This window comes from Lactuca sativa, chromosome 4, assembly GCF_002870075.4.
Source record: "Lactuca sativa cultivar Salinas chromosome 4, Lsat_Salinas_v11, whole genome shotgun sequence".
Classification (NCBI taxonomy): Eukaryota; Viridiplantae; Streptophyta; class Magnoliopsida; order Asterales; family Asteraceae; genus Lactuca; species Lactuca sativa.
The window spans coordinates 182,903,804-182,975,892 of NC_056626.2; the positions used below are offsets into that span (position 1 = coordinate 182,903,804).

Sequence of the window (72,089 nt, forward strand, 5' to 3'; positions counted from 1 at the left end):
CTCGGCGAGTCGAGTCGCGAGTCCCCGTTTTTCCCCTTTTGAGTGATGACGAGTGGAAGCCTGTGAGTAGTAGAGTGGACTCAGTGAGTCGGAGAGCAGACTCAGTAATGGAGGTACTCGGCGAGTTGTTCATACAACTCGGCGAGTCCAAGGCAATCTTCTTAAGCTCAAGAACAACTCGTCGAGTTGTTCATATGACTCGGCGAGTCGGATGAAGATTGTCTGAGTTCTTGGATCGAGAGAGTACTCGTCGAGTCGATGCCATACTCGACGAGTAGCCACGAGTGGGGTTGTGAAATGAGATTAGAGACTCGGCGAGTTGGCGGCCCAACTCGGCTAGTCAGGTCAACTGTGGGTTGACTTTGACCGGGAGAGTTGACTTTGACCAAGGGTAAAAGAGTCATTTTACCCCAGTGCAGTGTTTAGTATTTGATTGAGTGTGTTTATGGCCTTGTAGCCGGGGAGATACCGGAGCAGCAGCAGTTAGCTTCCAGAGCCATTCACACAGCAGCCAGTTCACGAGGTGAGTTTCCTTCCAGTAGTAACGGGTCTAAGGCCACAATGCCGGCCCGTTTAGCTAGCAGTCAGCTTCGGACCTCGGTCCGATGTAGTAGTTAGTATGTTTGATGCCTTCGTGGTTCAAGACAGGGTTATGTGTTTATGCTAGATGATATGTTTATGCTATGTTCAGTCAGCTTCGGACTTCGATCCGATGTAGGGGACAAGGTCCCAGTCAGCTTCGGACTTCGGTCCGATGTCAGCTTCGGACTCCGGTCCGATGTAGGGGACGTAGGTCCCAGTCAGCTTCGGACTTCGGTCCGATGTCTCAGTCGGCTTCGGACTTCGGTCCGACGTCCTAGTCAGCTTCGGACTCGGTTCGATGTAGGGGACGAAGGTCCCATTCAGCTTCGGACTTCGGTCCGATGTTTCAGCCAGCTTCGGACTTCGGTCCGATGTAGGGGCAAGGCCCCGGTTAGCCGGACTTCGGTCCGATGCAGTGGGCAAGGCCCAGTATGTGCTTTATATGTTATTGTGTGGTATGTGGTAGTTTGGGGGAACTCACTAAGCTTCGTGCTTACAGTTTCAGTTTTGGTTTTAGGTACTTCCACAAGCAAAGGGAAGTGCTCGGGATGATGGCATCGTACACACAACAGCCACAGTTTTTATCGTGGGAGTTGATCAGTTATCTTATATATGATTTGATACAGTCATGACACCGTTTTCTCATTTGTATTTTAGTATGGTTTTGAGATTTGCAACGCATGGTTTTATTATGATATACTCCGTTTTATGATTTTGGTTATATTAAAAATGAAATTTTCGGGTCGTATTTTTGGGTCGTTTCACGCAAACCCTCGTAGCTCACGATTCATTTTTCTCTTATGTGTCTCTTGTTAATCTCATGTATCCTACGTTGCAATTAAGCGGAAAAGATGATAGATGGAAGATAAAAGTTAAGAGAGAGAGAGAGAGAGAGAGAGAGAGAGAGAGAGAGAGAATGGAGTGGAGCTGAGTGGAGCTCGTTAAGTTCCTTTTTAAATGATATTGATGTAATTCTTATTTGCGTGCTATAAATTGTATGCTGTTTAATGGTAAGACTCAATAGTTTAATCATAAATGTTTTTGTGGGACCGGTTTTCGTTAAATGTAGGATAATACCCGTAATGATTTTGTTAAATGCATAAGATTTTAAAGTTTAAAAAACATTGCAAAATTTTGGGTGTTATTAACAAAATGGTATACCTCATTCATCCTTAAAACTTCACATCCATATATACTTTACCTTCATCCTTTCATACATTCAAGTAAAACTACCTGTCTTAACCTTTTATTGAAATTATAAAAGTATTACACCCCCTTAATATTATTAGTTATGAGAAATAGGTTTTATATTTGGAGTTTTGTAGATGAAGTTATTACATGTTTTCCACAGGAGATCCAATGTATAAAAAAATGTTCGGTAGTCTAAAAAAAATATTTTTGGACCAACTTCAGCGAAAAATATGGAATGATTCAGAAGTCCAAAAATCATTTACTTAATATGTTTGGAAAGCTCTAGATGTATAGTTTCTAATAAAAAAATGACAAGTCTTTTAGAGTTTTGTAAAGTGAGTTATGATGTTTTTTCCATAAAATATAAGATGTACAAAAAATTGTTTGGTAGTCTAAAAATATAATTTTAGACCAACTTCAATGAAAAATTTGGAACGATTCAAAAGTCCAAAAAATCATGTATTTTGTATTCTTGAAAGCTTTCAATTTGTAATTTTCAATGAAAAAACATGAAGCCTTAGTAAAATTTATAGAGCAAATTATTACGTTTTTACATATGATGTCCAATGTAAAAAAAATGTTCAGTGGTTTAAAAAATATTTTTGGGCCAACATCAACGAAAAGTCAGGAATAATCCACTAATATAAAAATCGTGTATTTTAAATGTATGGAAAACTCTAGATGTGTATTTTGAAATTTAAAAACACAGATTAGTCTTGTAGAGTTTGTATATGGAGTTATGATTTTCTTTTTCCATAAGATATATAGGGTATAAAAAATATTCAGTGGTATGAAAAAGTTATTTTTCGACCAACTTCAATGTGACGTGTGGAAGGATCTAGAAGTTAAAAAATCGTAAATGTTATTTGTTGGGAAAGATATTAATGTGTAGTTTCCATTGAAAAAAACGACCAGCATTTTGAAATTTTGTAGAGGGAGTTATGATGTTTTTGCAACAGGAAGTCCAATGTTTAAAAATGTTTGATAGTCTGAAAAAAAATTGGACCAACTCCAACATGAAAGTCTTGGATGATTGAGAAGTCAAAAAATCATGTTTATTATATGCTTGGAAAGTCCCGAATGTCTATAAAGAATGATAAGTCTGTTGGAGTTCGTGGAGGTAGTTATGACGTTTTTTTTCGTAGGATGTCCAGTGTTCAAAATCATATTCGCTGGTCTGAAAAAATATTTTTTTCTACCAACTTTAATGGAAAGTCTGAAACGATCCAAATGTCCAAAACTCGTGTATTTTATATGTATGGAAAGCTATGGATGTGTATTTTCTAATTAAAAGAAGGAAAATGTTTTGGAGCTTTTTAGAGGGAGTTACCATGTTATCCACAGGATATATCAGTTGTATAAAAAATGTACGGTGGTTTGAAAAATATTTTTAGACCAACTTCAACTACATGTCTAGAATAATCTAGAATCAAAAAACCATTTATGTTATATTTTTTGAAAGATTTGGATGTATAGTTACCAATAAAAACGGTAAGTCTTTTAGAGTTTTGTGGAAAGATTCATAACATTTCTGTCACACGCTGTTCAGTATACAAAAAAAAAATGTTCGGTGATATGAAAAAATATCTTTTGGACCAACTTCAACGAATAGTCTGGAATAACCAATATGTCAAAAAATCATGTATCTTATATGTTTGAAAAGCTCTAGATAAAAAACAACAAAACTTTTGGAGTTTTATAAAGGAAGTTAAGATGTTTTTGTCATTGTCTGTCTAGTATATATAAATATGTCTGTTGGTCTGAAAATATGTTTTGTGATATTAAATATTTCATTGGGGTGAAAATATGTTATGTGGCCTGAAAATATGTTTATATTTGTAAGATCAATAGTCTCATGCCCGTGCAGTGGCGGATCCAGAAAGTAAAATCAAAGGTTGCACAAATTCTTTAGGGGTTGCACTATTAGAATTTTTTTTTGTTACCGAGTGAAGTTTCTGTCACAAAGTCGTCACTAAACCAGTGAATTTACACTAAATTTATAGCTATCAGACTTTGTGATGGATTTGTTACGGATTAGAGACGGATTTCCAATAGTTTTGTGACTAATTTTCGGAAAAAAAAAACATGAAATTTGCATCTGACGGGAAAATTGGAGGGGTATCCCGGGCTACCCCGGGCTACATAGTAGCTCCGCTCCTGTGCCTGTGTTTATGCAGGTTTATCGCCTAGAATCTAGATTGCTTCAATATCATTTAGAAAATTAATAAACCTAAAGATAACTTAACAATCACTGCCAATGGAACGTATTTTCTTTATTTTAATTACATTGGTGATTGGTATATGTATGCATATAGTTGAACTATTTCAAAGATCAATATATCCTGCGGACTTCACATGGACCTATCCCCTAATTTGACTATATATCACCGAATCATATATCAGATTGTGGGCATAGATATCAAGTTTGAAGACGCTATACATGGTTTATGGCTCATTGTTTATCTTGTTTTTTTTTTTCCTTGGAAACTTTTAACATATTATTGTCATATTTTGCACCATATGGCATTATGGTCAAGCAATTGGTTAAATATAGTATTTTATATTAAGCAATGAAAAGAAAATCTTTGTTCCGTTTCACAGTCATATTAGTGGTCATAAAAAAACAGTAAAAAAAATCAATTATTAGAGGTAAGCATCTCAGTAATTCCATTTCTAATGTTTAATAATGTTATCATTGTGGTAGAATGGCTCACATGATACAATTAAGCTGATAAGAACAATCATAAGAAAGTAATAGCGTTAACGACAATGCTTGAAATACTACCAATGAAGAATTCTTAATTCTTTATATATGCTTATGGGATTGTTAATCTGGTATGGATCGAGTTGGATTGTTGATAGTGGTACCCCATGTCAATATGTCATGTTACATCAATTGAGTATTTTTATTCAACTTACACTCTAGGTGAGGTTGGATATGTTAAAGGGTACGCTATGTTAAAATATTAAGGACACTGTAGGCTACTAGCACATGTCACATCCAATTTAATGCTCTTAATTAGAAAGATATTAAGATAAAATTATATAACTCTTTGTCAAAATGTATATGTCATCAAGTTTTCATGATTTTTTTACAACCATAGTATTTCATAAAATGGTGAATCAAAGTTTAACATTGCATTCATCACGAAGAATACCCCCTCATGAATAAAAAAAACCGATTTGATCAATAAATCCAAATTATAAATTCACCCATTTCTCAAAAATTTGTATCTATAACAACTTTAAACTTCAAGCCCCGTATATTACATCCTACAACTTTGAAGTTTGAACATATCCGCATTGGATTGGAATCACATGACATGCATTTATTGATCAAATAGGCCCACCACCCACTATATTCTGTTTTGCTTAACTCATTGAAAAAAACAACCCAAAGGGGCCCAAAACCTACCAAACCAAAGTAAACACATAACGTGGTCCTTTTACAAACCAATAATGCCAAATTAAACACAACATGTGGGTCCTTTTACTAACCAATCATGCATTTGCTCCATTACCCAATTACGAAAAAACACAATCTTATGAGCATCTCATAAATATGAATAAACAAGAACAAAGAAAAACAAACAAATTGCTTTTCTACTTATTTGTACAATTAAAAAAGCCTTGGAACTTAATTCAACACAATCAACCGATAACGATGAAAATCTAATAGTCGTTGGAGACGGGAATGTGTTCATCGGAGGAGATGAACACATTTGGGTAAATGGCTCCAGCCAAACCACCACCAATGAGGGGTCCGACCCAGTACACCCAGTGTCCAGAAAAGTCAAAGCTGGCTACAGCAGGTCCAAAAGATCTAGCTGGGTTCATTGATCCACCAGAGAATGGACCTGCTGCCAAAATGTTGGCGCCAACAATGAACCCGATTGCCATTGGGGCAATTGTGCCAACTGACCCCTTCTTTGGGTCACATGCGGTGGCGTACACTGTGTACACCAACGCAAATGTGATAACAATTTCGAAAACTACTCCTTGAATTGCTCCTAAGCTTCCAACATTGTGTGTAGGAACAGCCTGAAAAAAAAAATATAAAACATAAATATTATTTGAAAAAACCACTTAACCTAACATAATAAGTATTTGTAACTTTATAAATCTTTTTATATAAAAGTCTTCTAATATTACTTTAATGGTTATAAAATTATAGTAATAAATTAATCGTTTATAAAAGAAACAAAAAAAATTAAAAATAATACTCCTCATATTATCCAAGTTGTTTCACCTGCTCATTTTGCTTACGTATAGTACAAATCGTAAAGAAAAGTCTACAATGCTTACCAGGCCTCCGGTGACGAAGCTGAGAAGGAAGCATGCGACGGTGGAGCCAAGAAGTTGAGCGATCCAGTAAAACACGCCGGTAAGGACGGTGATCTGGCCGCCGACGGCCAAACCGAAGGTGACAGCTGGGTTGACGTGGCCGCCGGAGATGTTGGCAGCGATTGATACGGCAACAAACAGAGCAAATCCATGGCAAACAGCGATGGCTACAAGACCAGCTGGATCTAGGGCAGCATCTGCTGTTAATTTGCCTGTATTAAATTAACAAAAAAAGGAATTGGGTTATGGAGATATATCATGATAGATCGGTTAGTAATGGTTATGGGGAGTTCTGAACTTACCATAAGCGATGGCAGAACCTACTCCGGCGAAGACGAAGAGCAAGGTGGAGATGAACTCTGCAATGTAGGCTTTGATAGAGCTGCCACTGAAGGAGTCACCCAAACTACCAATGGCGATTCCAGGCATTTTGTGTAGAGTATTGTATTAATGGATAAGGAATAGCTGAATTTGGAAAGGAGATGGAAATAGAAAGAGAGGGTGATGTTGAATATGGCGCTCTATGTACAACACTAAGAGGGTTTATATACTAAAATTTCCCAAATAATGATCACGTAAATACAAGAGTATTATTTTATTTAGTTAATTTCAAGAACAACATATTTTATTGAAAAAACATTTATAGCAAAATATTTTAATTTTTATCAACAATAGTAATTTACGTCACAATACATTGAACTCTATAGAGTTTAATGGAATGTCATATCATCATTCACTATTCCATACAATTCTTTTTATTTTTATCCCACAATACATTAAACTCTAGAAGTTCAATCAAACATATTAAAAAAGTATTTATTTAAAGATTTAAAGACTTTCTTTTTTCCCATTGATGAGTTCAATGATCCATTGAATGCCAATGTGACATTTCACAATGATGGAGTTGTATCCATTAAGTGATAACTAGGCATGACACCTCATTCAACTCTTCAATTAAACTCCTCATTGTGGATGCTCTTAATTCTTTTTTTAATTATATTTTTTCGGAAGGGCAAACACACACTTATACATTATTGTTAAACTACTTTGTCACCAACGACACTTGAACCTTCAAACATTTGATCGAAGGACAACTTTGTACCAACAAAAGATACGGCTAAGATACAATCTCTTTGGTTATAATTATGTGTTAGTATAGAATTACATATTATGTTAGACCATCCATCCACCCTTATGCGTATTTGTATTATAAAAGCTCTTTGTATATTGATATAAATATCATATAATATGGACATATCCTTATGAAAAAATCATTCGTTAACATGATATTAAATAGCACACACTAAAACCTTAATCTGGTTGTTGTAATACCTTACTCCTCCCGATGTTTTCCTCTTATCTACTCTTTTCCCTCCTCTTCTTTCTAAATTGCCAACACAAACGACAAAGACTTACCCACTTTTGAAAAACCCTTTAAAATAACCGACATTAAAGCCCATGTCCATCTTTTACTATACCTTGAACAACTCAACTACGACGTTTGGAGAGTGCTTTTGAGGCTCTTTGCACCGGATTTGACATTCTTGATCATATGGACAAATCGTGTGATACACCACAATCCATATACCACCTACCATGAACACAAATGGAAGAACACTGATTCCATTGTGATGCTTTGAATAGATGGCACACTCTCGCAACTTATTATTCAAATGAAAAACAATGGCTGTCATATTTGGATCAATTTGCAAATATTATTCTATGATAACAAAGACACAAAGATCAACCAAGTTGACTAGGAACTTCGAAGCATTAGCATCAATGGTTCATGCCTCACTGCATATTGTACTTGCATCAAATCTATCACATGCTTTCTCGACAATGTTGATGACATAGTGCCCGAGAAAATTATTTTTACCTACATGATCAACAATCTCTCTTCTAAATATGAGTACATCACAAGCCTTATCCGATATCACATCCCTCTCCTGACTTTTCTAGAGGCATGTCTTTGCTTCTTCTTAACGATCAAAGAATGTGCCAAACATGAACCAACACCTCACAAACCCGCTTCCTCTCCTACTGTGCTTACCGTGGAATCTTCCACCCATGGAAATCATCACGACAACAACCATTAGGGAAGTCGGGGTGGTTTTTGAAATGGTCTGTGCCAAAAATAACTTCACAATCCTTTATGGGGTCCTAGTTTCACGTATCAACAACAACAATAACCTTACTAGTCTGATTAGTAGCAGGCCTATTTATGAAGTGTTATGAAATCAATCGAATATGTAATCTGATTCAATATGAACACGGTGATGTAAATATAATCTTGATTCAACTCATATTATTTGGAGAGCGTAGAGTACATTTGTGAGAATAAAAGTGAAAGCACAAAGTTGCAAAAGTTACAAATGACTTAAGCCCTACACTATATATATATATATATATATATATATATATATATATATATATATATATATATATATATATATATATATATATATATATATATATCAGGAATTCGACATTGAAAGAGATACAATATAAATTCCTGATAAAATACATATAGAATCGAAGTCATGTAGACCTTCAATCCAGACACTCTAAACAACACTTTGACTACTACTTAAGACTTTGATATATCAGAACATCTTCGACTCTACAATACCCCCTCCTCTTTTTGATCAATATTTAATCTTCAAATTGTAGGTAGCGTTTTTATCACTATCAATAATACTCTTCTTATTTCCATATTCCAAACGATAATCTTCTTTATCGCCACTCTGTCTTCATTAGAATTCTTATTACATTTATTAATGCGGAGAAGAATGCTAGAAAGATTTTGATTAGAATACATTTATTTATCATCAATATGGAAGAAGTATTTCTTTTTGCCTCCTTTCATGTTCTTTCCCTGAAACATTACACCCTTTGATTTCATAAGGATTTCACCATCTTCATAGTCATCAGCGTTCAGATTACCTTTAAAAATTGACATAGGAACTTTTAGCTTTTTATTAAAGGTAGTAGGAAACTCGAAGTCTGTTAATGACAAATGAGCATAGTAACATACGAAGCTTTTGATATGACTATATCTAATGATGTAAGATGCTTTATCTTGAACTCGATCATTATTCATATCTCCCATAATCTTCGTAACAGTAATAAGATCATTCAAGTTCATCAGTGGAAAGTCAACAATAGTGAACTTATAAAGAGTATAATTAGCCCTGACCACCTTGTATCGATAATTTTGAACAACTCCTTCGAAAATGACATCTGGAGTTATTGATACAAGTTTAATGATTTTTACTAAGGACCAAACTTCTTCTTCTTTGTATTCGAGAACTACATGAAATCTTATCTTCATACTTTTGTACTCCTCTGAATCTTGATAATTTTCAGCAAGCTTAAACTGAGCAAATGGGAACATTGTATGATTGAATGGGAAGTCCAACTGATTAAAATCTGAATCTTCGATGGCATAACTTTTCTTTGACTGTTTTTCAAATGTATCAACTTCGCCATAAACTACTCTCTCGATGGTTTCATAACACCAAACTTTACTTGGATCCCCCCATTTTCAAGACCAAGTGGATCATTTGCTCTCAGTCTCATTATATTGTTAAGTTCTTCGTTTTCTGTATTTCAAGTTCTTGTAATTTCTTCTTTTCTTCTTCAGTAGGCTCAACATGAACAGCTTTTTCCTTTTCCCTTCGATTATGAGTTTGCAACAGATTTGACAATCGAAGAACATGAACCTCCTTAGTTTATATTCATCCCCTTCTTCGATGGAAGTTTTGAAACAACAACTTTAACATTTTGAGATGACGTTGTTGTCGAAGCTGTCGGAACATGTTTCACAAGAATTAGAGTTAGGATTTGTGTGGTGTAAACCTTTCCAACTACATTTCCTTTTTCTTCCTCTCCATCCTTCGATGAACCACCCTTATCTTCCTTTTGTGACATGAGCATTAATAGGCGTGGATCATTTGTAGGCAATCGAAGAACAAGATCGAGAATTGGAGCATGTCGATTTTTAAAAAAAGTCTCTACTGAAAAGACAACTTTAGAATGTTTTTCCTCAGAAACTGAAGTTGTTGGTTGAACATCAAACTTCGATAATCTATCATGAAAGCTTGTTAGTGAATTATTAATGCTTCTGAAGACATTCTCATCAGATTCTTTCTTCAACTTCAACCCTTAAGCATAATCCTTATTGAAAGCATGAATGTCTTCGATCAATGTTCGTGTAACACCAAGAAGAATATCAACATTCTGCTGAATTCCAAGACAAAATTTATCCAACTTCTTGACCTCCTTTGTAACCTAATCAACCAAGTCTCAAATATTTAAAACAATAGAATCCTTCGAAATGGTCACCATCTTCTTAAATATCTCATGTATCTACCGAGAAACATTTTGAAATGGTGTAATATCAAACTTGTAAGAAGTCATGTTGTGCGTAAGACGAGTCTCTAACTGTGTAACTGCATTGGTGAAAGAGTCTTTGTCTTTGTTTCTTGAGATTTCAACATCTTATTTACTCACAAAAGAAGCTGTAAAAGCAGAAGAGTCATTTAGAAACTGAATAATTATGCTCAACTTGGAGTTAAGAACTGTGTATTGCATCCCGGACATGATTGTGTGATCTTCAACATCTTCTTCTTCAGGATCAAATTCTAATTCATAAAACTTAATCCTTTCATCTTCCTCAGTATTTGTCATATACTAATCAATAGATTGAGAAGAGAATAGAGCATCAATTGGTTGTGTCAAGATACCTTTAAAAGTAGGAGAATTAAGAGGAAATGTTGTAGGCGAAATTATCGAATTTGGTTGTGGTGATGAAGGTGTTGGTAGAACATTTGAAGAATCTGGAGCAGAAGTTGAAGGATTCTCACTCATTTTAACATTTAAGTCCTTATTAGATAAGTTCTCAATGATTCTCGAAGACCTATCCTTCTCCATATTGGACTTGGTAGAAGGACCTTCGGGTGGAATAACAGTTGTTGACTCAGGAACTGTAGTCGAAGTTGTTTCATGATTTATGATGTTTGTATCCATATTAGATGTGTGTATAGTGATGTGATATCCCTAATTTTACAACAATTTTAAAACTTTTTATTTATGCTTATTTAAAACATAGTTTATTTATAAATGCGGAATTTGTCCCATAAAAGTATTTATGAAGAAATGTTTTTCATTGATTATTAAAAACTTTGGGATGTCATAACTAATACAAGAAATATAAGCATAAACAACCCTTATACTATCTTAGACTATTAGTCTACATCTCCTTGAATCTCTTATCATGCATGTACCTTTGTACCGCTACCTGTGATAAAAAGAAGCTTAGTGGGTGGGGTTGGGAAACCTGATAAATACATAGGCATTTTAATCCCACAATGTTATAATGTGTGTGTGTGCGTATGTATATATATATATATATATATATATATATATATATATATATATATATATTAAAACTTGTAAGATCATTCCTTATTATTTATGCAAGTATATCTCATATAAGCCATCTACCCTTATCCCGAAGATCGTCACATATTGATCCTATATAACCTTACCACATTTAACCAGATGGATTAATGTGAATAATAATTTGATTATGTTGCTGGATTCCATGGTAGTAAACGAGGATCAACAGAGACAACAAGGGAAATAATGGAATACTCGATTTAATATATCTAATCCATGCTCTCGGATTGGTGATGAATGACTATGCCTAATCCGTGCTCTTGGACCAATGTGGCATGATTATACCTAATTCTTACCCTCGGATCTGTAATGAATGACTATACTTCATCCATACTCTCGGATCCTTAATGAATGACTATACTTAATCCATACTTCCGGATCAGTAATGAATGACTATACTTAACCCAAACTCACGCATCAGTAATGAATGACTATACTTAATCCATACTCTCAGATCAATAATGAATGACTATGTGTAACCTATAGCCTCAGATCAAGAATGTCAGATTTCTACTCTGCGTCCATGTCTCACACGTACTCTTAAAAAGACGCTACCGAATATCCAACTTATTAAACCTAACCTCATTTACACATCTTATCCTATCTCTTGGTAAGACTACAACACTCAACACCTAATACCAACTCCGCTTTAGGCAACTCTATTCTACATTAGTTTGTTTGTTAGACACGAAGTATTTTAGGTATTAATACACTTTTTCTAATAACATTCTTATGATTATTATAACAAAATAATAGATATACATATTAACACATATAGAACCATATTTGGTTCACATGTCATATATTATCAAATACGGTTCTAACATATATTCCGGGAAATAAGCATATAGCTCACGTATAAACTCCTTGACATATATTTTAATACTTTAATTGATGCATGTGTTAAAATCATATTCATGTAAGGGACTATGCACTCACTTGATAAAAGTGGATGCCTTGGAATTTGGACATAACTTCTCCTTAGTACTTTATTTTTTCCTCTAACGTAACCTAGATTCACATTACTAAGTCTTAGTATTATATTTCTGGCGAATAATAACATCTAGATTCCTCAGTAATCGTAATATCTACATCAAGACCTATCAAGTAAGGAACAACGAGGTAGGATCATATCGGAGGTAGGGTCCATTTAGTATACAAAGTATACTGTTTGGAAATCTCACTTTAAAAACCTCATTAAATCCAGCCTAGACATCATCCAAATAAGCAGATCAATCAGTATAATGACATGGAATTACTGATAAATCTTATTTATATGTTCATAATAATGACTATGACTATAATTATAATTTACACTGAAAGCAATATAAGTGTAGCTTAACATAAAGAGATTTTCCTAAAAAAAGTCTGGAAATCGTGCTGGTAGAGCTTCTACTTAATAGCTTCTACTTTTCGAGCACTCAAGGACCTCATAGCTTCGCCAGAATACTAAAAACTAAGGGAAAATTAGGCAAAATGCATATAAAATTGAAAGATAATCGTTGCGAAGGTCTGGGAAATGAAAGGAGCAAAAGAGGGTATTTATTGGGCCAAAATCGCCAAATCACGCCGCACTTAACTACCATGCACACCGCACACGTGGTAGGTGGTGGTTCATCCCCCAACAGATGACTGACACGTGGTGCTTGGTGAATGGCTCAACGTGACAAAGCGGGTAGGTGGGGAAGATTTTTGAAAATTCATGTATTGATCATATGAACTCCGTTTTCGACGTTCTCTATATCCACACATAGGTATTTCTATGTACTACAACTTTCGTTTATTCCCCGTCGTCTAATTCTCAGTCGATTTTAAATTTAACAGTCTACGAAGATTACATTGCTAACAACCATGTAAAATTCATAACTTTTACATACGAACTCCGTTTTTGACTGTCTTCATATTGTTTGGTTCCTATTAACGATATCTTCAACTCTCGTTCAGATTGATTCATCTAAATATTGACCGATCTAAAATTTGAGTTTTATGCTAACACAGCTTCGCTGAAACTTCGAAAAATCATAACTTCCTCTCACGAAGTCAAATTTGGGCGTTCTTTATATGCGCACTCTCGGTTTTATGAATACTACGACTTTCATTTAGATCAATTAGACTAATAAATAATCTATTAAAATTTAATTTTTACGATACATAGAGTTGTGTTGGTTTAATCATGAAACTTTGAAGAAGCATAACTTCTTCATACGAAGTTGGATTTCAGTGTTCTTTATATGTACGGAATCCTTGTCACATATATTATAACTTTAGTTAAGATTATTTATCCTAAATAATCTTCTATTAAAAATTCATTTTTAACGCTTAATATATCTTTAATTAAATAACACGAATCTACGGGTTTTAAAATTATCTCCCATTTAGAATGATTACGTCCCAAAATCATCAAAAAAATAGGGGTTGTATAGTGCGTCCGCACAGTAACTTTCCATATTATGCGATGATATATATCCCTGATCGGGCCCTTTTCTGTATTTAGGTGAATACGGTTCAGCCTTTCAGGTTCGGCCTCGACCAAAGAGGTTTGGCCTCAGCCAAATCAGGTTCGGCCTCGGCCAAAGAGGTTCTGCCTTGGCCAATCAGGTTCGACCTTGGACAGTGAGGTTGCTACTTCCCAAGACAAGAAGTACAACTTTGTGCTCCTTCCCATTGAACAATTCTCAGTCGTATGCTTCATCCCAAGAAAAGAAGAACCTTAACTTATGCCTTCCTCCCTAAGGTAAAGAGATTCTCGATTATATATATATATATATATATATATATATATATATGTGTGTGTGTGTGTGTGTGTGTGTGTATGTGTGTGTGTGTGTATCACAAACATACACCTTGAGGTAAATTAACAGTCTCTCTCTATCTCTCTCTCATACAAATCGAACTCGAATTATGATCATCGACTAACTTAACCATTAGAGGGTTCTCCTGGGACCTGTTCCCGAAGAACTCCTGCATGGGTATGTTGTATTTCAAGTATGAAGTTTCGGATTTCTCTTGCATCGTTGGATTCGAGACCTTCATCGAGACCTGAGATATCTAAGGTTCAACAAGTGGTGTTATCCGTGGGACCCTGAGCATAACAGTCATAGCCTCATATGATCCATCACATTTCTTTCCTTAATCTCGATAGAGATAATATATGTATCATAAAGGTCTGACATTGCAAAAAAACTACAAAAGGTCATATCGTTCCTTTGAAAACTGATACACATTATGTTCTTGCTTTCTATTTTCTTATAATATTGTAATAGTACATATACAAAATGCATGAAATCTTCTTTACATAAGCACTAAGTTTTAATATATTAAACATGTACAAGTTTCATTACAAACTGTACTGTAAGGTCACACCTTATGATCTGATGAGTCAAACACAAAACATGTTGTCCACCAGCGTCATCATCAATGCCAGCGATAGCAACGAATTCATCTACAACAATGTGATCCTCATTATATTAGTGATCATTTGTATATTATGTAGTTATACTTTTTAATGATATAATAGATATCTAATCCGTAATCTTAGTGGTTAAGATTAGACCTTACATAGATTAGACGAATCCCTAAAATAGTGGAATCTCCGTTTCTATAATCGTATATAGTATGTTATTAGGGTTAAACCCTAATATAGCTTTGTGTCATGCTTTGTGCGACTGTTCTCTTTGTGAGAACCTTTTCTTAATGAAAACATCTTTGTGATCATCCTTGTTTTTCTGTTCTTGTTTACTCGTTGTTTGTTCTTCATATTCATACTTGAGTGTATCTGATCAATTCAAACCTCAATTGGTATCATAGTAGGTTTAGGATACATTCAAGTTGTCATGTCCTCCCTCTATAATCCAAAGTCATATGCTGATAACAAGATCCCTCTTTCAATGAACATAACTATGTAATGTGGAAATCAAAGGCTATGGTTGTTCTTGAAACCATGGACTTTGATATGCTTAACATATTCGATAATAGTCCACACGTTCCCACATATCAACCTATGGTTAACAACGCTCCTACTAGTCACATGAAACAAAAAGCCAAAGAATAGCTATGACGATGATGAAAAAAGACTTCTCAATCTTGATGTTAAAGTAATGGCAGTCATATGAAACTCTCTTCCTTATCATGTGTATCATTTGGTTCAGAACTGTGAATCTGCTCAATAGATGATGGAAATGCTAATTGTGGCTTATGAAGGCACTGTCGAAGTTCAAATAACAACCATCAACAATCTCAATCAGAGATACAAGCATTTCTTTGCTCAACAAGGTGAGTCTTTAACCCAAACCTTTAACAGGTTTAACTATTTGGTAAATGATATGAGCAGGTTTGGGATTGTCAAGCACTCCTCTTAGTTGGTCTTGAAGTTCTTGGATTCTCTTGGGAAAAGCTGGGAACATCACATTGATGTTCTCAAGAATAGTGAGAAAATAAATATCATGGATCTCAACTCTTTGTTTGGAAATCTGCGAAATTACGAAAAAACTAAAGCACTTCGTAAATACCTCATGAGGGACTCCAAAAAAGAGAAATATGTGGCCCTGGTCTCCATAAAAGAAGCAGTCAGTCTCATCAATGACTTTGATGATTCCGATCAAGGTGAAATAAATAATGATGAAACCCTTGAGGAACTTGTTGCTAGTATTGCACTCATTGTTTAAAGGAAATAACTCAGTGAGAAAGTATAACATAGAGAAAAGAAGTTCAGGTAACTGCTTCAACTGTGGAAGCCCTGACCAGTTTTCCAGGGGCTGTAAAGAAAAGAGAGAATCTCAATGCCTTGAAAACTATGAAATCATGTACAAGAAGTTGCTAGCCCACATGAAGAAAGAGAACATCTATCTCTACCAAAAGCTTTTATCGCAAAGCAGGAGGAATCTGAAGAAGAGGAATCCTATTTATACGAAGGACTAAAGGTTAAAGGTCTTATGGCTCTTGTCACTGAAGCTACTGATGGCAGTTTCAGCAGATGTGACATTGGCCCTTATCAAGCTGTCAGGGAGTCAGAGATAAAAATAAAGGAATTACTCTTCTACTCGTCAGGGCTAGGAGCACGTCTGGTACTTAGATAGTAGATTCTCTATATATATTATTGGTCTCAAGTTCCTTTTGAATGATTTTCTGGAGAAATATAGTCCTCTTTTCACTTTTGGAGATAGCAGTGAATGAGCAGTTAAAAGCCTGGGTACAATAAGGTGTGAATCAGTCGAGCTAAAAGATGTGTTCTATTTTAAGGGATTTCAAAAAAATCTCATTTCAATCAGTCAATTGTTTGATGTTGGCTACAAAGTTCTGTTTACCTGCAATGAAGGAAAATTCATGGACTCAAGGAATGCAATTGTGCTCACTTCATTCAAGAACAATAACATTTACATATTTTGATTCTATTTATGTTTGACGATACTGCTCTATGCTTTCTTTACATTGCTTTTTTCTATCTTGAGATACTAAACATAAGCTTCTACTTTTTATTTTATTGCTTTAATTATAGAACTCTTTTTTCTCTAGAAATTCTTTCTAGCTTTCAAATTACCAAAGGAGTATACATTGTATATTGTACACTAATATTGACTATGTGTTGTCTTCTCTCTAACTGTCTAAGTCTCAAGATCTTCTACCTTCGTCTTGACATTGACCATCATTCATTTTCCTTTATGAAAGGATCAGCGTGTCAATCCTTCGGTACATGATCTTCTGAGTAGAACTAGTTGGAGTCGGCTCTACATCTTTTCTTTAGCACCAACTGCTCTATACCTTAAGCTGATGATCATGTTGAATGACATGAATCATCTTGCCGATGAGTCAATATAAGAGAGAACTATGTATAAACTTGTTTTTCTAGACATTGATCTCATCTTTCTCTTGCACCCTATTTCTGTTGCGATGGGATGAAGTGAAGTTGGGTAACATGGAACGTATAATTTTCATAGATTCTCTCACTACCACATCGATTCCCATCAGACATACAAAGACCTCTTCAACAAGACAACACTCCTTATCTCTTTTATCATGGATCTTAAAGAATGGAACCTTTGAGTTTTGTCTTGATGACTCTCTTAACGTGAAGATTACAAAGATTGGACTCTATTAACTCTTTGATTACAAAGATTGGTTTTTGCTCCTCCTTTGTTTTGGTGAACATGAATCTTGGAATCCATCTGCAATACTTCAATGATTAAGGATATCTCCTCTTTTTGTATGTTGTGAATTGTGTTTTGTTTTGATGCATTTGATCATGTTTGTGTATGCTTTTATAAATAGTGTTGAGGGGAATATATCTCGGAGAAAGGAAACTTATGGAATTTCAATTCAAAAGATTTTCTAGATTGATTCTTTATCTCTCTTCTGAAAAAGATGCACATATTTCATTCTTAGAAAACTTCCTTGTTTGACTAACTCTTTTGTTTTATTCCCTTATTGTTGTATTCGTTATGTTCCTTATTACTTTATTATATTGTACCATATTAAATGAATTGATGGTGAATTATAAATTCTAGACAACAACTTAACTTCATGATACACAAGATAAACCACTTCTCGTTGATAAGTTTACATTGTTTATGATTCGCGTTGATTTCACCTCAGCGTGATTGAAACATCTCGTTCTCTCCTTTAACTTCTTCTCCATAAAACTTAACGATTTAGTGTGATATACCACACACTTATGAAAGTTTGAAACTCTATTTTGATTGTTAGTCTATGTACCATAGGCTATTATTGGAACAAAGTTCTGGTAGGATCGATAGATTCTAAGTAGAAAAACAATTAAAGACGTAATGATGAACACATGGATGGTTTAACTGATGTCGAATGATTAAACTTTAACACCTCAGAAGATCTCGATTAAGAACTTCGACTGTAGAGGTGTTTAGGGTTACAAAGCAATAATAACTATAATCACGTTAGTATCTAAGGCATACATGCATGCACTATTTATAGCTAAACCCTATAATAATCACGGATAGATAGGCCCAATCCGGATATACAATACTAAGCCGATGACGCAACATAACGTACCCAACAATCTCCCCCTTTACGTCAATGGAACCGAAAGCTCAGTTTGGTTGAGCTATAGAAGACTTCTTGACAGTCTTGAACACCTTTGGTATGATAGCCAAAAGAGTATGACGAAACGTGATATACCACCGAAGCATGTCCGTGTTCTTCTTGTTTGCCTCAGAGTTCTGCTTGCACCGATGAATGAGACTAATTATGTACTCTAAGTAGTTTGTTGAGAACAGATGTTTGTCAACAAGAGCGAAAAGAAATTTATTGGCTTCGCCTCTTGTGAACATCACCGTGAGATGTGTAGAATCAATTTGGCTCATCTTCATTTTATTCACATCTCCAGGTTTTGCTGTTGGCTTCACATTAGGTTTCTTATTCATAACTTTAGCTATCTCCTAATCCATTGCAGCTACTTCATGGATATAGGAGGCCAACATTCTCTTCAAATGATCCAGGATCGGCTCATATTCTTTCGGATTGGTGAGCATTATGTTAAACAACAAGATCCAATCACGAGGATTCAAATTTGGAAGATCTGCCAGGGATATAACCGAAACCGAGTTTGCTGAACCTCGGGTTATTTTGAAACTAACATTGATAAACTTCCCGGAAGATGAAGGTTTCAGCACCTTAACAGTAATAATCTTCTGTGCACTCGATGTCAAGTACTATGGCTGACCGAACTTCAGATAAAAATCGATAAGTTCGCGATCAACTTTAGGATGAGGGAAGGGAACTGGAACAGTCGAATCAAAGCAATGAAATTTAAATGTCTTTCGTGTTATAGGCATATCGAACTGTGAGTCCCTTGAATTTTCACAATCAAAAGAAGCGACAGGTTCCAGCCAGTACATGCTCGGAAACTCTATTGCCTCTTTGATGAGCGTTTCTCTTGTCCAGAGAGGAAACAAGGCCTTTTTACAGTTTATAGCATCTTGCTCTGCCTTGTTCTTTCGCTCCCTTTCTTCAGCTTCCTTCGCAACCTGAAGGGTTTCATCCAATTCTTTATCCCTTTTCTTTCGCTTTAGGGCCTCAACAATTGTTTCTTCTTTTTCATCACTATCATCATCTAATCCCTTTTTCTTATCTTGATTACTAGAACCCGAAGCTTTACTACCCTTCGGTTCGGTTTTGACTGTGACTTTTGGTTGAGTAGCATGAGCACCTTCTCCCCTTGTTTTGGAGTTACGAATCTCTACGAAACACCCTTCATTTCATGTAAGAGAGCAATGGCAGGAAGAATCTTGGAAGTCAAATGATTTCTGATGGTCAGAGTAAGTACTGGATCATGAGCACTAAGAAGATTGGTAAGCATATTCTTTACATCACCAGCACAACTCCTTTTCAGCTTGAGCTAATTGCACTTTTTGAACTTCAATAGTAGAGGCTTGGCATGCAAGATCTTCCTTTAATGCACTCTCCTTTGCTAAATCAGTTTGGAGTGTTTGAAGATGAGAAGTCACTGAGCTAAGTAGAGAAATGTTCTCAGCTTAAATGGAAGAACGAACAGACTCAAATTTAGCTTGCTCCTCTTTTAGTGACTTGGATAAGGAAGCAACTAAAGTATTCACTTTGGCTACATTTGAATCAACATGACCTTTGAGGGATTCGAGCAAAATCTGAGAACTGTGAATAAGTTTTCCAACTTCAGCAGTGGCCTTCTTGCAAGAAGAAGTGGAATCCTCAACAGCCTTCATCGATTTGTCAATGGCCCCAGTATATTGCTTGTAACATCCAGATTCCCAGGTATATTATTTTACTCAATTATTTTTGGAGTTTGTGGAAGAACTCGGCGAGTTGGAGCTTAGACTCGCCGAGTAGGGTCGCAGATTCTCATCCAGGTCACGACTGGACTCGGCGAGTCCATGCTGTTTATTGAAACCCTAATGTCCAGGGTTTGAGACCTATTTAAAGGGCCTTATGGCCGTCATTTGCGGCCATCCACCCCAGAGAGAAACCCTAAAGAGATCTAGAGCGTTTGTGAGGAAGGAGAGGTCAATCTTGATATTGGATGGGTAGTTTTACAAGAAGGAAGTGTTTAAGGTAAGAGGAGGCTGAAGGAGGTGCGATTTTTAATGGTTTTGAGCTCATAGAGATTGCATTGAGGTATTATTCTCGGACCTTCTTCAGTTTTGGTGTTGATTCTTAGTGTTAGGGTTTTCCTAACCCTTTTAGAGATTGAGTAATTGGTGTATTTGGTCCCTCCTCGAGTTTGTGTTATGGATCTGGAAATAAAGAGGTCCAGAAACCTTAACCCTTGGAGCTTTATGAGTCATCTTGGAAGTCATGAGCTTGGAATGACATTTTTGGGGCTAAATCACCATTTTGGACCATTTCTATGTTATATGTGTGTCAAGGTCCGAACTTTACGTGATAATCACGCTTGGGAGGCCAGATCTATGATGGTATGGGGCAGATCTGACCTCAGAATTTGTTTTGAGTTTGTACATGTCATGAACTCGCTGAGTCCCAAGAATAGACTCGGCGAGTAGTATGAAGGTTGCCCGTTAATCACCCAGTGAGTGGACTTGCCGAGTTGGGGGTATGACTCGGTGAGTAAGGGAGAGTCAGGGGTCTGAGTTCAAGTTGGAACTCGTCGAGTTGTTCTTGAGAGTTGGCGAGTTGAGTCAGGGTGGCTTCGCGATTCATGCCAGGTGGACTCATCGAATCAAGGGAAGTACTCGGCGTGCCAAGAGAGAATCTAAAAGAGTTAGTGGACACATGTATACTCGCCGAGTCGCCCAAGTGCACTCGACGAGTCGGGTCAAAGTTGACCGTTGACTTTTGTTGACTTTTAGGGTTTGGTCAGCAATGTGGCCTTTAGGCCAAGAGAGGGGTAAAATGGTCTTTTACCCTTAAGAGGGTGCCAAGAGAGGGTTGAGTCTAGTCTCGAGAGTTATATTCATGAGAGTATTTGCCTTATGTGCTAGGCGGTGGCGAGTTCGAGATTCAAGTACGAGGATATCTGCTTTCTGCTTGCGAGGTGAGTCTTCTCACTATACTTTACCTAGAGTGGTAATAGAGTTATGTGACAGAGTTATTATATGCTATATATGTGATGTGTGGCACCGCATTATTTCTATGTGATTTATGTTGTGTGTATATCAGAGATAGGACCAGAAGGTCCACAGAGCTAGGACCAAAGGGTCCGCAGAGTTAGGGCCCAAGGGCCCACAGAGTTATAGCCTCGAGTGGCTAATATGTGCTATATGTGGTGTTTTTAGTATTATGTGCCAGTATATTTGTATGCTATTTATATGTTGAGATTTATTGTGATATATGATATGCATGATTCAGAGTTAGGACCATTGGTTCCATAGAGTTAGGGCCAGAGGGCCCACAGAGAGCTGGGACCGGAGGGTCCCACTGAGACATACTGACCGGAGGGTCAACAGAGATTATAGCCTTGAGTGGCTAGTATGTGTTAGAGTGATATTTTGGGGAACTCACTAAGCTTCGTGCTTACAGTGTTTTGTGTGATGTGTTTCAGGTTATCACAGGATCACGGGACGACACCGGCTCGATTGTACACACCAGAGGAAGCGTTTATTTGAGGATCCTGGTTTATTAATTGATTGAACAAAAAAAGTCATGTATTGTAAATTAAAAAAGATGGAGATTTTTGTGAAAAGTGTTAAGAGATAAACGATTTTAAATGAAAATTTTGTTTTCAAAATTTCGGTGTTACATTGCTCAAAAGCAGTGTCCATAAAATCTTTGAGCACAACATCATGGTATGACTTTTTAGAGGCAAGCAATTGATCAAGCTTGTCAACAATACTCTGCAATTGTTGTCGTGAGACATGAGACTCTTCATCGTCATCTGTTGGAAGCCGATATGGACTGTAATAAGTCGAGTCAAACTCAACATTATCACCACCAAGAGTATCACCAGAATCGGTGGAAGGTGAGGGTGAAAATGGTTTGGAAATAACAGGAGGTTCAGCTTCAGTATCCGCCCCCATATCAGATATGTTGAAGTTTACTGGAGGTTCGGTTATTATGGTGGTAGGAATGGTTGTGGTAGTGGCTTGTGAAAAGATAGGAGGGGTTAAAGGAGTTGTAGAAATTGGTATGGAACTAACTGGTGGTGGTGGTGGTACAAAAGTTGTGGTTTGAGATGTGGGAGGTGGTGGAATAGGAGCAACCAAAGTTGGAACAATGGTTTTTGGTGGAGATGGAGGAGGTGTTGGAACCTTGTCATTAAGAGGTTTGGTGGGAGTTGGTGAATGAGGAGGTGTAGTACCTCTCGGTGATTCATGATGTTGAATTTCCTCTTCCTCATCCTCCTCATCATTGTCTGAGTTGGGAGGAGAAGGACTCTTTGATTTCTTCTCCATCTTCTTAATCTTCTTTGGAGCCAAAGAATCACCCTTTTCTGCCTTTTGCTTTCTAGACTTGGCAGGCTTAGACGAGGGACCTTCGGTTGTCACTTTCTAGGTATTCGCCCTTTTGCCTCGGTTGGCTGGCTTCTCCACAACATCCAAAGCAGCTTGCTGTTCTGGAGTCAGTACTCTCGGTCCTTTAGGAGGAAGCTTGCGGTATTCAGCCATCACCTTACTTTCGGCTGACACACACCTATACATCGTCTCAGGTATGGAACCATTGTGAGAGAACTTTGTGACATCAGAGAAGATGATTTTCTTCATGTGAAAAGTAGCCATAGATGAGACCAGGGCATTATTCATTACTGGAATCTGCAAAGAATCAATATCCCTTCACGTGATAACGGGTTCAGTTGAATGATCATGTTCTGATTGGGTTTGATCACGAGCAATGAGGACGATGTAGTTTGATCTTGAACAGATGATGAATCTGCCATTGTTGAGATAAGGAAGAAGATGAAAACTTGCAGATCGCCTGGTGTATTGAGAGAATTTGAAGAAGGCGAGAAGGTACAATATGTGTGAGAAACCCTTTATATACCATTTCCAAGAGAGAGAAAGAATCTTCGTGATGATGATACGATCACAGAAGCACCGCCTGAAAAAGCGCGATGTGACAGCTTGGTTTCCCCAGATAGATGTCATCAAGCGTGGGTTTAGGAACCGTTCAAATTCACGTGCCCAAAATCTTATCCACATATCGTTTTTTCAAATTCACCTTCGCTCCAGATGTGATAACAACCATTTTCGCGCCTAATAAAAAACTTCAAACAGACCATCGGAAACAACAAACAAAATTTTGGAAAATCACAACGTATTTTCATACAAGAGTGTGCCAAAAGAAAGATATAAAGCAAAATGTGTATAGGATGTGAGTGATGTCTGGTAGAAGACATAAAGCAGATGCTTCCGGGCAAGAATATCTTCCTTCAATGTCAAGAGAGACTTGAAGTGCTTGCGTGGTTTCCCGAAAAAATACGATTGAGTGCTTGTAAAGAAACTCCGAAAGGCTTCTTTTAAATAATAGGATAAGGGTGGCTTATCTTCAACCGAACGTCGATTCTTAACATAAGACCGAATGTTGGATGAAGTACTTGTGAGACCGATGTGGTCTGTTGAACAAGTAGGTTGGATATACTTTGTTGTGACTAAAGATGTTATATAAATCTTAAAAACAAAAACAAACTGGATCTTTTTGGGAACAAATGCCTTAGGTGTTAGACAATTTCATAAAAGATCACTCAAAAATAAAATGAGATTTCGTTAGGTAACAAGTAAGATCTGGAATATAAAGATTCACCGTCAAATCATTGTTGGTGTTGGATTGTGGGTTTCACTCAGCACGTGGTGTACGTATCTAAGATCATAAACACAGATTTTATGCAACCATAAACCTCAGTGGTAAAAGCTGAGAGTCTCAAGGGTTACAATGTTGAACCGAAAGTTGATGGAGAATGTAAAGGAGGTGGTTAAGGAACCGAAAGTACCTCTGCTATATAATCGTGACAAAGCAGAAAACTCTTAACTCATTTGAGAAGAGTAAGGTAGCTCATGACTTGAGTGGATTTATTAGCCTGATTGGGAAGAAATGATAGGTATAAATCGATTCATTAAGGCCTTGATCTTAGTCTTAGAGGCTTCGGTCGACATGCAACAACATGCTTCTAGGGACACTTAACTAGTTCATATGAAAAGAATCATACCTGCCTTAGCTCCAAATTATGTTGCACTGAAATACTTGGGACCTAATTAAAAAGAACATGCAAACAAACAAACCACACAAACAAAACAAACAAAATAAAACTAAAAAACTTTTAGAAAAATATTTTTGGAGTTTTGAAATTTTCTGAAAAATAATAAAAACAAAAAAATAAAATAAAAAAATTAGCACAAAACACTCTTAAAAAAATGAAAGAGAAAATTGTGAAAGAAATAGACTTAAAAAAAATAAACAAAATTTACAGCTGAAACCAAACCTAAAAAGAATGAAGCGAAATAAGCCGAGCGTTCGGTTCATTCCGGTTCCCGAAAATTATGGAGCCGAAATAGACCGAGCGTTCGGTTCATTTCGGTTCCCGAAAAATCCGGAATCGAAATAGACCGAGCGTTCGCTCTATTTCGCTTGTCTAATTTTTAGATAGAGGTTTGATGATTCGGCACCAACTCTGCTTCCATCATTCCCAAACCTTGTAAAATTTTATTGAAGCTTGATTCTGGTAAGGCTTTAGTGAATATGTCAGCCAGTTGATCAGAGGACCGAACGAAATGTACTTCCATGTTCCCATCTTCTACATGGTCCTTGATGAAATGGTATCTCAGTGCAATATGCTTTGTCTTTGAGTGTTGCACTGGATTGTGGCATGTTCTTATCGCACTTTCTGAGTCACAATAGAGATGTATTTTCTTCATACTTAGCCTGTAGTCTCTTAGTTGGCTTTGTATCCATATCACTTGAGAGGTACACGATGCTGCAACTATGTACTCAGCTTCGGCTGTTGAAAGAGACACACATGTTTGCTTCTTGGACTGTCAGCTAACAAGTTTACCTTCAAGGAATTGGCATCCACCAGTTGTGCTCTTTCGGTCCAGACCACATCCTCCAAGATCGGCGTCAGAAAAGGATTGAACAAAAAATCCAGTTCTAGCAGGGTACCAAAGACCGAGAGAAGAGGTTCACTTCAGATAACAGAAAATATTTTTCACTGCCACCATGTGAGGCTCTCTTGGATTTGCTTGAAACCTGACACAATCACTAACAGAAAACATAATGTCTGATCTACTAGCCATTATATACATAAGAGACCCTATCATTTGACGATAGAGTGTTACGTCAACAGTCGGTTTTTCCAAAGACGGTGTTAACTTTGTGCCAAATGCCATGGGAACCTTCACTTTCGAATCTCCCGTCATACCAAACTTTGCCAACAATTTCTTCGTGTAGGCCTCTTGGTTGATAAAAGTACCTTCTGGTCCCTGTCTTATATTCAAACCAAGGAAAAAATTAAACGGACCCATTGCGCTCATTTCAAATTTAGTCTCCATCAACTTCCTGAATTCAGCCGTTAAGCTAGGATTCGTAGAGCCAAAGACGATGTCATCAACATAAATCTGAACTATCATTAGATGTTCGCCTTCTTTCTTTCGGAAGAAGGTTGGGTCAACCGAACCTTGCTTGAATTTTGACATTTTAAGAAAGCGAGTTAAAGTTTCATACCAGGCCCTCGGTGCTTGCTTCAGACCATATACAGCTTTATCTAACGCATAGCAATGATCAGGGTATTTCTCGTTCACGAACCCAGGTGGTTGCTCAACATACACCGTTTCTTGTAGTTCTCCATTCAAGAAAGCACATTTCACATCCATTTGGAAAACTTCAAAGTTTTTATGAGCGTCATATGCCAGAAAGATTCTAACTGATTCCAACCTTGCTACATGAGCAAAGGGCTCCTCATAATCTATCCATTCTTCTTGGCAATATCCCTTCACCACCAACCGAGCCTTATTGCGTATAACGTTCCCCTCTTTGTCCAACTTATTCTTGAAGAACCATTTTAAGTCGACCACTGAAGCATCCTTTGGAGTGGGAATCAACCTCCAAACTCGATTACGTTCAAACTCATAGAGTTCATCTTGCATAGCTTGTACCCAATCAACGTGATCAAGTGCAACATTAACTGTCTTCGGTTCGACTTTGGATACAAATGAATTAAACATACATAATTCAACATTAGAGAATAATGCAGTTTGTTTCGCTTTCAATTGAGAACGTGTTAGAACCCGCTTAGATGATTCACCAATTATTTGTGCTTTTGGATGATCCTTAGTCCATTTCATTAAAGGAGGGTAATTAGGGTCATAGGCTGGATCCAACTCTGCATTTACTTCTTCTTCAAGTTCTGGTTGATCATCTTCGTCATTTGGTTTCTCATTCTCCCCCTCAAATGGCGAGGCATATCCCTTGTCAGGTTTAGAGTTCTCCTCCTCTGTTGGAGTTGGATTCTCCCCCTCGAAAGACATATCAGTTGTTTTTGGTGCAGATGAACCCTCCCCCTTGAACGTTGAGATGTTGTTTAGAGGGTCAGTTAAGGGTTGACCTTCATTCGGTTTAGGAGGTTCATTTTCCATTTCTTTTGCAGCTTCATCAATGATCTTTTTCAGATTGTCAATTTTGTTGTCTGCTGCTTTCGCCTCTGAGTGTGCAGCCTTTTCGAGTTCATCAAATAGCCTTATGTATTCTTCAAACAAGTTGGAAATGGGAACCGAGACTTGTCCTGATTCAGGAAATATTCTCCCCAAGTCACTTTCGCTTCTTTGAACTTTCTTCATATAGTTGTCATCAAAGGTTACGTAGTATGTTTCTTCAATACGTTTGGAGTGTTTGTTCAAAACTCCGTATGCCTTTAAAGTGAGTGAATAGCCAAGAGAAATTCCCTCATCGGCTTTGACGTCAAACTTGTTTCAGTTCTCTTTGGAATTGAAAATGAAGCACCTTGAACTGAACACATGGAAAAATTTAACATTGGGCTTTCGATTGTTCAGAATTTCATATGGAGTGATGGAGAATCGTTTGTTGAGTAAGGATCGGTTCTGAGTATAGAAAACGGTTGCAACTGCATCAACCCAGAAGTATAGCGGAAGAGAAGCGAAGCTTAGCATGGTTCGGGCTGCCTCACATAAAGAACGATTTCGTCTTTCAACAATCCCATTATGTTGTGGTGTATAGGGGGCCGAGAAGTTGTGATATATCCCCTTTTCAGCCAGAAAGTCCTCAAAATATTTATTCTAGAATTCAAGCCCATTGTCGCTTCAGATATTCCTCACAAGCTTTCGCAGTTGCACTTCCACTTGCTTGATGAACGTCTTCAACTTGGGAGTTGCGTCTGATTTCTGTTTAAGAAAGGAAACCCAGGTGAAGCGTGAAAAATAATCTACTATGACAAGAATGAACATAATAGCACCGAAGCTTTCGATAGCCGAAGGTCCACATAAGTCAATATGTAGAAGTTCAAGAGCTTCAACAATCTTTGTATTGATACATGTAGGATGGCTCTTTCTGCTTTGTTTGCCCATCTCACACGCTGCCCGATAAGGAAAGGGGGTAATTTCTAACAAAGTTTTAGTTTTTTCCTAGGCGTAGCATAGATGTTCCTTATCAAACTTGAGAAGTGGAAGGCCTCGAACATGATCACCAAGCACCAACTTATTGATGTCTTTGAAGTTCAGGTGCGATAGACGTCGATGCCAACCAACTTTCATCAGTGTTCGCCTTTGTCAGCAGGCATATTGCTGGTTTTCCTCGACTTGGGTTGAGATTTAAAAGATACATCTCTCCCTTGCATTCAGACTTCAACAGAACCCTTTTAGATTGCTTCTTAATTATTTCTTATCCCTCATTATCAAATGAAACCTTCAAACCAGTTCCCACAACTAATTGTGATACACTGATGAGGTTATGCTGCAATCCTTCCACATAAGCTACTTTTCGAATCGAGAAGTCTCTGTTGGTTATCATTCCATATCCTTTGATTGTGCCATAAGATTTATTTCCGTACTTCACATATCCATCATCCTTAAGGGACCGAAACTCCCTTAGCTCTTCCCTCCTTCCTGTCATGTGACGCGAGCAACCACTGTCTATGTACCATTCATCATCGAACTGATCGTCACTTATAACCTGCAAATTCATGTAGATTTAGGAACCCAAATTTTCTTGGGCCCTTTTGAGTCTTTTACAGAAAAAGGAATAACAGTAGAAATATCAACCAAATAAGTTCTTTTTATTAGAGTTGTTTGGTCTTTTCTTTTGATGGTATACACCTTGATTTTGTTTTTATCTTGTTTAAATTTTGGTATATTAGATGGTGTGTTGTTAGATAGTTTTGGGATATTCTTTTTAATCCTAGGTTTAGCTGACTTTTTCTAATTATTGATATTAGAATGTGAATCAAGCTTTCCATTTCCTTTGATGTCCTTCACTGAATTCGATTTTCTTTGGGAGTAGGAAGGACCGAAACTTGACTTTCGGTTGTTAGCCTTGGCGCTGTGACCGAAACTTGACGTTCAGTTCTTAGCGCTGGTGTTGGAACCGAAACTAGACGTTCGGTTCTAAGCTTTGGAGTAGTAGGAGCTTGGACTAAAATTTTCTTTTAGCTTTTCCTTTTCTTTGGCAATTGACTCTTTCTTGGAAGGAGCGTAGTTGGGGTTTTGAGATTGCCAATAACATTTTCACTCAGTCAGATTTTTCATGTATCTTTGATTTCTTTGGCGTTTTTGTTCAACTAACTCCTTCTGAGATTTGTGAATATTGAAGCTTGATTTTGGCTTCACCTTTTGAGTTTCGGCATTTTTGGAAGGAACATTCGATGTTTTCTTTGGTTCTTCAGGTATCTCTTTTGTTCCACTTGTGCTTGCTTTGTCAAAACTTGAGGGTTTGTTGATGGGTTCTGCAACGTATCTACCTTTACCCTCCATGAGGTTTGTTCCGATAAGCCGATGGTTTCGTCTGCGTTATCAATAGGGGCTGACCAGAAATAATCGTCGCACCTTCAGCATTGTCTTTGTCGACCAAGATTTTCAATTCTGCTGTTTGTTTTGCAGTGACCCCTATAACAACATATACCTGATTTGGCACAATTTGAACCTTTTGATAAACCATTGCTTTCTCTTTGAGTTTCTGTGGCTTGTCCTTTGATAGGCGAGTGTATTCAACCGAGTTTTCAAATATGATGGGTTTCTCATTCTCGGTTTCGCTTTTCATAAACTCAGAACAATCAACCATGTCTTCCACCGAGATTTCGCTCATCTCACTTTCCTCATCAAATTCATACATACTTTCTATATTCATTTTATGTTCTGAAATTAATTTGGCGTTAGATGTATCAAATGATTGAATAGTCTCGGTCTTAATTTTTAACCTATTATTTTCATCTAAAAGGTTTTTGAGCATACACTTATGTTCCTTAGAGCCAATGAAGGTTTCTATCTTGTCCAGTCCGATTTTATAAGCGATGGATGTCTCTTCTGAGGACGTTATGGATTCACATTCAGCGATGACCTCATCCTCCTTAAATTCAAGGAAGGGTAAGATCATCTTATGAATCTTTTTCCCTATTTCACAACTTAAGTGCAACTGAGCAATATTTGTATATAAGCGTTTAGCAATTAAACAGGAAACATTCCTTTGTTTCAAAAACTTTAAATTGTCTCGTTGCAAATAAATAATTTCCTCCCTAGCCCTATTTAACTCTGTCTCCTTCAACTCAATCCACATCTTTCTCTCCTCACTCTTTGAAGACACCCTGCTGAGTTGGTGAGTTAGGTTAGAGTTCGCTAAGCGAGTTTGCATGAGACTACCACTTAAGTTAGAAAATTTAAATTTTAATTCATTTAATTCTTCTTCATATTTTGTTATTGGAACTTTAAGTGATTCAAGGATGGATTGTACCTTTTTTATCAGCCGATCACAATCGCTGATTTTCTCACTCATAGGCTTGGCTGCAAAGCACTTGTCCTCGGTCAGGTTCGGCTCCTTACGCTCACTTTCGGTTGGTCTTCCAGCTGTAACCATCAAACATTTTTCAGCCAAACCTGTATCCTTCGCCACATAAGCTCTTCCATGTTTGGGCTCACTTCTTCATCCTCAGAATCGGTTGACCAGACTTCAACTCCACCGAACTCATCTTCAGCCGTATTTTCCTGCACAATCAAGGCATTCATTGAACTGTTAGTTGCCTTGTTTTTCTTGATCTCTTCCAACTTTCGCATGTAATACGCCTCATCATCTTCACCATCTCTCTTCTCAGCCATCTTCCTCAACATGCAATCTTTGGCAAAGTGGTTCTTATCATGACAGTAATTGCAGTCGAATCCAGAGTCTCCTGCAAGCTTGCTCTCCTTCTTGTCGTCATCCTTTTGAGAAGTATTCTTCGCTTCATCTTTCACCTTCTCAGAACTATAACTTCCCTGCCAGTTTCGGTTCTTATTTACATGGAACTTCTTTCGTGCAAACCTTTTTGGATTGGTGACCATCATTGCATACTCTTCGCTTGTAAGGTCACATTCAGACATATCTGACTCCTCCTCTTCTTCTGCAACACTTTTTCCTTTTGAGACAAGGGCTAACGATCCCACACCCGAAACTACCTTCGCCTCCTTGGTTACCACACTCTCATGGGATTTAAGTATGCCCACAAGTTTCGCTAGTGAATAAGATTTGAATTGTTCGCGAGCTTTCACTGTTGAAACCACTGCCATCCATTCTGGTCTCAAACCATTCATGAAGGTTACCTTTTGCTCGATCAATTTTCTTTCTATACCATGCTTGATCATCTTGCTAAGGAGATGATTGAAGCAATCGAAGGTTTGTATCAGTTTCTCTTCAGGTTTCTGTTCGAAAACTCCAAATTCTGAGAGCATCAAGGTTTGAATAGAGTGTTCTAGATCTTCATTGGTTGAGTATAGTTCTTTCAACCTATCCCAGATTTCTTTAGCCGTCGTGCATGAACCAACAAACCGAAAAGTGTCAGATTGCAGAGTAAATTTGATCATTCTCATGGTTTTCACATTACATAACAACTTGTCCTTTTCATCCTGTGGCATCTTATCTACGTCCGCCACAAGCTTATTATATTCTTTTTGAGTCCTCACAGTCGTGTTCGTTCTAGAGTGAACAAACGGCCCTAGTGTGATTGCTTCCCAGATGAGATAACCATTATCTTCAGATCCAACCACGTAATTTTCAAAGTGATGCTCCCATACTTTATAGTCTTGAGTGTAAAGAATGGGAACCCTTGTAGTGGATCCAATGCTGTTAGAGATGTTGATGGGATTAGTTTGAGAATCCTCGTGAGATATGGTGAGCCTTTCCTTAGAACCGTTAGAATCTGACTTGTAAACTTGAGATTAGGGTTTTATCAAACACAAGAGTTACCGTCGACAGGAAGAAGACGGCTTCTTTATATTCAATAAAAGAGGAAAGCCTAAAGATATCTTAATATAGAAGGAATGTGTATTGATCACACAGTTTCCCGCTCTGATACCAATTATTGGAACAAAGTTCTGGTAGGATCGATAGATTTTAAGTAGAAAAACAATTAAAGACGTAATGATGAACACATGAATGGTTTAACTGATGTCGAATGATTAAACTTTAACACCTCAGAAGAGCTCGATTAAGAACTTCGACTGCAGAGGTGTTTTGGGTTACAAAGCAATAATAACTATAATCACGTTAGTATCTAAGGCATTCATGCATGCACTATTTATAGCTAAACCCTATAATAATCACAGATGGACAGGCCCAATCCGGATATACAATACTAAGCCCATGACACAAAATAACATACCCAACAGCTATCATACGCACCAATCCATTCTCACCTTATATTTCTTATTAAAAGCTTATGATTCAGTGGAACATAACATACGCTGATGAGAGCTTGAAAATCTATGCCGATGGTTAGGCTATGTACCGTAGCTTATCACACACACTGATCCATTCTTTCCATACATTCTTCTTTAGAATTTTATGATTCACCATATAAAACCAAACGTTGATGAGAATTCAAAAACTTTGTGTCAATAGGTATATCATGTACCATGATGTATTACCTGCACCTACCCATTCTCTCCCAACAAATCTTCTATTAAGGAAGTTGATGATTCACTGTATTTTCCATATACTGATAAAACTTCGACATTCTTTGCCGATGGGTACATTTAAGCACCAAAATGTATTACATACATCATACCATTCTTATTTCTTTTCTTCTAACAAAAGAAGCTCATGATTCAGCATATTAAACCATACGCCAATGAGACTTCATAATACTATGTCATTGAATGATAGTACAAACACATGCTATTAGGAGACATCACAATCTTACTCATTTGACAGCTATAACCTTGATCCACCGATAATTCAACTCTGATACGCTAATTGCTTCTGCTAATAATTCAATACCGTTGATGCTATGTATCACTTATACATAATTCCCTGATCTCAACGATAACTTTTGGATGACGATCAAGATTTGTCACATCATCTTAAAATACAAGATTTTTACGGTGCCTTTTTCTCCAATTATGATTACACAAAAGGTAGAAAATCCAGGGATAAAATAAGAGAATTCTCTCTCATTGGGTTACTTTTACAACTCATCCAAGCAGTCGAAGTTCTCTCACAAAGGCTCTCTCGATCATCATCTTCTCTGTCTTATGTTCTTCAAGATTTCATCATGTTAAAGGTTTTATACGTCTTTGCTCCTAATGCTAATGTATTCAAAGGTCCCCATGCTCCTGATACTCCCATCGTTGTCCAAGCAAACAACATTGGCTTCTTATATATCATCCCAAATCAATACAAGAACTCTGCGATTGAAGATTTTGACAACTACGTCAAAAGCTGTCCTCTTCACCATGTATTCTGTGATTTTTCGGAGCCATTCTACCCTATGCAAGTATGTGAGTTTTACTATTCTTGCACTGTCAATACTAATGCTCACACCATCTTCGCAACTATTAGCGATGGTCATTCTATGGTTGTTATCAATGTAACCTCTTTTCAACTTGCTCTATGTCTTCCTCAATCAAACAACTACTCTGAAACTCCTTCTGAAGAAAAATGCAGGTCTATTGACCCAAATTAGGGTATAATTTTTCTCTTCAGGGTACTACTCGTGATCGAACTAAATATACCCTTCGTCAATGCTATTGTTCCGGGTGGAAGTATTTGAAAGAGGTGATTGGCAAGTATCTTGGACATAATACTGGTAGTTTAGACCAGTTGAACCTATTTGAGCAATAGATTGTGTATGCTAAGGCCTAAAAAAAGAATACTGGACTTTGCTCAACTTTTCTTTGATCAACTAGTGGAATGTCTCACTGGGAACAAAAAGCCAACCTACATTCCATATCCTCGTTGGCTTGCATTAATCCAGGCTCATACTGGAGAGGGTTACAATGTCAACCATGAAGTTTCCATACAACTTCTAGTTCTCTCATCAATATTATCAATGCCAGCCCCATTGATGCAGATATGCATCTTACTCAACATATGGATGATTGGGTTGCAATTCTTTATATAGTTGAATCCTCTGACTCTGATGAAGAGGGTGATGAGGGAAATAATGAAGATGAAGAGGATGATGTTGATGATGAAGAAGATGGATTTGATGTTGATACTAACACATTAGACGCTGATATGACAGAGGCTTTTGCTTAGGGAATGACAATTAACTCTCCCCCAAGATTAAACCAGCATATTTGTGTTACTTCGTCCTCTCCTTCATCAACAACTCCTTTTGTAGAAGCTATAACACAGTGTGGATCATCCCCACCTCCAATGGAGACCATTGATCCACTGATTCAAGCTGTAAATTTTCCAAGACCAACATCTCCTCCTATTCAAGCTGTAACTGTCTTTCCAATGTCAACTCCTCTACAACCTACTGCTGTTGTTCAGGGGGAGTCTAGTCCTTACTTCCAAACGACTGTGCTCTCTCAGCTCTCCTTACTAGTTCAAATGTCTCAGTCACTCAGAGAAAGGCTGAAAAAAGTGGAGAGTAATGTGGCTGACATCAAACATATAGTGCTTTGATTGATGATGGCGATGAGATGATTGAAGAAACTCCTCCTAGCTCTCCAGGAAATGATCAACCACCTCTACCACCACCGCCATCTGGTAATAATCCACCTCCACCACAATTTGGTAATAATCCTTTTACCACCATTATCTGGTAATAATCCTCAACCACTACTATCAAATTCCCCTCCTTGCACTCCACCTCATAACCCCCTCCCCAAAATGAAGATGCCAAAAAGGGGAGAATCAAGAACTAGTGATGATGACTGTAATTCCATTTCAGCATGAACATTGTGAATCAGAAATGAAAGATAATCAAGGAGCAATGGTTTTTTTTAGTCTGAACCAATGAGTAATGATTAGCCTAAACTAGAAGTTGATAATGAACAGTCTGAGACTGATAATCATGATTATGAAGGGTTTCTTGATGTGGACTTCATGGCACAAAACGTTATTCCTCTAAGTGTTGTTTATCCTGATGCATCTTATGAGTGGGAGAGTCCTCTAGAAACTCACAGTGACATTGAGTCTGATGATGATCAGGTCAATCCAAGAAAAAGAAAGGCTTCTTTTTCAGGGGGATCAAATGACACTGAAGCTGGAAGTTCCTCAACTGTTGGTTGCTCTTGAGTCCCTCCTCCTAAAAAAAGAAAATTAACGGTTGATTTGGAAGAATTGGATGAGAACTGACAAATAACCGTTGAGGAGGTCAAAGAAATCATGCTCGAGCATAATGCTTCAGTTCGAAAAAGAATATGTGAGCGTCAATCCATCAAACTTGTTAAAATCCTTGCCTCAGCTGATGAAAGGATTAATGTTCAAACAACAAATATTTAGCATTTCAATATCGATGATGCGAAACGAAACAGGGTTTCTAAGTTGAATGATCGAATTAACAAGAATAAATTTGGAGATGTTCTAGCTCGAAGATATAAACTTGATCCCATCATCTAGGTTAGGTGCTCCAAACCCAAGGATAAATCGCTCAAAATTCATCTAGTTAGGAAGAAGGCTGAGTATGAATACACTATAGTTGTTTTTTCTCACGAGTTAGTTAAATACGACTACAATAAGTGGATCCAGATTCAGGAGATAATTTCAAAACATAAAGGTGTTCATGCTCAGGAGGTAAATTTGGTTAACAAAGTCAAGAAGTTGAACTTAGTGCCTATAGCTAATCCATCTCAGCCATCCTCCTTAGACAGAACAAGCAAGCCCAAAATGTCCAAGTATACTAAGTTCCTCCTTCAGTATGGCACTATCTAAATAAACAACAAACTGCAGTAGGTGTTGAGCCAGTTCAACACATGTTCATTTGGGAACCAGAACATGGTATCTTTTATCTTGATGGTCAAAATCAAATATGCTTTCATAACACTGACGATCTTCCTGCTACTACCACTGAGCATCTGTTCAATCTTCGTTTGGAGGGCATGCGTCATAAAGAACTATAACGATGCTATCATGTGTTGATCTCTCTTGAACTCAGTAAGCGTTTAGCTGATCTTCATCTTGATGACTTTAAGTGGTTGAAACTTAAGATTTTGACAAAATCAAAAAAGTTCTCCAATGATGATTTTGATGACTATTTTGAAGATTAGTTTTGAAATTATCATATAGGGGATATTATAAGGTCACACTTTATGTTCTGATGAGTCAAACAGACAGGGACGGATGCAGGAATACATAGTAGGTGTTGCCGGGATGAATAGGTGTTGCCGATACATGAAAAATAGTCAAAAAAATCGAAAATTCAAAAATTTTTACACTGCGGCCAGAAAAGTTAGGGGTTGCCGGTGCCACACCGGGAACCCCTTAAAACCGTCCCTGCAAATAGATAACAGGTTGTCCACCAGCGCCAACATCAGTGCTAGCGCGAACAAAAACTTCATTAGCAACATCGTGATCCTCATGATCTTAGTGATCGTTTGTGTATTAGGTAGATATACTCTGTAATTTTATAATAGATATCTGATTCGTAATCTTAATGATCAGGATCAGACCTTACATAGATTAGAATATATCCCTAAAATCGTGGGATCTTCTGTTTTGTAATCGTATATTACTATTAGGGTTAAACCTTAATAGAGCTTTTTGCCTCGCTTTGTGCGTTTTTTTCTTTGTGAGAAGCTTTGCTTAGTGAAAACATATTTGTGATCATCCTTGTTTTTCTGTTCTTTTTTACTCTTTGTTTGTTCTTCATTATTCACACTTGAGTGTATCCGATCAATACGAAATGTCAAAATATCCCTTGGATCGAATCATTTTAAGAAACAAATGGGTCTTACAAGTATAATATCATTCACAACATTCCACCTCTAAACTCCAATTAGCACATCAAAGAAATGTACATATAGAATTAAGACTTGTACGAAATAATCATCGCAGTTGCAAGAAAAATGCAAATACAATAAATGGCAGTTGTTTACTGTTAAAATAGTACAATATATATATATATATATATATATATATATATATATATATATATATATATATATATATATATATATATATATATATATAGTGTAGAAATGCATATTTATTGATAATTACATGATGATTAACTAAGTAAAGAGTAAAATTAAACTTAAATGCTAATATGATAGAAACAATTTTATGGAGATGGTGTTGAAGTTGTGTTTAACCATTTTGGATATTATTTATGTTCCTTTTAGAATTTAGAATTTTAAGTGAATTTTCAGATTGTAAAACTAGCTATGTGTTAAATACACAAAAGTTTTACAAAATAAATGTAATGTGCCCCTTGAAAATTTATTAACAAATACATGGTGAGTTGGTTTTCCAACTAAAAATAGAAGGAAAGAAAAAGTTTTAATGTGAAATATGAAAAAGAAAATTAAAATTTTCTAGTTGAGCTCAATAGGAGAAGTCTATATGTGACCCTTGGCATGAATAAAAACTCATATAAAAATATATAAATCTCCCATAAAAATTCATGGACTCTTTTAGTGGTATTTTGAAGGAAAATATCTAGTATCCAAAAATATTTCATAGAAAGTTACGAGCTAATGTTAGTCAATTTAGCAATGTGCAATCATGTAAAACAAAAGGAAAGAAATATACCAATGAAAGAGGAAAGTGATATCTCAAAAAGAAGCATCATTCAAGGATAGTAGCAAGAACTTGAAAATATTGCTATATGACCTTGAGGTGAGAAAAAACAATTGAAGGGTGTAGTAAATAAGTTATACAAAAATAATAAGTGTCTTATCTAAAAGTTTGCTTATTTACAACTAGAAGATTTGTTTCGATTATTAGGACCACATTTATAGTGTTGATCATTGAAGTTATTCACATGTTTTTTTTAGCATTAATAATAATTGAGAATTTAAGAGAAATGTCTAAATAAACTTAAATGATTAAAGTTTTGCTTGGAGACAAGCAAAAGGCAAGTATGAAGAATTTTGATGTGTCCTAATATATATACATATTTTAACGGACATTTTGGATACTTTTATGGATATTTTAGTGATTAAAACATGACAAAATATGCTTAATTGCTTTATATTTATGCCTTGCAGCTTAAAAGGGCATAGTGATGAAATAGAAGCTAAAAAAAGATTGATTGGAGTTTATTTTCATGAAGTATTAAAAAGGAAAGACAACTAGAGGATAACAAAAAAAGAAATACAAAGACTCTAAAAATAATTACCGAATTTATAATTTTGCATCATGATTTTATTATCGTGCCACAATTACGAGTCGGTCAACAAAACTATAAATAGACCCTTAATTTTGACTAAATGGATATTTAGAGGAAAAGTATCAATAATCTAAGAATATCACGACCAAATAAAACTGCTTTGAGGGTCCTTAGGCGATATCAGTCAGAAGGCTTATATGGTCAACTCTTTGATTTCTTAAATGTTCTTTTTAAGATTTGGGATCATACACTTTATGAATATTTGATATTTATGAAATTCTAGTTTAATTGTTGATTGATATTTGAATATTGAAAAATTGTTTAATATATTATATTTTCTTTGGTTAAATATCCATGAATATTAATATTGGTATTGTTATGTCTACGTAACCGAGTCTCGTGATTTTTAGTGATTTGAGATCATGTTGCTTGAATCATACTGTTTATTAACTGAGTCAAGAGTACACTATTGACTTAGGCAATTTATTAAGTGTTGCATAATATGAATGAATAGAATGGATCTAGGAAATATATCACTGTTGGTAGAAAACTTAGAGACATATGAGTAAGGATATTGAGTTGGAATTAATCAATTTAGAAATCCATAAAAAACATACCAACATTAATTACACATAATAGAAATCCTATGTAGAATAATGAATGATTAAATACAGATACGAGTACATTATTCAAATATGTTATCTAATACAGTCAGCTATGACTATTTATTTGTTTGTTTATTTGAATGACACTTATCCTAAATTCTGTTTACTTGCTTTCTTTTGAAATTGACTAATAATTAGATTTAACAACAATAATATTTTTCATGTGTTCGAAACTCTTACTTATTTAAGTTATGTTATTTATTATTCAGTTTGATTTGTTCAATTTTATAATTTTAAAACTAAATTTGTATTTCAAATTTATTTTACAAGACTATTTTTACATATTAGATCAAAACTAAGTGTCCATATCTAAACAAAAAGGGAGCAACTAAAATTCTATGGACTATAGGTTTTCTCAGAAAATTAGGGGGTCCGCGAGGGTCCCTTTTCTCAATCAGTAACACATGCCTCTGGTTGGTGATGTCAATATGTCATGTGCTTGCCTTTTTTATTCTTATAGTATTTGTGTAGGATTTAAAAAAAAAATGATTTGATTGTTAATAGAATACTTTAATGTTTACAGCGTAAATCATTAATACCTCTAATACAGTTTTCTACTATACACCAATCACGTCTATATTTAGTTTTTTAATTTATTTTGTTTAGATGAATTTATAAACTGTTCAACGAAAATGATATAGTTAGTATGTGTAATATATTTTAATAGAAATATACAGGCGAAAAGATAATAATTAAATCATCACATGATTAATTTTGTTTTCGACGAGTCCAAACATGATTGAAGAAGGAACAGCTACAATGGACCCCAAATTGAACCGACCAATTTTGTATAATTAGTGCAATCATGAAGTTATGTTTGATGTCGTTATTTGCGTTTGTAAATACGTTTGCTTTTGGACTTATTTTTCTACAAGAATTTTCTGGATGGGTATTAAATACCCATGTCTATTATCCACTTCCATTTTATACCATTATAACAATATTCTATTAATTATATTACACCAAATTTTATAATTATTTTTCACTCAAATCTCCACTCAACTTTTACAATTATTTTCTACACCAATAAAATAACAATATTTTTTCAAAAATAACTTCCACTAAGATATAAACAAATTTATTTTTTTAATGTTTTTCTTATTATATAAACATTTACAGTTCTCTCTTAATAGTTTAACATTATCTTATTTCTAATTGATAAAATTATATAGTATAATGTAACAACATAACATTTTAATCTTTAATCCTGTAAATATAAAATTTATATAATACTAAATTTTTTATTTGGTGTTCATTTGGTTATTTGAGTATTTTTTATTATTTTTTATCAAAATGTTCATTATGACCGGAACCATAGGTTTATATATTTTTTGGTTATTATTTAAGATCACTGAACTTCTCTGTAGGTTGAATTATGTAATAAAAGTTTTAACAAATATATTATGTTGAAACTAACTAAGTTACCCACATTAACTATGAAAAACTAATGATCACACAAAATTAATTATTAAAGTATTCAATAATCTCTACCCATAGTTTGTACGTTGATAAAATTAAAACTAAATATCAATTTTCTATTACTCTGTAACAAAGTATAAACTCAAAGCACAAACTCAAGAACACAACTAATTTCCAACATCAAAATTTCATTCACTGTGAAACAGTTGATTTTCATCATACAAATACAAATAGAAAACTTCACTACAATCACACTCAGACACTCAGACATTACAAGGAATCAAGAAACTACACATAATCGTGTTATACAGAAACCCTAATATGAAAACACTATTCTGAAGAAGAAGAAGAAGAAGAAGAAGAAGAAGAAGAAGAAGGGAACTAACGAGAGAGTATTACACAGAAAATATCTTGAGTTATGACTGAATGAACCTTCCCTTGAACTTTAAATACCCATGGCAAGATATGGTTCATGGATAACCCACGGATACGAATCAGATTATCAACCCGCATGTATATACCATCTGTATAAACAATCACACAGATACAACCCCTACACAAATAATAACTTAACACAATAAATCCTGTATTACTATTAAACACACAAATGATAAGTTTGTAAATATTATAATACTTTAAGTCTTTAACACCCCCTCTCAAACTTATCATTTGAGACAATACCACATCACTTACCTGCAAACATATTCGAAAGACCAAGTCTTTTTGATATAAAATCATGTTGCAAAGAAGTTAAAATATCTGCATTTTGATTAGAAGAATCAATCTTAACAATATTTAAAATTTCATTTTCAATTTTTTCTCTAATGAAGTGAAAATCTATTTCAAAATGTTTTGTTTTCTCATGAAAAACCGGGTTTAAAGCTAAGTTTATGGCATATTCATTATCACAAAACAATTTAACAGGAGTTAAACCTGTATAACCAAGATCATTCATAACTTTTAAAATCCACAACACCTCACATGTAACAAAACCCAAAGCATGGTATTCAGACTCAGTTGAAGATCTGGATATCGTGCTATGTTTCTTACTCTTCCAAGAAACAAGAGAATTTCCTAAATATACCAAATAACCTGATACAAACCTTCTTGTTGACAAGCATTTAGCCCAATCAGCATCCACATAACCAACAATATCAAAATAACTTTATTTAGATAACGCAATACCTTGCCTAGGACAATCCTTTAAATACCTTAGTAATCTAAATGCAACATTTAGACTAGACTTCCTTGGTTTATGCATAAATTGACTTAAAACTTTCACTGGATAACTTATATCAGGTCTAGTTACAGTAAGATAAATCAATTTTCCTATAAGTTTTTGAAACTCAGTTATATTACTAACATGTTCTGAATTATCATCACAATCTCTACTAAAAACAAAATTTACCTCCAATGGTGTTTTAAGAGGTTTACATCCTAGCATTCCAAACTCATGTAATAGTTCAAAACAATATTTTCTATGATTTAAACAAACACCATTATTTATAGGTAAAACTTTAATTCCCAAAAAATATTTTAACAATCCTAAATATTTTATTCTAAACTGAGATTTAAGAAAAAATTTGACATTTTCAATTTCTATACTGCAATTTCTAGTCAAGATTATATCATCTACATAAACCAATAAAATAACAATAGTGTTATTTTTGGATCTAACAAATAAAGAATAATCACTTACACTTTGAACAAAACCAAAACTAGACAAGGATGAACATAATTTTTCATTCCACTTTTGTGGAGCCTGTTTTAGACTATATAAAGACTTTATTAGTTTACATACCCTATTATCATTTTTAGTATGGTATCCTTCAGGTAAAGTCATATACACATCCTCAATTAAATCACCATACAAAAAAGCTCTGTTGACATAAAGTTGGTAAAGAGGCCAAAAATTATTAACAGCAATGCATATAACAATTCTGACTGTAACAATTTTAGCAACAGGAGAAAAGTCTCCTCATAATCTATAACTTCTCTTTGATTATACCCTTTAGCAACAAGTCTAGCCTTATATCTCTTAACCTCACCATTTGACTTGTATTTAATCTTATAAATCCAACAACAACCGATAGGTTTTCTATCTTTAGGTAGATCAACTATATCCCAAGTATGATTTTTGTATAATGCTTCCATTTCTTCATTCATAGCTTTGATCTAATTAGGATCAGAAGAAGTTTATGAATAAGTTTTAGGTTCAGAGGTTTTATTAAGGTTAGACACAAATCATCTATTTTCATTAGTTAAAAAAGAATAATTCACAGACCTTTCTAAACCATATCTATGTGAACTTACTACAACAAAATCATTAAATCTAGCTGGCAAACATACATTCCTACCAAATCAAGTGACTCCTAACCAGTGATCATCAGAAGGATTATTTGGTTCTACATTACTATCCTCAGCCACAGTAGATGAAGCAGGAGCATCCACATTAATCTGAGGCACATGTGCCACGTCACTCTGGTTGCTAACCTCACAAGACGAGTTCTCAGCCTGATTGTGAACTGCTCCAGCACCATCAAATTGAAGGGTTACTCCTAAATCACCTATACTAATGTTTTCTTGAAGAGAACTAGAAATTAATGGCTCATCACAGGAAAATGGGTCACTTGGGTCAGGTGACAAACTAGATTTATCTCCAAAAGAATACTTAAGCTTGAAAGGAAATACTGACTCATAGAATTTTACATCCCTAGAAACAAAAGCAAGATTTGAATCAAGAATTAAAACTTTATAACCTTTTTGTTAATAAGAATATCCAAGTAAAACACACTTTTCTGCACGTTCAGAAAATTTATCAAAATTATTTAGTTTTGTTGCAAAGCAAAGACACCAAAAACACGAAGTTTATCAAAACTAGGAAAAGACTAATACACAAGTTCATAAGGAGAAGCTCCATTTAAAACAGAAGTGGGTGTTCTATTGATTAAAAAAACTAAAGTCAAAATAACATCACCCCAAAACCTTAAAGACAATCCAGACTGAAACTTCAAAGACCTAGAAACATTCAAGATATGCCTATGTTTTCTTTCAACAACCCCATTTTGTTGAGGAACAACAAAAACATCAAAAAGACGGAACTAGAAATATTCAAATTTCCAATTTTTTCAATTTTAGCACTAGTTCCATTAGGATGACTAAAAAGAAGATTAAGTTTGGATACATCCACAGTATCATTAAAAAGAGACTCAGAAGCTATCATATGTTGATTAGCTCCTGAATCAACAATACATTTATTACAATTAAAAGTTGAATTGCAAGCATTGAACAAGCAAGTACCTGCCATATTAGCACTAATAGATGCTACCTCATTGCATTGTTTTTCACCAATCAGATTAAGAAACTTGACATACTAATCCTTAGTAAGTTAATGAAACTTAGATTCTCCAGATTCAGATGATCTAGAGGAAACAACAGATGAGTTAGCATTGAAGTTTTTAATTTGATTGTTCTGATTTACTTCATTTCGAGGTTTAAAATCTTTGGGATAACCAGTTATTTGATAAGACTTTTCAACAGAATGCCCTTTTAAACCACAATTCTTACAGTGTACAACCTGTTGGATTAGTGTCTAAGCCCATAACTATATTTGGTATGTACTTGACCCGATTGTGCATGGTCATTTTGGGCTGCCTTCACCAAAGCAAGTTGATAGGATGATCTATGGAGAAAGAGTATTAATTATGATTTAATAGTATATTATGAGAATAATATATTAAAGGAGAAATCATATTGTTTAATTAATATTAGTTAAGAATTAATAAAGAATTGATTTTGTGACTAAAAGAAATTAGTTAAACAAAGGGGACTAAAATTGGCAAATGCATGATAGTTGAATTTGGGTTGGGAAACCCTAAGGAATAAGGGTGGACGAAATCTTGGAGGCTTGGGCATCCAATTTCGTCCAAAGGGGCCTTATTCCAGAAGGTTGCTTGAACTGCTTGAGGCCTAAGCTATCCATTAGGGTTTTAGATTAAAACCCTAGCAGCACAAGTATATAAGGACCCCTAGGGCAAGGGAAATCGGCTACACTTGATTCTTAGGAACCCTAGAGCCAATTTTTTCTCTCTTCCCTCTTTCTTATACTTCATTCTCTTGCTTGTAGTGTTTGTAAGCCATTAGACGAGTGACATTTGTGACACTAAGCTCCAAGACAAGAAGATTCAAGTCATTCAAGAAGAGGTAATTATCTAGATCTATTCTTATTTGATTATTTCGAATTACATATGATAGATTAGGGTTCTTGAGCCTTGGATGAATTGCATGTACAATAGAGATCCCTAGATCGAAGCATTAGGGTTTGCATGAGCACATAGGATGTTCTTTTGGCTCAAACCCATCAGTGGTATCAGAGCCTTGATTGGTTTCTATGGTATTGATGCTTGGTGTTTCATTCTTGATTGCAAAGTCGAGTTTTTTGGCCATCTGTCTGACAAACTCGTCGAGTCTCAATGTGGACTCGTCGAGTAGGATGAACTCAACGAGTCCATATGGTGACTCGGCGAGTCTGGCTATTAGACAGACGGATCTTTGGATTTTTTTTTGCCTATTTTGACTTAAGATAATTGGCATAACTGTTACAAATTTATGATTATCCTTGTCAAAATAAAAGATTTTTGTCATCTAATTAGATAATTGTTACCTTATTTGATAAATGTTAAATTATGTGAATTATCTGGTCAATTATCATGTATGAAATTGGATTAGGTCAAAACTAGATAATCACCAATTAATTGTTTAATTGTCTTATTTGTTTTTTGATCTAGATAGTTTTGAAAAGTTTCAAAACTTGCCCTCAAGTTTTGGAATTTAAAATTTTGATTAAAAAGTTTAATTTTGAAATATTTAAATTCTAAACCCTAATGATTTGAAGTGTTTCAAAACTTGCCCTCAAATTTTGGAATTTAAATTTTAATTAAAAGTTAAATTTTAAAATGTGAAATTCTAAAACCCTAACTTTTGAAAAAGTTCAAATTGCACCCTTATGGTTTTATTAAATTAATTAAGTGTATAATTAAAAGAGAGTTAATAAATCCATAATGATATGGTTTACATTTAATTAAATTAAGAGTGTAATTTGTTAAATTAGACCACATAGTATTTTAAAAGTGTAAAATACACCCTTATACTATATATAAAATTTAAAGTCTAATATTATATATGTATAACTTAAATGGTAGTGTTACCATTAGTAGGCCTCATTCACGAAGCTGGTCTATAAGGGGTGTTTAAGGAAGCGACCTGTAAAATGACCACCATTGGGTATCCACTCTTACCCACCACACTCTTGACTAGTGGAGGATCGTTAGCCGAACGGGTAGGATAGGGAAAACCCTCTCCTCATTAAAAGTATAATGAATGTTAAAGTAACTAAATGTTTTACAAAAATTCTCAATCTTAGTTAGTTTAGCCAAAAGTGAATTGATGCAATTCCATGAAATTACACTTTGTACCTTTGCTAAGACGTTAGTGGAGCGTATGTGGTTAACCGGAACACTAAATGGGTTCTAAGCAAAGGTAGCAAAGGGTGACTCAATGTTTGTCATAGTTCGGTGGAGCGTGTGTGGTTAACCGGCACATCGACTAGATGACTGTAACATTGGGGGCACCATGTAAGTTTGCATGGTTATTCACACCATGTTTTGTGATTCTCGGCATCCCAGTCACAAATCGAGGGGAATATCGAGATTTAAACATGCCATTGAAAAGTTCAATGAATCTCAAAGGATCTAGGAGTTTTTCAATACATTTAAAACTTAATCTCTTTTTCGATTTTCATGGTGGAAAATTAGTGAATCGTCATTCACTTACCTTCAAATGTTCTGCAATTTGGGTTACGACATCCCTCTACCAAGTTGTAGAGTATTGTGTTATCTCATTTGGGTGTTTTATTAAGGAATCAATCAATCAACTAACTTGAATTTTCTCCCGATTTGTAGATGTCAAAGTATGACAACTCTAGTCTTCCCAGATCCTGTGGAGCAAGCTTTCCACAGGAAGATGATATTCCACGATTCGATCGAGGAACACGAGATCATGCTTCACTTCCTCCACCTCCTCCTATTGTTCTCCCTAACCCATAAGTTCAAAGGCTTGAAAAGTTCAAGCTCACTCTAGCTCTGTTGGCGATGAAACATGAAGATGGAAAACCTGTGTGTGCTCACGTCCTAGGGATGAAATCACACATCGATAGGTTGATAATGTTGGGTGCAACTTTCCCAAGGAAGTTGGCTGTAGACTGGGTTCTTCAGACACTCCCTGAATCACATAATAAGTTCATAAGAGAGTATTATATGACGGATCTTGACACAACCCTCATTGACCTAACTTACATGCTTATTGTTGCTGAATCAAAAATTATTTAGCAAAGTAATGGAGTATATTTGTCTGGTAATTCAAACAACCATGCTTCCGTGGTCGTTCCAGAAGTAGCCACTTGTTTCTGCTGCCAAGAGAAGGGGCGTTGGATACGAAGCTACCTCGATCACCTGAGGAATCTAAGAGATGGGAGAGTCAGAGAGTATGGCTCTACTTCAGGTAAAATCCACTATCTAACTCCATTAAGTTCCTGTTCATTGATTCTTAATACACGATGTGATAACATTACATTTGGCTGTTTTTGCAGAATCAGAGAAAAGAGAGGAAGCTTGATGAAAGAGTGAGATGAGTCTGACCACAAAGAAATGGATTACGATCACATAGATTCGAAGATCAGATTTTGAGCTTAGGAAGTTGTGATAGAATTTGTTAGGAATATTAGATTACATAGTTTTTCAGTTGATTTTTCATTGTAAGGATGTGTTTTCCGCTGCTTTTATGAATAAAATAAATTTTGTCTTATTTATATATATATCCGTGCAATGAAATCGCTGTGAAAAAATGATGTTTGTGTATTTCTATAAATGGATGTGATTCTTAGTTATGATATTTATGGAAGTGTCATAATTTTCTAAGTAAGGAAAGATTCTCATCGCCCAAGCTTTAATTAGATAGAAACTTGGAATCATACAACTTGTATTGTGTGATGTATGGATATCCTGGTACTTAGGTAATTAAGACTAATTCCTTGTTCACATAAGTATGTTGGTCAAGTGAAGGACTAAAGGAACTAATACACAATGGTGTGCACTAGTCAAGTGCATCATAAATAAAAATAACACTATTTGTCATGATTAACTAAAAGTCACGTAAATGTGGTTATACTTACAAGATTAAGTGTAATTCTAAATCATTGAAAAGTTTCAATGAATGGCAAAACGAATAAGTAAAATCAATGAAGGCAGAAAGATAAAAAGTTTCTCCAATCTAAGAAGAAGGGAGAGTACTTTTGTATCGTGTTTTGTGATCGTCTTGGTAATCGTAAGAACCATATTACAATCCATCCTCTAAGGATACCTTAATGCACTGGTTTGGCTAAAAAGAGGAATGGAGAATTGTGAAATGGTTAAGTCAATAAGACGTATCGTACTTCGTTCCAAAATTAAGTCTTAGAGTCATACTGCAAAATTGTTACTTTAGTAACATAATCTTAAGTAGGAATGTTCTTACACTTGCACATTTTGGTAAGTTGTGATGTCTTGAATAAGACAAAGACCAACTAGTACCAAATTGCAAGTAGTTTTGTCTTGATATAGACACACACTAACTCTTGGATATTTGTTTGTCAATAAATGTTTTCTTGACAAGAGAATCTAATATGTCAAGAGGTCAGTGGGAGTCTAAAGATCTTGAAAAGTTTCAAGAACAAATCAAGAAGTAAACCTATTAAACACTAGCACAAGACTTGAGGTTTACAACCTATCGTGTTGACAAAATTTTATTTCTGTGCCAATCCAGTTGAGTGATTATGCATATGAGTTCTACGAGTTCTCAATTGACTGCATAAGGGCAAACATCTTGTTCAATGAAATTACATTAAATGGCATAGGTGAGCTGCTAAATAACTTGGAAGCAACGGTAGGACCCTTGATGACAAGAAATTAAGAATGAACAAGTTTTGTCCATAAGTGTTTGGATTTGTCACAAACATTATATTATGATTATGGTTATGAAAAAATAGCATGGATAGGAACACATGCACCATAAAATCTAAGTGTCATAAGGTTTCTCTCCTTCATGAAAATGATTGTGCGGAAACGGTTTCACTAAGAGAGATTTTAAGGAGATAGTTATTACGTAAATTGCATTCTTAAATTCGATTATGATTACGGCATCCCTCTTCATAGTTCGAATTGTGAGATTTGGCAATTAGTTTGAACATTTGGGACTTAGTAATATAAGTTCTGAATTAGTAGTAATATAAGTTCTGAATTAGTAGTAATATAAGTTCTGAATTAGTTTAGACACACTTGTGAGCTGTTTAAGAAAAGGTGTGTGAGTTTGAGAAGCTTAGATAAAAAGGCTTATCGAAGCACATCGTATTGGAAATATGAGCTTTGGAGGTCAGTAAGTATTGTCTTCTAGAACTCCAACTGTTTTCTGAATACGTGTCAAAGCTAGTGGGAGTATAAATGTTATACTGGGGAGTATAAATGTTATATTAGAATGGATATAATCATCATGTTAGTGGGAGCATGATTATTATTATTTTAAGTATTGCAAGTTGGCAATATTAATTATAGAAAAACAAAAGTTTCAATTTGCAAAGTTGCAGGGGTTGAAAAGTTGTTTTTGCTATAATTAAGGGAGAGAATGTTGTACTTCGTTTCCAATCTAAAAGCATAGATCGAGAAATTTTAATTGAATTTAGTCAAGGATATATTTATTATTTGCATTCTCAAAGTTCGATTATGATTACGGCATCCCTCTTCATAGTTCGAATTTTGAGAACACGACAAATAGAGATATTTTGGCAATATTATAGCAAGAAACGGGTAAAGTATCACGTTTTTTCATTATGAATCGTATCCCACACGCTTCGAGTATAGGATCGATTGCATATGCTATAATATTCTACCGTTCTAAAATTTTCCAAATGCCTAGGGCATTAAGGGGGAAAAAGGGAATAGAACCGGATTTGCCTAAAATAATTAAACAACTGTCAAGGACAATCTAAGGTTCGCCAAAGATTGGTCGCTTGTGGACAGTTGGAAGTATACTAATGGATGGACCATATTGACTTTATTATGAATAGATAAGACTCTATTTAGAATGAGTTGTCATATGGAAAATATGGACATGTTTCCTTATTGGGAGTTGGACGTTAAGAATCTATGTCTAGATTAGAAACTTATGTGCAAGAATTCAAAGGAATGTACTTTGAATGTGAGACTTCATGACTATGGAATTGTCTTGTAACAATCTCCAATAGAGAACTTTGTAATTTCATTGGCAAAGTCTTTGTGACTTTGGCGTTGTGACATTACAAAAGGACCGTTGCATAAAATGTTAGAATCTAACGTATTCTATAACTGGCAAGAATTTGGTATTCTTACACTTGTGGTAAGGATTGGGAATTGTGAAATGAGTGTGATTTAAAATGTTATTCAATTATACTATTTCTCAAAGAAAAGACCATAGGAAAACATAGTGTGTGTGCTAAGAGCATGGAACAACTGTTGTTATAATTCAAGTAAGAAGTTGATTACCCAAAACAACAAATAACGAGGAATCAGTATGGTGATTAAATAAAAGTGTTTTATTTATACTCAAAGGTTTGAGGCCATTAATATTAGTATTATTCTTGTGTTTCACTTTACATGTTTTGACTTCCCGAAGAATAAGATTATTCAAACCCTCCACAATCGCTCATTCTTTGGAAGTAGGAATGAAAGAAGATTGTCATGAATCCTTCTGTAGATTGACTAAAGCGTTTAGTCATAACACAAGTTTGCTGCAGAATTCATGAGTGCTGATATAAGATTAGAGTATTGGATTAAACCCACGCTCACTTGATCGCTTCATGGATTTTATTACGAGTGATTGGTGAGACGATAATATCTTATATTCTTGAAACTGATATGTGTGAGTTGTATCTTACAAGTTGATTACACAATGATAATATGTAAAAGCACCAGTAACTTGATGTTATAAAACATATTATTGTGTGTGATTCGGTGAGTGAGTACAAGCGAGCATTGAGTCAAAGTTTATACATTCCTTTTACCCAAAATGGGATAAAAGCGATATCTTTGGGCCCCTTGATGATTTAGTGATGACACCATAAGCGCTTGGCCAAGCCAGGACTAAGTTGATGTGCTTAATTGTAGTCAGTTGTCAGTCGTCATAAATCGGAAATCGGGAAACAACACATGAATAGACAGTATGATTAAAATCTATGTCTCAGCTCATACGATATCTAGAATGGAGGAATACATGATCCCTTATCTAAAGGACAGGTTGCTGATAAGATCAGAGTTTGACAGCGTCTTTGAGAGCTACAATTGCTAATCGGATTCCGAAGTCATACTTGCAAATTTAGTTATTAGAATTATCCAAGTGGGATACTGTTGGATTAGTGTCTAAGCCCATAACTATATTTGGTATGTACTTGACCCGATTCTGCATGGTCCTTTTGGGTTGCCTTCACCAAAGCAACTTGATAGGGTGATTTATGGAGAAAGAGGATTAATTATGATTTAATAATATATTACGAGAATAATATATTAAAGGAGAAGTCATATTGTTTAATTAATATTAGTCAATAATTAATAAAGAATTGATTTTGTGACTAAAAGAAATTAGTTAAATAAAGGGGACTAAAACTGTCAAATGTATGATAGTTGAATTTGGGCTAGGAAACCCTAAGGAATAAGGGTGGACGAAATCTTGGAGGCTTGGGCATCCAATTTCGTCTAAAGGGGCCTTATTCCAGAAGGTTCCTTGGACTGCTTAAGGCCTAAGCTGTCCATTAGGGTTTTGGATTAAAACCCTAGCAGCACAAGTATATAAGGACCCCTAGGGTAAGGGAAATCGGCTACACTTGATTCTAAGGAACCCTGGAGCTGATTTTGTCTCTCTTCCCTCTTTCTCATACTTCATTCTCTTGCTTGTGGTGTTTGTAAGCCATTAGAGGAGTGACATTTGTGACTCTAAGCTCCAAGACAAGAAGATTCTAGTCATTCAAGAAGAGGCAATTATCTAGATCTATTCTTATTTGATAATTTCGAATTACACATGATAGATTAGGGTTCTTGAGTCTTGGATAAATTGCATGTATAATAGAGAAACCTAGATCCAAGCATTAGGGTTTGAATGAGCACATAGGATGTTCTTTTGGCTCAAACCCATCACAACCTGACCTTTTCTTTTATTACCAGTATTACCAGAAGAAAATCTATAATTGAATTTACTGTTAAAAGCACTAGGGTGACTCTTAGAAATGAGATGAGAGTCATTAGACAAAGACCCATTTCTTTAAAGAGATTCTTCACGAGATATTATAGAAAAAGCAGTTTTAACATTAGGGAGAGGATCCATAAGAAGTATATAACTTTTAACCTGGTTATATGAATCATCCAGACCACTACAAAATTGCATGAGTTTCATCATTTTAGCATGATCATTAAGTTTAATAGCAGCCTCACAAATACATTCTGTGAGACTAGTTAAACCATCAAATTCTTTCCATAAGGTATCCAGTTTATTAAAGTAATCTGAAACAGAAATACCACTTTGTTTTAAAGAATTAATTCATTGATGTACATTAAAAATAACCGACCCATCTACTTTATTGTATGTTTCAAATAAATTTTCCCAAATTTCTTGAGCATTATCAGAATATGCATGACTGGCATATATAGAGTAACTAATGGAAGATAGCAACCAAGAACAAACTATAGCATTAGCCCTTTCTCATTTAGACACTTTGTTAGTCTCAACAGAACCCTTTTTAAAAGTACCATCAACAAATCCTAATTTGTTTCTAGATTTAAAGGCCCTAGACATAGAAATCCTCCATATACGAAAATTTTCATTTCCAGTTAGTTTAACAATAACAATGGTTGTAGTAGCATTATTAGGAGGATGGAAGTAGAGAGGATCATCAAAATTAATTGCATCATCCTTTCCACTTCCTTCTGGAGGATCATTAGAATCAGCCATAGAAATAGAGACACACAATGAGTCATAAAATCAAAGAAGCAAAAAAAAAAAAGAAAAAAAAACAATCAAACACTATATTGATGTCCGGATGGTCACCACGTTTGTTGGAGCCAAGACAACAAATATAGAGTCAAGAAATCAATCAGTCAAGAACAAATACTGAATCAAGGACTCGAAGCAACATGAAAAGCACAAAAATATGTCACTGGTGTACACAAGACACCAAGATCTCCCACAACTAAACTAAGGAATAGTGGAGAAAGAAAAAAGAAACTCTCACAAGGTCCAAAGCAAATTCCTTAAACCAAAAATGATCGCTCACCTCCCTTAGGGTTGTTCCCTAATAGAGTTATTTCAGACCGAAGTCCATTCCCAGACAGAGTTACTTTGACCCTAAAAATGGGATTGAGTGAGCAGACTAGACGATGAATGCTTACGCCACGAACCAACCATAAATCCTTCAAGATCGGAGATTATCCACTAGAACTACAAGATCAAACAAAAAAAACTCGCAATAACTAGTTTCTTAGGAAAAACCAGATCTAAACAATCAAATGAACAGAAGATCTAACACGATCAGTTTCAAATATTAAACAAAAGATGATGAAATAAATCGGTATAGAAGGAACCAAGAACTGACTTGTACAAAACCTTCAATAACTTGTTGAAAATCATCTGAAGCCAACATGGTGGCTCTGATACCATGTAACAAAGTATAAACTCAAAGAACAAACTCAAGAACACAACTCATTTCCAACATCAACATTTTATTCACTATGAAACAGTTGGTTTTCATCATACAAATACAAAAAGAAAACCTCATTACAATCACACTCAGACTCTCAGACAATACAAGGAATCAAGAAACTACACATAATCGTGTTATACATAAACCCTAATATGAAAACTCTCTTCTGAGTGGGTCAGCCCAAAATGTAATGAGTCCATGGGTTATGACTGAGTGAACGGCTCTTTGGGCATAGACTTCATGAAGACGATTTGACCACAATTATGTGTGTATGTGTGTGTGTGTGTATATATACATATATATATATATATATATATATATTGTAAAAGCAAGGATATGCGTAGACAAGGTTTGAGAACTCTAACCTTGATTAACTTAAGATCAATGTTGCTTGTAATAAAGATTTAGTCAAGTCTGGTAAACCAGTCTTGTCTTGGAATATAAGATAATCAACAAAGTACTCAATATCGAATGATGATAATAATAAGTATGAACAACATAAAGTGATATTAAGAAGAAGAAGAATGTAAGAGAATGATTGACTGAATGATTCTTGATATAAGTGAAAAAGGTACACATTCCACAGTTTGGTACAAATGATGACTACTCCTTAAATAGTTAAGGAGTAACTACAAGACAAAAGTGACAAAGTGCGCATGAACTGAGAGACATTTGAAGGACCAAGAGACTGGCACAGTCGTTTCTGTTGATCTTGTCTTTTGTACTATAGTATAAAACAATAAGATCAAAACAAAATAGCACTTGCGCTAATAAATGCATTACATACACAAAACACTTCAACACTAAGATGCATCTCGGAAATATCTTCACTTTTGACATGATCTTGACATTGGAAAGATGCTACCTCATATTGCTTAAGGACCACTTTTCTTGTACCAACAATCTCCCCCTAAGTGACCTTAGCAATATTTTGACTTGTCACCTGGATTCTTCAAACACAAATATATAAGCACTTTGGAGCCAGCTTCGGACTACAATGTACTATTGGAGATGCGCAATAAATTTCTTCTTGATGTGTTTAGTGGAGTCACTCTTGGCAACATTCGAGATAAACTTCTAAAGAATCTTGGTAGGAATGAGATGCTTGTCAAGAACCTAGAAAATTCCTTTTGATTGGACTTTTTCTTAAGATAGACATAACCAAGTTATGGTTCATCAATTGGTCCTTCGACTAACATTTGAGCTTCAGGAAGCTCAGTGGTAATTTTGGCAAGTATTTCTCAGTTCTGAATAGGTGATTAAACTCCACATAGAATCTACAATATTCAATAATGTAGTCCTTGAGAAAGCTGGTTTCAGAGTTGTAATCCCCAATGCTTGATTCATTTGTTTGATGATCTTTGAGATGAGCAGTTATAGTGAGAATGTCCTTTGGATTCATCGAGGGAAAGTCTACATCGGTGATGGTGATAGTGGATTGCTTATTATGAGATATGAAGTATCTGTAGAGAACACAGTCAAGATCAAACTTGCTTTGAACCTTTCTACCATGACCAATAATCTTAGTAATTCTTTGCTGAGACTATTAGGGTTGAATTATATTGTGAGGTGTCAAAGGGTTTTGATTTTGTCTTAGTGTCGAAGTCTGTATTTCAGCTTCTGTTGTATGTAGTTCATAAAGGCTCATGTGTATGTCGAAGCTTAATAGTTTGAGCCTTTATGTATATTTTCTTAGCTTCTGAATTCCTATAAATAGGGATTGGTTCTAGAGTTAGAGTAACTTTTGAGCATTCTACTATTCACACTCTATTCGTTCTCTGTAACCTTCAGAAGTATAATCGAGCCATCCAGATCTTATTTACTCCTTGTGTTCATAATCCAGTCTAAAATCTGATTTCATTTCATATACTCGATCTTTAACAACTAAATTTGGTATCAGAGTAGGATTCATACAGTTGTTTTCTGATTTTCTCGAGTTTTCAAAAGTTTTTGAATCTCGTTCTAGATTCAAAATATTCAGCACTTTTGATTCTACAAATCTTTACATATCTTTTGTATTGATTCGACTCTTCTTTTGGTTTGTTTAATTGAGTGTTTTGTGTTTGATTTCAGGAAGATTCTTTCCTTAGATTCCAAATTTCGAAGGTTTTCACATTTCAAGTCCGTACAACAATGACAACCTTTAATATGAACACGACGAATGGATTCTCTCATCTTCTTGGTTCTTCAACCAAAATTCCTATGTTGATCCTTGAGTACTATGATCAATGGACTGATAGGATGGAAGATTATTTTATTGGTATCGATGAAGATCTATGACGGTGTATCAAATCGATGAAGATCTATGGCGGTGTATCAAGAGTGGAAACTTTCTTCCTTCAATGGTCACTGAAGTTGGAGATGTTATGCCATCCACAGATATAACTACTCAAACTAACAAAATGAAAGCTAGTGATAAACGTTGTCTACGAGAACTACGCGATGCTCTTCCAGCTGTAGTATACAACTATGTTCGTGGTTGCAAATCTGCCAAAGAAATTTAGGATACCTTGAAAGATAAGTATCAAGGGAGTGACAAGACGAAGAAAAGTTCTTTGAAGCAGTGTCTGCTTGAATTAGGAGAATTCAAACAGAAAGAAGGTGAAAATATTGAACTCTACTATGATCGTCTGAATGAATTAATCTTCAAATGCAGTCGATATGGAGTCAATCGTACTGCCCTTGAATTCAACCTGAATTTTCTGATGGGGCTTTGTAAAGAATGGAGGAATATTAGTTTGATGATTAAAACCCAAGAAAGTTTCGACAACATTTCTCTTGGTGATCTCTATAATGTTTTGAAGACTCATGAAAGCGAGGTTAATGAAATTGCTGAAGAAACAAAAATGAGTATGGGTGGTCCTTTAGCTTTGGTGTCAAAGGTGACAAGTAGAGAAGCTGAAGACGAGCCTGCTAAGAATGATGGATCAGAAGACGAAGGGTTGATTGTTAGTACTGATGATGAATCGGTGGCTTTTTACTCAACCAATAAAGTGAATAAATTTTTCAAGAAGCCATTGAATTCAAAGTTTAAGGGAAAGGGAGAATTTAAGGGAAACTCTTCTACTACTAAGGGAATGAAAGAGGAGACGAAGTGGACAAGAAAGAGACCAAGTCTGAGGTTTCGAAGCCAGAGAAGAAGTTGAAAGGTGACTCTGGTTTCGATGCTCATTATTGTAATGGTGAACACCACATGGCTAGTGATTGTATGTTAAGGAAGAAAGAAGAGAATAAAGAAAAAGTAAAATATGAGCTCTATTATGCTGCGAAGTTAGAAGAAGTCAAAGCATAGACGAAAGGGATGTCTTTGGTTGCTAGAGGAAATAGCGAAGGGGATGGAACATATCAAATCTAGTCATCTGGATCAGATGATGAAGAAATGTGAAACCCTACGCATGGAGTTATGTTTGCTGAGTATAAGGAAGGAAGTGAGGAAGAATAGATGGTGACTGCCAAATGCTTCATTTCTACTGGTGCCGACAAGTCTCCAATAACTTCGAACTCTTCTTGAATCTTTTGAAATTACTTTTAATCCATATAATGATATTTTGTTTGATTTTGATAATACTCTGTCTTGCTTTAGTGACATGCTTATTTCTGTTAGTAGTGACGCTGAAAATGCAAAATCCTTACTACTAGAATGTTAGAAAATATTGGAATCAAAGCGCAGTAGAGTAGATCAATTAGAATTGGAGCTTAGAAATGTTATTTGTGATAGGGATGCTTTAAGAATAGATAATTGTATTCTGATTAAACAGAGAAACATTTACTTTAACTCTGCTAAACGAATTTATGCCAAATTAACTGATTTGCATCATTCTTCGGAGATAAGCAAAGAACAGCATAGGAAACTTTTACCTTTCTTGACTTTCGAAAGGGAAAAGATAGATTTGACTACTTATGATTGTGAGAAAAAGATTTTTGAGTTTGAGAAAGTTCCTAATTACTTATATGCATATGGTATTGTTAAGCCAGATAAATGTTTAGAAGCAAATGATCTGATTAATATTGTGAATATGACCTTAACCAAAAACGAACAAATGAAAATTTTGCAAAAGACTGAGCATTCCACATCTGACTCTCAAAACAATTTTGCTAATATCGAAGATGATTCTGACAATATCAGTGAAATTGAGGAGGAGGAAGTTGTTGATTGTTCTCAGCTTTCTGTCATTAATTTCACTTTAATGGCTAAGGGTAAAGAAATTTGTGATGATTCTTTGGTTAAAGTTGACTCTAACCCACCCTCAACATCGAAATTTTGTGACATTGATCATGTGACTGTCGAAGATAGTCAAACGGATAGTGATGATGAAGAAGACGTTTCGAATGAAACAACAATTCCAAGAGTTGTTGTTGACCAACTGTGTGAGGAAATAGAGCAATTCAACAAGGTAATCAAGGAAAAAGGATCTCATTAACTCGAAGCGAATTTTGTGGTGTATCCAAAATTCAAATGCACATATGATGTTGTCTTTCCAAATTAAGTGTTTATTACCTCAGGAAATGGTGACAATGTTAAACCGGAGATCAAAAACGCGTTGTTGAGGACAACAACACAGTTTCGAAAGATGGGTTTTTCTCAAGTCAAAGCACTGTCGAAAACAATCTCAACAAAAACTCATCCACTTTTCAAAGACAAAAACCAAAAAGAGTTTGGGAGGTTAAGAAAGAAAAAGTAAATGATGAAAAAATTCAAAAACCAAACGAATCAGTTTCTAAAGGTCAAACCACAAAAGCTCAAATGTTTTATGAACAAATTCAAAAGATTTAAAAAAATGAAGGAATTACGATGACTAAAGCAAGGAAAAATGTTTATTGGCAAAATGTCGAGTCACGTAAGAAATAAAAAGTTTTGTTAACAAAATTGTCTGAATAGAAAAAGACTGAACATGTTAAGAATTCTTTTGAAAATATGTCGTATGTTCAGAACAGACCCGCTCAAAAAAACAATGATTCCAAAGTTCAAAAGCCAAGCCTAAAACCGAATGTTTAAAAATCAAGAAATGAGAATTTTGTTAAAAACCAATAACAAAGGAATTTTCTTCCTAATCAACAAAATACAAGGCTTTCACAAAATAATTTTCATAAAAATGGTTTTCAACAAAATAAACAAAGAATTTTCCCTCAAGTTCAAACTCAAAGAAGATTTTCAAATGAAAAACAAGTTTTTAATCGGACAAATGTCGGCTACAATAAACGTTTTCAAAATCGTTACCAACCACATGTGAAATCAATGTTTTCAAAACAACACTTCGATAAGTTGGAAGTCAAGGGAAAAAGAAATGAACCGTTCAAACCTACTCAACCACAATTTTCCAACCCCGTTTCAAAGAAGCAAGTTAAAGCTTCGTTTGTCAAAGGGAAATATGATGTGAAGAATATTTATCATTGGCTCGAAGGAAAAGGAAAACCTTATCAATTTGGGAAGTTTTCTCAAGAAGAAATTTGGTATGCTTATGTAAGCTACTTAAATGAATCTCTAACAGGTAACTCTTCGTCAATAGAATCGAATCCCTTTGTTCGAAAGTGGAAAGTTGTTCCAAATGAGGAAGTTGAGTCACAACGAACTGTCGATGGCAAAGGGAAAGTTAGTATCGACTATAAACCATTGAATGATTTCATTTCAATACCTAAGTCTATAGAAGTTAACTTAATCGATACTTTTGAAATCTAAAGTTCGTAATTGGGTTTTAGGATCTTCATTTCATTATGCATCCAACTCTAATAGCCAAGGAACCAAAGAGCCTTATGGACCTAAATTCTTTAATTTATTGCAGGTGTTAAGTGATGAGCAATACGATGAACATTGATACATTGATAGTGGTTGCTCTTGTCACATGACAGGTCGAAAGGAAAATTTACGTGATTATCGAAGCCTGGAAAATGTTGGTGTAGTGAAGTTTGTGAATAACAATAAATGTAAAGTTAAATGATATTGAAAAGTAATGAATGGCAAATTCATGGTTAATAGAGTGTCATATGTCGAAGGTCTTCAACACAACTTGATAAGTGTCTTGTAACTTGTTTTGGGCACTGGTAATCAAGTCGTCTTTGATGAAGAAAGGAGTGTTATCTCAAATAAAGAAACCAATAAAGAAGTGTTGCTCAAGTCGAAAATAAAAGGAGATATGTTCACTCTTGATATCAAGCCAATTGTTGGTGTTCCCTCAACATGTTTACTCTCGAAGGTGTCGTTTGATCTAAGCTGGCTATGGCATCGTAAAATTTCTCACTTGAATTTCAAAAATCTGACCAAATTGGTGGTAAATGATCTTGTTCGAGGCTTGCCTATTTTAAAATCTGAAAACGATTCGTTATGTGCAACATGCGAACAAGGGAAGCAACATCATCAAGGTCATTCGATCGTCATTGACTCAAAGATCATTGAACCTCTGGAATTACTTCATATAGACCTTTGTGGCCTTTCGACTCTCGACAAGAAAAGGTACATATTGGTCATTGTTGATGAATTTTCAAGGTTCACTTGGGTGTATTTTCTTCGACAACAGTCAAAAACTACTCAAGTAATGATCGATTCCATTAAGCATATCGAACTTAGTTTGCGCAACAAAGAGAGGAAGATCAAAAGTGACAATGGACCAGAACTCATGAATCAAGTTCTTGATAAATTTTTTACTGATATTGGAATAAGTCATAATTTTTCATCTCCCTACACACCACAACAAAACAGTGTTGTTGGAAGGTGGAACAGATCTCTGTGCGAAGCAGCAAGGAAAATGCTCACATATGCAAATTGACCTCAATATATGTGGGATGAAGCTGTTTCGACAACATGTTTTACACAAAATCGATCTTTTATTCATCGTCATTTTAACATCACCGCTTATGAAATCATTAACAATAGGAAACCAAATGTGAATTTTTCTCATGGTTTTGGTTGCAGGTGCCTTATTATGAATCTTAAGGATGTGATTTTTGAAATTTCAGTGAAAAGATGATGAGGGGTTATTCTTCGGATATTCGCATAATTTTGTTGCATATAGGGTGTTGATTAAACGAACAAGGAAGATTGAAGAAACTTTCAATCTAACTTTCGATGATTATTTTGTGAAATGTGTCGAAAAGACTTTTGAACAAAATCCTATTCTGAACGAATATTCAGATGAGTCATCATTTTCAAATTCTTTCAATTTTGATTATGACTTAATTTTTGATGTTCCTGACAGGGTTATCAATGCAGAAGTACATGCTGCAGATAATCAGATTCCTGATGGTTTGAAACATTTTGATAATTCGACTATCACTCAGGAAGATGATGTTTCACAATCTACAACGAATTATAGCATACAAGTCGAAAATCACCCAGTATTGCATGGTGATCAAGTGGAGGGGGAGCACTTGATTTCGATACCTCATTTTGAGGGGGTGCATGATAATATTAATGCTAATGTCGAAGGGGAGCATAATAATTCTGATCCTATTGTCGAGCGGGAGCAACATGGATCAATTCCAACTAATTCTACTACTCAAATGGATGTTTTTTTCACAATATAACTGATAATGTGTCGAATGTAGGTGAAGGTTCCGAAACAGATGAATTATTCGAAGATGCACCTTTGAACTTCGATCCTGCATATCCACCTGTGGATAAATGGAAGGGAAATCATCCTCAAGACCAAATTCTTGGTGATCCTCATGTTGGAGTTCTAATGAGGGAACAACTTCATGCTAAAAATGAGGTACTTAATGTTCATCAAGAATTTTGCATGTTCAATGTTTTCATTTCCAAAATCAAACCAAAATAAGTAAAGGCTGCTATGCAACATCCTGATTGGGTTGTTTGTATGCAATCTGAACTTGTTGAATTTGAACGGAACATGGTGTGGAGACTAGTTCCACGACCTGATGATGTATCAGTGATTAGATTAAAATGGATTTTTAAAAATAAAACTGATAAAGAAGGTAATGTGGTTCAAAACAAATCTAGGATGGTTGTAAAAGGATATTCGCAACAAGAGGGTATTTATTATGAGGAAACCTTTGCCCCTGTCACAAAACTCGAGGCTGTTCGAATATTTTGGCTTATACAGCACACAAGGACTTTGAAGTTTATCAGATGGATGTCAAGTGTGCATTTCTCAATGGAGTCTTGGAAGAAATTGTATATGTCTAACAACCACTAGGTTTCGTCAATGAGAAATTTCGTGATCATTGTTATATTCTTGATAAAGCAATGTATGGCTTAAAACAGACACCATGCGCTTGGTATGAAACTCTTAATCACCTTTTGAAATTATCTAAATTTAAACAAGGTTCCGTTGATCCTACTATCTTTCGAAAGAATGTTGTGGATCATTTGATGCTTGTTCAGATTTATGTAGATGATATTATCTTTGGTTCGACTGACCATGCATTATCTAAGGAATTTGAAAATATAATGAAAATTCAGTTTGAAATGAGCATGATGGGGAAGATTAATAATTTTATGGGATTAAATATTCGTCAAAGTAGAGATGGCATTTTTATAAATCAATATAAGTATTCTCGTAATGTGCTTGAAAAGTTTGGGATGACGAATAGTTTGAAATTGCGAGTACCGACGGCTATTGGCACACGCTTAGGCCCTTCGTTGGACAAGCCTATTGTCGACATTACATTATACATGAGCATGATCGGTTCGTTATTTTACTTAACTGCAAGTCGACCTGATTTAATGTTTGCTGTTTGTAATTGTGCCAGATATCAATCGAATCCCAGAGAACCCCATATGACTGTTGTGAAGAACATTTTTCGAATCTCAAAGGGACAGTTTCGTTGGGATTATGGTACCCTTCGAAAACTGGTTTCTTCGTTCAAGAATTTTTGGATGCTGATATTGGTGGTTGTCAACTCAACAAGAAAAGCACTTCTAGTGGAAGTCAATTTTTGGATGGGAAGCTTGTTAGCTGGCAATCGAAGAAGCAAACTTGTGTTTCGATTTCTACAACAGAAGCAGAATATGTTGCCGTTGCAGCTTGCAGCTTGCACTTCTCAAGTCATTTGGATTCAAATACAATTGCGTGATTATGTAATTAACATGAAGAAGATTCCATTATATTGTGATTCACAAAGTGTCATATGCATCTGTCATAATCCGGTGCAACATTCGAAGACCAAACATATCGCCCTTCGTATAACATCCCAAAATTTCCAATAAATTTGAACTTTTTTAAAATAACATAAAATCATACATTTAATGTATTTTTTTCAAAACAAATGAAATACCAAACCCCAAGATCAAATTAGTTTCCAAACATTAGTAGTTATAATTCTAAAATTTATGAAAACATAACCAATTCAATATCAATTCCAAAAACCCGCCTTGAGCCAGTGTATACAATCATGCCCGACCATCTTGTGTAAGAACAAATAAATAACAAACATACTCCTACTGGGACACATTGGCTAGGCCCGATCCCCCTTGCTCAGTACATCGAGCCCTTGGGACACATTGGCTAAGCCCAATCCCCCTTACCCAAACCCATTGGGACACATTGGCCATGCCCTATCCCCCTTGCTCATTTCGTCAAGCCTTTGGGACACATTGGCTACGCCCGATCCCCACTCGGATGCGCCGAGTCCTACCCTGGATAATCCTCAATACGTGAGGCAAACCACTAGACTCTACCCCGCCTAGTAATACCCACATAAATAATACAATACATAGCACACACGAGCTAATGTAAAGAAGATATAACACAACACGGTGTAGTGAAGAACTGACCTCCAAAAGAAAAGTAGCCTCCAAAGCAACCCGAAACTCACTCGCACCTTCTTTCCTTTCACACTCCCTAATAATAATAAATTGAGTTGGTTTTAGTTATTTAATTTGCCTTAACTATGAATATAACTAATGGGTAAATTTTCCAGATTTCTACATAAAAATTAGGGTCTGTTCGGGACCTGTTTTCACCACCTTAACTTCATATTTTTCTAAAATGTATCATATGGTAATAGATTAGGTTCTTAGATTTAAAAGTAGTATTCACACACCTCCTTAATACTTTTCTACGATTTATGGCGAATTTTACAAAACTGCCTCGCATAACAGATCATTCTGGACCAGTCTGTGTAAATGGTCATTTTTACTCTAGTTAGAGGCATTTCTGGATATTGGTCAAAACTAATGAAGTGTAGATGACTCAAGTAGGAAACTTTGTGCACTAATTTTTACCGAAAATGGTTTTCCATGATCGAGATATGATCTTTCAAAGACAGAGATAAATTAAGGAAAAATCCTAAAATCACAGCTTTGGCTTTTTAGGGTTAATTAGTTTCTTAACCCATTAAGACCCAATCCAAAATGACTTATAGCCTGGAAAATGAGTCCTTCACAGGAGTGACAAATCATTGAGTCCAAATAATCATCCCAACTTCAGTTATGACTCAAGTCATACAATTTTTAATGAGGAACGAAAGTATAATGCCCCTTCTTGTAACATTATCAAGTTAAGGTTTGGTTTCTCAACAAACTCTAGCTTCTCCATCTTGAAACCCAACCACCCATGGCCACCCTAGCACAGTGGCTATTGGTAAATGTGAATGGAATCCATGGACAAGGCCATTGTGATTCTCGGCTATACCCAAAAACAAACAAAATAGAAGAAGAAAGGAATTCAATCATTCACCTTGTCACAAACGATCCTCCATTGATTCCTCCTTCATGCTTGACCTTTCTACCCTTCTTCCTTGGATCGACACCCACTGTAGCCTCCTTCTCGATCAAGAAAATTCCCGCTCTCTTTCTCTTTCACGGCTAGGGCAATCACGATCCACACACACATTTAATAAAATAATTAAAATAATAATAATGGACGAGGGCTGCAAGTAGGGGTGCAAACGAGCCAAGCTAATCGCGAGCTACTCGGGATCGGATCATTTAAAGCTCGACTCGAAATCGATTTTAAACGAGCCCAAGCCGAGCTCGAGCTTAATATTAAGCTCGTTTATTAAACGAGCTCGAGCTCGAGCCTATGTCATTAAGCTCGATTAGGCTCGCGAGCCTAAACGAGCATTTATATAATATAATTTATTATATATATATATATATATATATATATATATATATATATATATATATATATATATATATATATATATATATATATATATTAAAATAAAAACATATTCGGAGAATTATGGATTTAGGGTATTAGTAAACGAGCTCGAGTCGAACTTAATATATATATATATATATATATATATATATATATATATATATATATATATATATATATATATATATATATATATATATATATATTAAAATAAAAACATATTCGGAGAATTATGGATTTAGGGTATTAGTAAACGAGTTCGAGTCGAACTTAAGCTTATTTAGGCACGTCAAATAAAAAACGAGTCGAGCCCGAGCCCGAGCCGAGCTTGTATAATTCTTTACGAGCTCGAGCCAAGCTCAGTACAACAAAGCTCGAATCGAGCCTCATATAACTTAAACGAGCCCGAGCCGAGCCTAGCCAAGCTCAGGCTCGGCTCGGCTCGTTTGCACCCCTAGCTGCAAATCAAGAGAACCAGCAAAGCTTTATTCACGTCAAAGATATGGACTAATTTTCAGATTTTATACTATTAACTCTCAGGTTTTCCATATTAGCATAAATAGCCCCCAAAACAATTTTTCTTGCAATATAAGGGTTTTAAGTAATTTCCATCCCTCTTTTCAAAATAATCCCAAATCCCTCAATTAATAAATTCTTATAATACAATCATTTTTTGTTATTAATTTTATTTTATCTATACTCACAATCCTTGATTAAATATTTGAACGGAAAATAGGGTGTTACACTTCGATATCATTTTTTCAACAATCATGTCGATGATGGAAACATCGAGGTTTATTTTGTGAAAACCACAAATCAACTTGCTGATATATTTACAAAGCCTTTGGATGAAAAGTTTTTTCTTAGGATTTTGTCTGGACTAGGAATGCTTGATGGAATTGTTGTTCCGAATGAAGCTTCGTCATCCAGTAATGAGGAGTCGACACTTCGCTGAATGAATAAGTAGTTACTGTTCATTGTTCAACGTTCGAAATGCTTCGTTTTCGAAAATTCTCTGAACAATTCAGCTTAGACTTTGTTCGTTTGGTAACATAGTATTACTATTAATATTTTTTAAAATTTAAACGACCAAAAAGATTTTCTTATTTTTTTTTTGTTCTTTTAGTTTTCACAAAACAAAAATCCAAAAATATCCAAAAAAACAAAAATTCCAAAAAGATTTTCTTATTTTTGTTTTCTTCATTTTCAAAACCAAAAATTCAAAAAACATTTTTTCTTTTGTGAGTTTAATGTTTTCAGGTTAGATATCAATCAACATTATATAGTGGTCGTTGGTTTGTTATTAGATTAATATATATTAATAAATATTATTTTTAATATATTATATTTATATATTAATAAATACTAATTTTTTATTATTAGGTTTTTAATTATTTTTTTTAATTTCTTCTTTATCGAATTAATCATTTCTTATTGGATTATTATATATTAGTAAATATTATTTTTAACATATAATATTTATCTATTAGTAAGTGTTACTTTATTGGATTATTAATTTCATTTAATTAAATTTTTTAATTTTTTTATTGCATTAATTCTTTTTATTGGCTTATTAATTTAAAGTTATTATTTTTATTTATAATAAATAATATTTTTAATTGTTTTTATTTTTTTAATTTCTTTCTTTATTGTTTTAAATAAAAAATACCAAAAAAAAATCGCCCACCCCACCTTTCCTAATTTATTTCAAATATTTGGAAGATAACAAATTTTGGACAACACCACCACATCACTCAGTCACAACAAGCAAGTATCGGGCCGTCTCCAACCCATTTATTTTATATATCTATATATCTATATATACATACATATATACATACATATATATATATATATATATATATATATATATATATATATATATATATATATATATATATATATATATATATATATAGTAATCAATCACGAAGTGAGATCACCGTGTGTATTTTAGTTTTTGTGTATTCACATGTATCTAAATATGTTATATATTTCAATAAGATTTTGACATATATAATATTCCTAAAAATATTTCTACATGAAATACCCAAAGTGTCGCGTCCTATGGTTGAAAATCAATTGGATATCTGCCGACAACCTTCATCGATTGCTCATCGGAAACCCCACCAACTTGTTACACTCAATGTCGCTAATAGCCACCTAAGACAACCTCATCACAATCCGTCGGAATCCTTTATATGTGCCACTAAGCTAACCATATTCTGCTACAACCACCAGGAGGTCCAATCCAAACACTCCTGGTCAACTCCTCCATTCGTTGCTTTTTACTACTTTACGTCGTCGTATCATCTCGATGGAAATCATCGACCATCGACTATAGTCGTTCATTCTTAACGAAAACTACACCAGTCGACTACCCACACCATGTGCAATAAACCCAAGAAAGCATATAGCCTCAAGTCGACCATTCATTACAAGTATCGCCATCGATGACGACAATGTTAGATCGAGGGTATTCAAACCACCATAACTACTACAGGTGGTTGCAAGGTTGTAGATCTCGTTATTCGGTATTCGTTTGGCCAACTGTCGAGTAGTGAAGACTCGGATTTGGTAATTCATGTAGAAATATTTTTAGGGAAATTATATATGTCAAAATCATAAGTTTAAATCATAAGTTTATTGAAATATATAACAAATTTAGATACATGTGAATACACAAAAACTAAAATACACACGGTGATCTTACTTCGTGAACAATTACAAAAATTATATATATATATATATATATATATATATATATATATATATATATATATATATATATATATATATATATATATATATATATATATATATATATATATATATATATATATATATATATATATATATATATATATATAGTAAATGGGTTGGAGACGGTCGTGGTTTGTTGTAACTGAGTAATGGTGGTGGTGTTGTCCAAAATATGTTATCTTCAAAATATTTAAAATAAATTAGGAAAGGCGGGGTGAGTAAGAGTTTTTAGTATTTTTATTTAAAACAATAAAGAAAGAAATTAAAAAACAAAAACGATTAAAAAGTATTATTTATTATAAATATAAATAATAAATTTAAATTAATAATCCAATAAAAAGAATTAAAGCAATAAAAAATTTAAAAAAACTAATTAAAGAAAATTAATAATCCAATAAAATAACACTTACTAATAGATAAATATTATATGTTAAAATTAATATTTATTAACATATAATAATCCAAAAAGAGGAATTCATGCAATAAAGAAGAAACCAAAAAAAATAATTAAAAAAATTAATATTTATTAATATATAAATATAATATATTAGAAATATTATTTACTAATATATAATAATCTAATAAAAAATATTACAATAAGAAAAAAAGTTAAAAACATAGTATCGGTCTTTGTAGTTTGGTATAAAACTATAGAAATGGCCTCAGGGGTAAAGTCGTTATTTGGCAAAAGTTAACAGAAATGTTGTTAAACTTGATGAGCTATGGACCAAAACCACAACAAAACCATCAAATAGAGACCTTTTTTGTTAATAATTTTTATTTTTGACCTTACCCAAAGGAATTAACAAACCACGGGGATCATTTTTACAATTTTCCCTGATATATACTCAAACCTAAACCCAATACTATTCTAAAGTAGCATTTGACTAATATTTCGAGTTGTGTCTTTATTTAAACTCCACAAAAGTCGAAACTATATTAAGACGGACGGGTGTGGGCAACTCCCTTATGACATTATCCGATGTGGCAACGCCATAACGGGCGAACACCGTCTCACCCTCCCGTTATTACATGTTATGTTACCCATCATTATTGTGGTAACGTATCGTAACGCGTATAAATCCGAACGTTGTAAAATTAAACTGTTTAAAAACGGTACATTTTCAAAATTATACCGTTTAAAAACGGTAAGTTTAATAAAAGAAAATTTACAAATTACATTTTTTTACATTTTATATATATATATATATATATATATATATATATATATATATATATATATATATATATATATATATATATATATATATATATATATATATAAAATTCTTTTTACTACACATTTATCTCTGTTTCTGAACATTACTCAAAACACAAAGACAAAAATTAATCAACTATGGATCAAAACCCGAATACTCATCATCCAAACACTCCACTCCAATAGGTTTTGCAGCATACGAGGGCTACATAAACCTCCTCAACTCGCAAAACTCACCACAAATTCCACATACCACCAACTTTTTCAATCCCGCCTCACATCCACTACAATTCTCTACTTCGTCTTTTATATGACAAACAATCACAGAACCCCCACCCACGCAACAAACGGCTGTCGAGACGCAAGCCGGGGGTAGTCAGAAAGCATCGCGAAAAAAGGGGAGATCAGAAAAGAAAGGGAAAGAGGTCGTTGTCGGGGTAGAGCAAACGGAAGCACCTCCAACATGGTGATTGGTGGACACCGGAGGAAGAGCATGCGTTGATGGTGGCTTGGTGCGGGACTTCAAAACAACCAACTTTGGGGAACAATATGAAGATAGTTGCTTTTTCGGAAGCCGTAATTGTCAAATTTCGCACAATTTTGGAAAAAAGTGAAACATATCACAATCATGATATGCTTAGTGGCAAATGGACTCAAATTAGCCGAAAGTGCACCAAATTCAATTCCATATACAACAAACTTTCTTCGCAACGTCAAAGTGGTGACAATGAGTTCGATGTGTTTAAAGCCACGAGGCAGAAATATCACGTGCAAATGGGTCACATATTTGAGTACGAAAAAGTATGGGAGATCGTGAGGAAAGATCCAAAATGGATAAAAATGCTAACATCATCGGAACAACAATCAAAGTGGTCTCGTGGTTCGGGTTCGGTTGACGATTCCAATGAACACACGAACATCGACCTCAACGCGGACACCGATGTGATCCCGGACGAGTTTGAAGACATTGAGGAAATCTCTCCGCCACGACGACCGATAGGGCGTGACAAAGTGAAGTGCGCTCAACGACATGCAGAGCAGAATGAAAGTCGGCTTCGAGAGCACAAGGAAATGAAAAAAAAATCGACTCCCACACGGGAATCGCAAATAAAAGATATGAATTGCAACAGGAGCATTTGGATTTCCTTTGTCAACAAGCCGAAGATGATCTCATATCAAAGGATTTGGCAATTCTTACGACAAACGAATAAATTTTTTCACCGAGACGAGCTGAAGTGATATGGAGGATGAAGGCAAAGATCGAAAGCAATTACGTTGGACGACGAATAGTTTATCGGTGTTTTTTGTTAAATTATCGTGTGTTTTTAGGTCTATGGTGTATTTTTTAATCAATGTTTTTTTCCTTTGTAATGTTTTTTCAAGTTTCTATGGTATTTTTAATTTACTAGTTTAAGGAAATTATGTTTTATTAATTTATATGCTTTTTAGATATATGACATAAATAAAAAAAATAAAACAAATTACAAATATATGAAGTAAAAAAAACAAATTAGAATAATAGAAATTAAAAACATCCAAAAAAAATAAAAAAAATAGAAAATAGTAGGTGTTATCTCATGTTATTTGGTGTTGCCCATTTCCATCTTAGGTATTATAACAAAAAATTAGAACAAATTACCGAAATAGTCCCTGTGGTTTGGCTAAAGTTGCGCCTTTGGTCCCTATGTTTTGTTTTGCACTTGGATCATCCCCACGTTTTCTTTTTATTACCCGCCTGGTCCCTGGGTCAGTTAGTCGTCAATTCCAAACATTAAGTCCCCCCACGTGCTTCGCATATGAGGGGTATTTTCGTCATTTTATACTTGGCGCCTAAATACAATGTCAATCGTTTCTTCATTCCGATCATTTTACGATCACCTCCCTCTCTCTCACACACACACACACTTTCTCTCACTTAGTCTGTAAGTCATCAAAATCGAGTAGAAACCCTAACTCCTCAAAATTTTGCAAGAATCATGGAAGCAACAATGGTGGGTTGGAGGATTAGAGCAAACATGGAAGAAATAGACACTGAAAAACATTACAGTAACCCCTTATTTTCAAAAGTTAAATTTATCACTTAAAATTTTCAAGCTAATAAGTTGAAGTTTTCTCTTTTACAGGTGGTCATCCAACTATTTTCTCCATCAGATTATTCTATGGTGGAGAGTTTACGAAGTTTCCTGGAAGGAGGTACGTCAAGGGCAAAGAAAGATATGTTGATATGTTGGACATTAATGAGTTTTGTGTACACGATATTGATGAGATGATGGAGACCCTAGGTTGTGTTGAGGAGGGTAAGTTGCTTTATTACCACTTCAAAAGACCCTTTCAGATTTGGACTTTAGTGACAGTGAGATTAACCATTTAGGTACATACGTGGGTAAACATAAATTGATTGAAGTTTATGTTGAACATGGTAAAACAATGTTGCATACATATACAATGTCATCTACCCCTAGTAAAGTTAGGATAGAAGAAATCGTTGATCAACCTTCATGTAGTAGAAGGCTATTTTTGGAATGGAAGGAAACTGAAATAGGGGATTGTATTGGATCAAGTAAACCAGATGTTGTGCTAGCAAAAGAAACTGAATGTGACCAAATTGATGCCCAATGTGAAACACAGGGTATATTTGATGAATTTGATGAAATTCTAAATGAAGAACCTGGAGGGATTACTCATGAAAGTGACAATAGAGATGATGTTGATGATGGTGGTGATAGTGGTGATAGTGATGATAGTGAGTTCTTAGTAGACTTAGATAACCTCCTAGATGAACCTGAGATAGACATGAATGAGTTTTTGTTAAATGTTGATGAAGATATAGAGTGGGTGGGTCATCTTGGAGGGTCAAATGTAGAGGAACAGAAACAAGGGAAATTGATGATATTGATGTTGTAAACAATGAGGTATTCTTATATGAGTCATCATCTGATGAAGGTGGGAGTAACAAGAGAAGAAAATCAATTAAGGCAATCTGAAGGGCAATGGAAAACTGTGAAGCAAGAGTTAGTGATCCATTCTATGTGTACCAAAAAGTCACCTCATTTGAAGAATTGAAAGATGCAATAAGACAACATGCTGTGGAGACAAGGAGGGAACTAGACTTCATAAAAAATGAAACGACTCAAAATAAGACCCAAAAAATTTTGTTTTAATATTACTAAAAATCAAATTATCGAGTATCATATATATAAAAACCATGGAATGAGTAACTCAAATGTCATAGTGTTGTGTCAAACAAATATGTATCAGACATAGTAACATCCGAAATAAACTCCCAGGATAAAACTGAAGTTGTGGTGTGTGCGATGCCATCATCCCGAACTCTTCCCTTTGCTAGCGGAAGTACCTGAAACCAAAACTGAAAACTGTAAGCACGAAGCTTAGTGAGCTCCCCCAAACTACCACATACCATACAATAACACATAAAAACTCTCGGGCCTTGCCCACTGCATCGGACCGGAGTCCGGAAACTGCATCGGACCGAAATCCAGAAACTGCATCGGACCGAAGTCCGGAACTAACCAGGGCCATGCCCTCTGCATCGGACCGAAGTCCGGAAACTGCATTGGACCGAAGTCCGGAACTAACTAGGACCTTGTCCCCTACATCGGACCAAAGTACGGAACTAACTGCATCCAACCGAAATCCAGAACTGACTGGGACCTTGTCCCCTGCATCGGACCGAAGTCCGGAAACTGACTGAGCATAACATAGCATAGCATAACCATATCAACTACCATAAGCACATATACTGTATACTGCATCGGACCGAAGTTCGGAACACATAACCCAAAGACATGCTTGAATCATAAAGACATCAAGCACACTGAACTATTGCATCAGACCAAAGTCCGGAACTATTGCTAACTAGACGGGCGGACATTGTAGCCATAGACCCGTTCCTACTGGAAGGAAAACTCAC

General features: G+C 35.1%; 2 protein-coding genes across 2 annotated transcripts; both read right to left on the reverse strand.

Moving 5' to 3' along the window:
• Positions 1 to 5,261: 5,261 nt before the first annotated feature.
• LOC111900815 (aquaporin TIP2-1) lies at positions 5,262 to 6,640 on the reverse strand. The gene is made up of 3 exons (XM_023896704.3): positions 6,420 to 6,640; positions 6,079 to 6,329; positions 5,262 to 5,814 (listed from the first exon to the last, which is right to left on the reverse strand). Exons 1-3 carry the CDS (start codon positions 6,544 to 6,546, stop codon positions 5,446 to 5,448), a joined length of 747 nt encoding a protein of 248 aa, XP_023752472.2. The 5' UTR covers positions 6,547 to 6,640; the 3' UTR covers positions 5,262 to 5,445.
• A 12,619-nt stretch (positions 6,641 to 19,259) lies between these two features.
• On the reverse strand, positions 19,260 to 22,931 carry LOC111900825 (uncharacterized). The gene is made up of 2 exons (XM_052771044.1): positions 22,280 to 22,931; positions 19,260 to 19,798 (listed from the first exon to the last, which is right to left on the reverse strand). The coding sequence occupies exons 1-2, from the start codon at positions 22,929 to 22,931 to the stop codon at positions 19,260 to 19,262; spliced, it is 1,191 nt and encodes a 396-aa protein (XP_052627004.1).
• Between the last annotated feature and the right edge of the window lie 49,158 nt (positions 22,932 to 72,089).

Bases quoted from the DNA above. Each gene is read 5' to 3' on its own strand.
- LOC111900825 (XM_052771044.1), bottom strand. From the start codon at position 22,931: ATGGAGAAGAAATCAAAGAGTCCTTCTCCTCCCAACTCAGACAATGAT. The intron at 19,799-22,279 runs GTAACACCGAAA...CATGAAATGAAG, and splicing joins GGACACTGCTTTTGAGCAAT to GGTGTTTCGTAGAGATTCGT.
- LOC111900815 (XM_023896704.3), bottom strand. From the start codon at position 6,546: ATGCCTGGAATCGCCATTGGTAGTTTGGGTGACTCCTTCAGTGGCAGC. The intron at 6,330-6,419 runs GTAAGTTCAGAA...AATTTAATACAG, and splicing joins AGGTTCTGCCATCGCTTATG to GCAAATTAACAGCAGATGCT. The intron at 5,815-6,078 runs GTAAGCATTGTA...TTTTTTTTTCAG, and splicing joins GCTTCGTCACCGGAGGCCTG to GCTGTTCCTACACACAATGT.